Source organism: Melozone crissalis, unplaced genomic scaffold, assembly GCF_028551555.1.
Source record: "Melozone crissalis strain CALT ecotype California unplaced genomic scaffold, PUWL_Pcris_2 ptg000016l_1, whole genome shotgun sequence".
Taxonomy (NCBI): domain Eukaryota; kingdom Metazoa; phylum Chordata; class Aves; order Passeriformes; family Passerellidae; genus Melozone; species Melozone crissalis.
In genome coordinates this window covers 47,669,445-47,732,139 of record NW_026535794.1, presented here as the reverse complement: position 1 = coordinate 47,732,139, position 62,695 = coordinate 47,669,445, and the positions used below count along the sequence as shown (strand labels likewise).

The 62,695-nt window shown below is 40.8% G+C and overlaps 1 protein-coding gene across 4 annotated transcripts; it reads left to right on the top strand.

Moving 5' to 3' along the window:
* Positions 1-9,012: 9,012 nt before the first annotated feature.
* HERPUD2 (HERPUD family member 2) lies at positions 9,013-29,336 on the top strand. 4 transcript variants are annotated; one of them, XM_054273379.1, is made up of 9 exons: positions 9,013-9,471; positions 14,797-14,874; positions 18,178-18,291; positions 20,263-20,420; positions 25,231-25,317; positions 25,964-26,086; positions 26,382-26,705; positions 27,912-27,999; positions 28,327-29,336. In XM_054273379.1, exons 1-9 carry the CDS (start codon positions 9,325-9,327, stop codon positions 28,486-28,488), a joined length of 1,281 nt encoding a protein of 426 aa, XP_054129354.1. In that variant the 5' UTR covers positions 9,013-9,324; the 3' UTR covers positions 28,489-29,336. The 4 variants fall into 4 exon arrangements, with proteins under 4 accessions (XP_054129354.1, XP_054129355.1, XP_054129353.1 ...); XM_054273378.1 differs by having other exon boundaries at positions 9,014-9,471; positions 27,885-27,999; XM_054273380.1 differs by lacking the exon at positions 14,797-14,874 and having other exon boundaries at positions 27,885-27,999.
* Positions 29,337-62,695: the final 33,359 nt, after the last annotated feature.

Sequence of the window (62,695 nt, the reverse complement as noted above, 5' to 3'; positions counted from 1 at the left end):
GCTGATTAACAACTTGCTGAGTCTCCCTATTACTCACCACTTTGACATCTGGTTAGGTACCTGTGTGAATAGGCACTCCTAAGCATGTGCCATTTATTTTCCCAAGCATGAGATGACAACACATCTCGTGGTTGAGAAGCAAGCTTGGTGTTTGCTGATTACTCTGTAAAAGGCAGGAAAACACTCTGGACATCAACACAATGTTATTGGAGCAACCTGGTGAAATAAGGGGATGGAAATCTTTGACATGGGAATCTTTGACTTGGGAATTATTGAGGATCTTTAATTGTGTTTAGGAGCTGTTTGTAGGCAGGTGTGTGAAAATGGAGCCTGACATGCAACACCCTGTGTGCTACGTGACCTGAGGGCTCACATGTCCTAGGACCACGGAGTCTTGCAGGAAATCCATGTCTTGCCAAAGACTCATTAAAGCAAACAAACAAAGAACCTTTCAAGTTCATTCAACTTAAAATGACAGATGTGAAAATGGAGTGAAAGTGCATGAAATACTGATTTTAAAGACCATTTGTGTTTTGGTAACATCTACATCCTGGATAGATATCAAGAAGCTCACTCTTACCAACCTTCTCTTGGTTAATAATCATATGAGGTTCAGCAGGAACAATGTCTGTGCCAGCAAACTGAGAAAATACCTGGCATACTTGCTGTACAAGTAGCTGGCTGAACAGTCCAAAAGGCACTCAGGCAAATGCAGTCAAAGAGCAGACTGGCAGTATAAGAAGTCTGGCATTGTTATGAAATGACTGTAGGGATCAAGACTGGCCAGAGCAACTGACTCTGCCCAAAAACCCTCATGACAGCTTGTAGAACCTGGTCTCCCAAATGGTGTGTGAAGTCCCACGATCCCCCTTGGGTTTAGGAGGAGCCCTGTGACCTGCAGTGCTCCCAAGGAAGCCCTAAGTGCTCTGCTAGGAAGAAGGCTGATTACATACACACATAGGATTCCTTGCTGGAACTGGAGCATCCAGATTTACACGGCTAAGACTTCTCTTTGAAGTGTCACTATGAGGAAATTGTGTCTTTCTTCCTCTTGCAAGCACCTCAGCATGGCTTGAATTAAATTGTAACTAGGTTTAACCCCTGTTGCTTACACAACCTATAGGCTGAATTCACCCTTTGCAATTTTTAGATAAAACAAAAGCCAAAGCATCAATAACTGCAGGCAAAATACCCCCCCATGTTATTTCATTGTATCTTGCTCTTGTAAATGAGATGTGACTGCAGATTCTCAGAACACAGTGTTAGGCTCCACATTTATGAGCAAGGAGCTTTTGAAACTTTCAACTGAGACTCAAGACTCTTCTTATGATATTCAAAAACTTGTAAAATCTTTCTTCAAATAAGTGTGTGATGTTTAGTGGACAGAGATAAATGTTATTATAAAATCTCCTAGCTGCAAGAACAGCATTTCAGACTGAGAAGGTTATATTTTTCAGAGTACAGATGTCAGGATGACCCCTAAAAAGACAAACAAGAATAGAAAAGCATTTGGAAACAAAATATTTGGAAGCAAAATCTAAACCAGCTTGTTTCCACTCAAAAATATATGAGAGTGTCATCACAACAGACATGAGACAATGGCTCAGACATAACAAAATATAAATATACAAAATATATGGATTTCCAGGACAACTGGATCTTGTTTCTGTAAATACCTATGCACTGAAACGGAGGCATGAAGTTTCCTGGGACTGCTCATGAGTAAAGACATTAGTTAGAGTCTGTAAGTCTCCAGTTATGTGCTGTGACATCTGAAAACCTGTAAGACTGGAACTTCAAAAAGAATAAATCATTCTGAAGAACAATGGTTTCTTTTCTGCAGACTGGATAAAACTTAGCAAGCATTTGATAATTTTTGTTAGAAATAATAATAAGGCATATGAAGACAAGAATGAAGAAAGATATTTTATAATCATTAGACTGGCAGTTTTTAAAGGCTTTCCTCTACCCCTTCACAAAGACACATTGTCAGCATTTCACATTCTTCTGCCAATTAATGAATTACTCGTGTGGCTATTTTCACCTGTGTAGCACTGACAGAGTGTATGGGACAGGGGGAGAGAGAAATCCCCAGGGATTGCTGCAAGGGATACTGCCAGGAGGTAATGGCTACACCAGAGTTGCAAGCAGGGAGGAGCTGCCTTGCTAATTCCAAGCATTTTCATCATTGAGCCTGCCACACCTTGTTCTCATCCAGACAATTCTGCCATAACCACACTCCAAATTGTATTCCTCATCCCACAGGTGCCACTGAAAGAAGGTGCTGGGCCATGCCATGCAGGGAGCATGGGGAAGAAGGCTTGGAACTGGCAGTGCTGCACTGCTCTGTCCTTGTAATTCCCTTGTGCCCTGTCCTGGGAGCTGGGGAGGCGCTCAGTGACAAACACCACTGTAGTGGTTAGTGGAGGAGCAATCCCTTCTTTCATCAAAAGCTGGGTATTCACCTACATATCCTAATTCTTTCCATGCATGTCCTTTCTTGCCCTCACCCCCAAAATTTTGTTGACACAGAAAACCAGGAATTTGGTCTTATGTCTGGGATAGCTAGCAACCTGAGTGGACGTGCAGTAGTGCAGACCAAGTGATGTCTGTCCTGATAACTGGCCAGCACACATACAAACATGAACTGTACTTGAAGTGAATAAAAATTCAAGGTATCTGGAGCATGTCACACTTACTGTGCAGGTGCCAGTAAGTGTGACATGCTCCAGATACCTTGGGAAATGCCTGCATCCCTTTTTCTGCCTATGTTGTCCTGAGCTGAAATTAAAGATGCTGACACAAACTTTACCCAAGAAAAGGTTAAAAAATTTAAAAATATCTGACAGAGCCCCTGTAATGTAAATCATAAACCTCTCAGGTTTCAGAGGAACTTCTTTGAGCATAAAAAATTCTGGCTACCATCAAGTCTCTTGGTTTTTTTCCTTATGTTTTTAGCCCTGAACACACTCAAAGAAAAAACTAAGACTATAGGAAGGAGTGATCTTCAGTGACAGTAAATTTTACATTGCTGTTGATTCAGATGAGTCCATTACTGCTTCCTGGAGGTGAAAGGGATGTTACTCTAATTGGCAATGCTTCAACATAGCTTGTATGCTATGGAGAATGAAGCAGGCACCTTTTCAGTCTGCACTTGCTCTGTTCTTAGCTGGGGGACAAGTTACTCCTTTCCTACCATGAACTCTGCCCTTCCCTAATCAAATGCTTCCTGACACTGCCCTCAAAACTGGGGCTTGGGATTATCTGTAGGTAGCACGTTCCACAAACTAATTATACGCTGTTGTAAAAAGAACTATGAAAAAAGGGGTCGCACTTTGTTCCTTCTTATTTTAATTAAGTATCGCTTTGTTCTCAAATTATGAGAGATCCTTTTGGGTTTATTGCTTCTATGGTTATGGACCCATGGCTGCATGGGCTGTGCCATGATGCACAAAGAAGCCCCAGTTCCTGCAGACATTTATGCACCTCCCACATTTCATACATGTCCCTAAAACACAGCCAGCAGCTCATTGCTTGGTCTACAGCCAGGCACTGTGGAGAAGTCTCTGCTCCAAAGGGCTTTAAACCTCAAAAGGAAGTCAAGCAAGTAGCAGAAAACAAGGAAACATTTAGAGTGAGAAACACTTTTTCAGCTCTCAGTGTCATTTTATCATATTCTACCCTATCAGTGTCTTTGTGGGAGCTGACTGCAGTTTCTTTCATGTGGGCAGACTGACAGGTCTCTTAATGTTAATGGGGTGTCACATGAGTAAAGAATGCTACTGATGGGAGCAGAAGCTGGATCACAGCACTCATCTCATCAGTAGCCTCTTGTGGATAGTAAGGTCAGAGGCTTTTTCTAAGTTAAAAATCAATTGTATCAGTAGACTTTCCTGTATTTACTGCTTTGCAAGAGATCATTCTTCGTAGAAATGCTGATTTGTCTCAAATTTTTCTTCATAGTGACTTAGAATTATTTGAAATATAAAAAGACAAGGAATTTGCTAAATGGAAATAGTATTTTTTACAAAAACAAAAAACACCCTTCTAAAAAGTCCCATGATAATAGCCAGTTTTGATAGATTTCCAATGGCCGTTTTAGCAATGTTTTAAATTAAGTACTTGAAATAATTTTTCTTTTTCTTTCAGAAGCCCATTTCCATGTTGCCAAATGTTTGACTGCCACCCCTTGCAGATTTGTAGGGCCTTAAACTGTCTTGTTCTTTACATTATTTGCAAGTGAAAACAAGTATTTCTGTATTTCCTTCTCAGTCTGCTCCATTTGAATTCTCTGGTGGCTAAAAGGAGAGAGATTAGCTTTCTTATCAGTGAATAAGTTTGTAAAGTTTCTCTCTCTCTCTCCTAATAGCCCCATAGTTCTTGCAGCCTTTAAATATCTGACTGCTACCCCTTGTGATGTTTGATGGAAATTGGCCACTGAGTTAAAAGTTTAGTGGAAGGATCAACTGGTACATATAGAAAACATAAGTGCATAAGTCCTGACCAAAAAAAAAAAAACAAACCTGAGAAGCCCATTATTATATTTAAAAACATATGCATTTCAGCTTGCTTGCTTACAGAAATATCAGAAATATTACTGACAAATTGCATAGTTCTTGTCAAAAGACATGCAGTCAAACCTGTTTGTCAGTGCTGTTAATATGGCAACAAAAAGGCTTACACAGACATTCTTCCTGACGGAAATCCATTATGGAAATTCCTATAGTACTGTTGGGAATTGTAATATTTCTAGTACTGAGGAGATGATACACACTTCCAGAGTGAGAAAATCCATGTGAACATGACCTTTCCCTTAGTTTTCTCAAGGAATAAACCACTCTGGCTGCATGTATACAACTGAACAGAGCAAAAACAGCACAAACCCACTCTTTCTTCCCCGTCAATCAAGTTTTCCAAATCATTAACTGAAATGTAAATTCTGTGATTTATAAGAAAAAATCTTGGCAAGAACTGAAATACTGATTTCCTCAAAATCATTTGTTCTGGAGAAGGAATGTGGGAATCCTTGTGATTGTTCCATGGAAAGGCAGAGTTTTGAAAAAGTGTTGGAGAAAACTGATGTGTCTGAGCATAGAGATTCTCAAGTTCTTTCTGGTTGTCATCCCACATACAGGTCAGACATTTCACATGACCCCTACTATTAGTATAAATAACAGAAGAGGCTGAATTTGTTAGTTGCAACTCAGCTTGTAACTCAGCTTGCAACTGCTGTGATGTTATAGCGCCTAGGCTGTGCCCTGCTGGCTTCTGCAGAGGAATGAAAGAAAGAAATGATCCAAGCTTTTAGACTGCATACTACCTTATCAGGAGATAAATAAATTAATAAAAATAATGGAGAAACACAGATGGTATTCTACTGCCAATAACTTGAGATTTTGAGCTATTGCAGCATGATAAAGGGATATCAGCATGAACTAGAATCACAGAATCACAGAATATCCTGAACTGGAAGGGACCCACAAGGATCATCGAGTCCAACTCCTGCCCTGCACAGGACACCCCAAGAGTCACACCATGTGCCTGAGAGCATTGTCCAAACACTTCTTGAACTCTGTCAGGGCGGTGCTCTGACCACTTCCCCTGGGCCTGTTCCAGTGCCCAGCCACCCTCTGGTGGCTGCCCAACCTAAACCTCTCCTGGCACAGCTTCCTGCTGTTCCTTCAGGCCCTACCATTGCTCACCACAGGGAAGAGACCAGTGCCTGCCCCTCTGCTTCCCCTTGTGAGGAAGCTGCTGGCTGCCATCAGGGCTCCCCTTAGTCTCCTCCAGGCTGAACAAGCCAAGTGACCTCAGCCACCCTCTGTATGAATTCCCCCTCTAGACCACCATCTTCATTCCCCCTCGGTCACCATCTTCATGGCCCCTTTTGGATGTTCTCTAATAATTTAGTTATACATGTATCTTCTGTGCCTTAGTTAAGAGCCTGGACATGCAGGATCTCATAGGCTGTGAATTTCCTCATGGGTAGGCTAGTGCTGTATAAGAAAGCCCAACTCTCAAATCAGGTACCTGTTTTAGACATTTCAAGAGTCAGAAGATGATCTCCTCAGTCTTTTATAACATTTTATTGCATGAATTCCTTAACAAAAAAGACTAGTTTTGGCATTCTTTAACATGTGCCAAAATTTTTCCTCTGGACTGCAGAGATGTCACAGACAATAGAAATATGAAATATGCAAATTATTACTGTGGATATGTCAAGGTATGTCAAGCCAGAGAAGTATTAAGAATAATGACACAATTTATTGCATGTTAAAATATCAAATGGACTCTTGGTGAGATATGATACCTCACAATCAGTATTCATGAGACATTTATGCCCCCATGGCAGGGGTTTGGAATGATCCTTAAGGTTCCTTCCAAAACAAATCACTCCATAATTCTATGAGTCTGATTTTCTGGAGCATAAATACATGCTGAGCCATTTTTACAAGGTTTTAAGTTTTAGTCCTAAAATGAGATTGTTGCAAGTGTCATGCTGCCCTCCATGGGCCTGTGCATAGTGCAGGGATCTGCTCACCTAGCTGGCACACCATGCTTCTAAATGCCATCACCAAAGAGATCTTGCTGTTCTCAGGTTCTAACTCAGGAGATTTCTCAGTCATCCCAAGTCTGAAATTTTGTATAGTAGTTAAAATGTGCACTGTAGAAATACTGTGTGCATTTACAGACCATCAAATTGTCAAGCAATAAGATTTCAACCACTCTGAATGAAAAATTCTATGGACTATTTGCCTTGATTTTTGCATATTAATTCTTCCAAGTGCCCATGATCATCTAGCTGATCCATTGCCTTATGTACAAATATCTGCCAGGTGTTTGGAAATTCTAGTTTATTCTTGGAAATTCCCAGGAATTCCAAGTACATACTCTGGTAGTGACAGCATGATCAGAATTTCAAGAGCAAACAATTGCTCTTATAGAACAAGGGAGGGAACTGGGAAGCTGGTATGAGCATGTCAAGTGTTGTCACTGAAGGTGCTGTCAAATACCAGTTGTCCACATTTACAATTTGATAAGCCATCTCAAAGACAAGAGGTGCTGTAGGAACATGCTTGAGGTCTCATGCCCCATCTCAAACATGAGGTTTGCAAAGGCTGGTTGTACAGAAAGGTAATTAAAAGTCAATAAACATAAAAATAAAGGATGTTTCCTCTGCTTTTGCAAATTCTAACATCAGTTGTCTGCATCCTTGTTTTATTTAAACAGGAGAATTAGGTCCTTGGGGCTAATGGTATTCCTTCAGGCTTTTCTTTTTATCTTTTCCTTCAGAAGCTGGAGTTCCTCATGGTCCTCTCTTCATTAGCAAACTTCTTCCTGTCTCTCTCCAGCTTAATTAAAGTTCTGATTCTTTGGCATTAAAGGGACACTATCTACTGGAAAAATCAAACCTTTCTGAAACTCTTGAGACGTCTGTAGCTACATTCAGTATTTGATGACAGAGGGGAATAGAAAGAAACATTGTTTGTTTGTTCAAGAGACAATTTGGATTTTTATAACCTTTTAAAATTTTTTTGTCAAGTTAATGAGGCCAACTTTTACTGTAAAAATTTAGGAGAAGTATAATGAACTGAACTTTTCCCTTATCCATTTTCATTTTATGCATCCACCTTGATGGTTATCCTTTAAAGTATTTTCTTCCCAGCAACTGAAAAACCATTTGATGATTAAAAGTTTGCAGTCCTAACCTGGAAATTCGGAAGCTTCTTTTATGGTCTTAGAATTCTTGAGCAACATAAGGGGTCCATATTGAGACAAGTGTTATTTAATAACTCCACTAATGATAGAAAGAAAGGGACTGAGGGCACTCTCGGCAAATGTGCAGAATACACCAGGCTGAGTGATGCTGCGATGCCATCCAGAGGGAGCTGGACAAGCTCAAGAAGTGGGCCCATGGGCATCCTGTGAGGTTTAACAAGACCAAGTCCAAGGTGCTGCACCTGCGTTAGGGCAACCCCTGGTATGAGAACTGATGGAGAACAGCCCTGGGGAGAAGCACTTGGGGTGCTCATGGATGAGAGGCTGGACACGACCCAGCAATGTGCATCTGCAGCCCAGAGAGCCAAACACGTCCTGGGCTGCATCCAGAGCAGCGTGGCCAGCAGGGCAAGGGAAGGGATTCTGTCCCTCTGCTCTGCTCTGCTGAGACCCCACCTGCAGGGCTGCATCAGCTCTGGGGTCCCAGCATAGGAAGGACATGGACCTGCTGGAGAGAGTCCAGAAGAGGCCACCAAGGCAATTGGAGGGATGGAGCAGCTCTCCTAGAAAAAAATGGCTGATAGTGGGGTTGGTTCAGCATGAAGAAGAGAAAGCTCGATCTAGGGTCACCTAAGTGCAGCCTTCCAGTACCTGAAAGGAACCTGCAAGAAAACTGGAGAGGGACTATTTACAAGGGCATGTAGTGACAGGACAAGCAGGAATGGATTCAAACAAAAAGAGAGAAGGTTTAGATTAAATTCACAAGGAGGAAAATGTTTACTGTGAAGGTGGTGAGGCATTGGCACAGGTTCCCTAGGAAAGCCGTGGATGCCACATCCCGGGTACTGCTCAAGGCCGGGCTGGATGGGGCTCTGAGCAACCTGCTCCTACTGCAAGATGTCCCTGCGCTTGGCAAGGGGCTTGGAACCAGATGATCTTTAAGATCCCTTCCAACCCAAACCATTGTGTGATTTGGTGATTCCTTGAGACCTCCAATCTGGTTATAAAATAGCATTTCCTGACCTCACAAGGCCATTTGGGCTAACTACACTGCGGCATTCCCACGCAACCGTGACACACAAGCAGCAAAGCTTTAATTCCCATGCTGAGAAGCATTTAAGCCTTCCAGTCGCTGAGATCTTGTGAATGAGCCCGGCGGCCCGAGCAGCCGGCGAACGCCCACGCCCCGCACCGCGGCCCACACCCTGAGCCCCCGCCCGCCATTGCGGCCCGCGGGCGCCCCCCGGTGCCGCTGGGCGAGAGTGGCGGGGGGCGGGGGCAGCGGCGCCGCCGCTTCCGGCCTCCATTTTACGCGGCGGCAGCGGCCGGAGGCCGAGGCGGTGCTGCGGGTGGAGGGTTCGGCCTGGACGGGCGCGTTGCGAGTGCCGCGTTGGTTCTTCTTCCTTGGGCGTGGTGGACGAGGTTGTGGTCTCCTGTGGCTGCGCTTCCCGGAGTGCCAGCGCGGGGATGGGCTCCCCCAGGTCCCCCGGGAAGTTCGGCCCCGGCCGCTGAGCCCGCCCGGAGCCCCCCGAAAGGTTCGCGGGTCGTGTCCCCGGGGAGCGGGAGGAGCAGAGCGGGGCAGGGCCGGCCGGCCCCGCGGGCAGCATGGACCAGAGCGTGGTGGAGCACCCGGTGACCCTCATCATCAAGGCCCCCAACCAGAAATACACCGACCAGACCATCAGCTGCTTTCTGGAGTGGACTGTGGGCAAGCTGAAGTCCCACCTCTCCAAGGTGTACCCCAGTAAGCCGGTGAGTTGTTGGCCAGCCCTTTTCCCTCGCCTTGTCGATAAGGCTGGCACTGCGGCGACTTGGGGACAGGCGGTCGAGATTTCCCTTTTAAGCCTTGTTAAATAAACAAACAAGAGCCCTGCTGCCGGAGAGAGACCTGCGGGAAGGCGATGGCCGGCCCTCTGCTTTCAGGGAAGTTGGCAGTGTAACAAATATGAAGCTGCTCTTTTACATCGTGTGACAAGATCGCAGCGTAGCATCCTGAAAGGCGATATCGCTAAAGATGCTTACTAATGCTTCACTTATCTTTTATTTGGGAACTGAGATTTAGGTATCTCAGTTAACTGAATTTGCGACTGATTTTTGTAAATTTAAGAGTACTGGCTAAGAGTTCTGTCTGTTCCAAAGTACAAGTGATAGGGTTAACAGGATCTAGGAAATTCTTTGAAGTGTGGAGCAGATAGATGTTAATTCATAAAATTATTTGAAATTATGTAGCTGAACAACCTCTAAAATTATTTCGTCTTTGAAAAGCCATTTTTCTTGAGATTGTGTGGAAAATTCTGCTGTCAAATGTTATATGAACTTGTATGACAGCTGTGACTGTATTTTGAAACTTAATACCTATAGCTTTTTGCGTTTCTGAGGGCAATACGCTTTATTCCTCCTAAATTCTAAATGTGGCAGTTAGAAGGGGCTATGAAAAAAGCATAGGCAATAGATGATAATATTGTATATGTGTAGAATGGCAGTCGTGGAGAATGGTATATTTAAAAATTTGTTCCAGAGAAGTGTATGAGAACTGCAGCAGCATATGGGGCCTACAACCAGGCTTTAGAAAACACCATAAGAAGGTGCCATTTATATTTTAAATTATTTTTCACCTAGTTCAGTAGAAGAATTACTGTCATTGTTGATTTTTTTGACATGGAAAAGTAAAATGGTTGCTTTGTCTCAAAAAGGGTTTCTGCCTTTAGGAGACAGAAGAAGAAAAGCAGCCAACAACTTGGTCTGTGTCACTGGTACATTGACATCTGTTAAACAGTTGTGAGAGTTTGTGAATATAGTTATTGCTGTGGGTAATTCTCTGCTGAAAGAGCCTATCTGCTGTGGAAAACAAAAATACCACTCAGCTGATTGCTACTTTGTCCTCCTCACTAGAATTTCCTCCAGTGACGTGTTTGTGAAACACTAGTTTTCTTACTCATCCTATGAATGATCCTGCTAAATTCAGCTCCTGAAAGGAAAGAACCATAATGAACAAGAGGTTTGCATGTTGCACTGTAGGGTTTAAACAGCAGTATAGTGTTAAATTTCAGTTTCCTGAAACATCTTTCTCCTGTTGAAAATAGATTCCTCAACATGCCTCTCAGTATTACATGATTAGTTCAGCACACCCAAGTTTGTTCTGGGTTAAAGAATGGGGAGTTTCTTTAATGAGAACTGTCTCAGTAATTCCAATTTAATTTGGATTTACTGCATTTGCAGTTAAACTAATAACTGAACACAGTATTTTTATTTCACAGGACCTTTCAAGTTAAAGTAATAACATAGGAGAGGAGAAAGGTATTTAACAGAATAGCTCCTATGTATAGTAAAATCAAAAAACATTTTTGAGTGCTACTGCTTTTTTCAAATGTAAGTCCTTTTGCTTTTAGGAGCTCCCCTCCACCTCCCCCCCTTTTTTTTTCCCCCTTCCTTTTAAACCAGGTCAGTGTTAAAAGCTTGATTTCTCTGTTCCCTCAATATGATAGGTCCTGGAAATAATTTCTATTACAATGCTGTTTTAAGGTGGTGGGAATGCACCAGAATACAGATACTCTACAGGCATTGAAGTGTTCTTGAAGGGTGTAAAGTAGAAGTCAGTTGCTGTCCCTGCTGTACATAGTATTTCAAGTCTTCTGTGTGAATTGAACCTCATTCTTGTATGTGCATCTGTAAATTATTCAGTAAATTATGATAACTGTAAGTGTCCTAATTAAGTTTACAATTTATTAAGCGTATTTAGAAAGTGAGGTGATTAGAATAGGCAAATGTGGAGTTAGGTCTTGAGGCAGCGTTTTCCAGATTAATTTGTGTAAATTACTTGCCTAAATACATACAAATTTCAAATACAGCAGATTTAGATTGGTTTAGTTGTTATTAAAGTTGATGCACTTTGCAAAGTAAGTGCTTGCATAAGCTAAATAGGTTCAGAAGGGTGTTAAATTATGTTTGTGAACTAAGATTCACGTTTTTCAGTACTTTTGCTCCCTGTCTGCACCAGTTTTCACAGCTAGAGTACTGCAGTTACAGTGTCCCTAAATAAAATACTGATGTAGAATAATGCAAGGCTCTTGTAAAATCAGCCTGGGTGTCTCAGTCTGGCAGATCCTACCTTCTGCATTAACTGCTGCATTGATTACACCCATAAACAGTAATTGAAAACTGCTGTTTCTCATTTCCCACAGTACCTGTCATCTAGCATTTGCCTACAGTTCCAACTAGATGGGGTTGTCTGGATTTTTATTAGCTATGGAAGAATGGGAGAGAGGCTTAGTGAACTAAAATAACACCTGTCTGGTAGCTGCAACTGGATAGCTCAGAGATCACCTGTGTTCCTACAGAGCATTGCTACACTGCCTTAGGTTTGGTGTTTGGTAATGTGCTGGGCATAGCTAGTTTGGACTAAGCATTGCAAAAGAAGTCTTGCATGAAAAATGGAGGAAAAAATTCCAAACCAGTAACTCTGGAGTTGTTAGTTTTGAATATGTACATTTTGGATCTTGTTTTGCAGACTGTCTCCCATCTCACTCTAGGTTCTAGAATAATTTTTTCTGATACCATGTGCTCTCTTCTGGAAATGGGGCTACTCTAATTATGTGGTTTGAGGTGTTTTTCCATCACAGTTCAGTGTTTCAGCTAGCAGTGAGCGTCCTGTTCTTGAAGCAGGAGGTGTGGTAGTGAAATTTCCTCTGGCAGAGGATGAGTTGAATGCCTTTTTCATTTACTTTGGCATATATGTGAACTACTGTGTTTCCACATTTATTACCTCTTCTTCCATCTGTATTAAAAAAAAAAAAGTCAATTTCAGAATTGCAAGCTTTCAACCTGAGAATTGCAGGTGATAATCCTTCAGTTCTCAGGCAGTTGTTTAATTTATGAAGGGAGTTGTTTAATTTATGGAGGGAGGAGCATGGGGTTTAAGGCCTCATCTTCCCCATTAAAGTACTCAACATATGCTTAACCTTTTCTTTTGTGGCTTTACTGTAGGGAGTTAAAATGCATTACTGAAGGCCGTGTAGTCAGCTTTTAGGGGGTGTTTTAATCTTGCCAGTTTCACCTCTGTATAATACTCATATTTAAAAGTGACTTATATCTTGTTTGAGAAGATGCTTTAATGAGAGGGGGTGGAAGAGGGGCTGGTTCATGAGGTGCTGAAGAGAACAATTGAAAGGGACCATGTAGAAAGCCCCATTAGAGTGAGACAGGCAAAACAACACTCTAGTGCTATGCTGGATGATGATTTCAAGATTTGGAGTTTGAAGGGTTTTTGGTGTTGGGCTTTCCTTGTTTTAAATGCTTATCTGTTTTTACTAATCTCCAGATAATCTGTCTCAGGACCCAGAAACAAGGATTCTTAAAATTTTTCTTCTGATTGCAGTGATCAGTCTGAAGCAACAAGTCTCCAATTTACAGGAAATTAAAGTTTTCTTTAATCTTGATGCTTAAATTCTGAGTTTTCAGTCCTTTCCCAAACACAGAATGCAAGCTTGCATTCTGCTGGTAGCCTGTTCATGCTTGAAGGGAGCAACAAAATGGTATACCTCAAAAGAAGTTACTGACATGAGACAGGCATTGTTTGTTGTTTTAAGTGTAAATAGAAATAGTACAGCGTTGTTGTTGAATGTATTGCAGTATTTTATCAATTTGAGCTGCAAATAATTAATTCCCCATGCTGCGAGACATAGAAATACTGTCCAAGGCCACTAATTAAAAATACAGAAAAGTGCAGAACAGTAGAGAAAATGACTCTTAAATAGAAGTGATAAACAGTTCTGCACAGAATGTGGCAGGTTATTTTTTTTAAAAAAAACTTGTATTCAATCATGAATGGCTAGTATGGCTTTGGGGAAAAAGTTAAAGCTTCAGATTTACTGAGTACTTATCAGCATTATTTGCTTTGAATCTCTGTTTTGTTCTGATGATATGACCATATTTTTTTCCAGGTAAAAAACCCCAAACAGTTTTGTAACATTTCCGTATTCTGCTAAATTATTTGGGATCTATAGAAGGCTATTGCAAGAAAAAAAAGTCAAAACTTCTGTGAAAGTTTTTCCTAATCACGGAGATCTGGGGCTCAGCTATTTGTCTTAGTATTAGCATGAACAAGCCAGCAGAGTGAGCAGCAGAGGGCTGGGATAGGCAGAGGAGAGGTGTAAGGCTTGGTGTTAGCATGATGGGGAAATTCTTCAAATAGTTCATGCTGATAATGCATGTTTGTTCCACTGCTGTTAGGCCAGATTTCTTTGTTTAGCATTTGTTTTTCTTTATTTTGTTTGACTGAGTATGCTCATTGTTTTAGCATACTGGACATCTTAATGTAGATAAGGACCTAAAATAATTTCCTTTAAAATAATTTTGTTATTTCTGTTGTGTGGAATAGTCCAAAGTTATTAAAATATGAACAGTATATAATTTGTTTAAAAAAAGAAATACAATCTTTGTTTACAATACTAGATTGTTTTAAACTGTGAAACTGTAAAAATAGGCAAAAAAGCTTACTCAGGTTGGAAGGCTGCCTTACAAAAAACCTTTTGCTGATTCTTGCTTTTTAATGCTTTCCTTCTTGTTTTTTGTAGTGATGTTGGTTTGTGGTTTTTTGTGGTTTTTTTTGTCTGCAGGGGGTTTGAGGGTGGGGGCAAGGACTAGTAACGAAAGTCCTTGTTGAAAAAGACTGAAATTTGTGCTCTTCTGTGTATTTTAATTGGCATTCCATTGTTCTGCTCACATTTTTTGCCCCAGCCACTTCTCTATCTATATTTTCAGAAGCTGACTGGGACCAGGAGCAGGGTAAAGAACCAATCACTAAAAGACAGGAATTTTTGAATGTACTTGAAAGTTTTCTTGACAAGCATTTATCCTTAAGTGTTAATTGTTATGACACTCTTGCTGAGTGCTTAATAGCATAATTCTTTTTCAGGAGTAATTTGTGAATTGGACTTCTGAAGCCTCTGAAATGTTTTTAAGTCTCTCTGTTGGTGATTGGACTTAACATTTGTAGATGAGAAAATTCCTTTTATCTCCAGCTATCTACCTGTGCAGCAGGAAAACAGCTAAATTGCTTTCTTTGTCCCCATCTCCTAGTCTACAAAGGATCAGAGACTGGTGTATTCTGGCAGACTGCTTCCTGATCATCTGCAGCTGAAAGATGTTCTCAGAAAAGTAAGCTTTATATCAACACCATACAATATTTGATCAAACCCTGGTTTTAGGAAATAGGAATTTAGATTTGTGTTATCTAACTTAAAATTTTCATTGTTGTATTGACAGATGTAACCATATAATGTTGCTATGTCCTGGAAAATGTATTTTCAAGTATGCCTTGTGTGTAGGATTGTCATCATTGTGGATAGAGGAGGTGTTTGCAATTGGTGGGAGAGCAAGTAGGCTATGCTAAGTCCCCAGCAAGTGATATGTTGTATCATAAAATCTTGGAATGATTTGTGTTGGAAAGGACCTTTTAGATCTTCTAGTTACAAACCTCCTGCTTTGGGCAGGGGCACCTTCCACTAGACCACGTTGCTTAGAGCTCCAACCTGGCCTTGACTTCTTTGGACAATCACCACTGTCAATAAATGGAGTTATACAGCATATTTGTGTTGATTTGGGACATCATTTAAATTCTCAGAGAGCTGTAAATCCCGAACTTATGTCAAAAATGTCACTTGTATAAGCAGATAAAGAGTAATATGTTAATTATGGAGAACCAAGAATTCTCAATTCCTGAATAATTTTCTGGGAAGGCTATTTGTTTTCTTGGTCTTGATTTGGCAGCTGTTAACCATTCCTGATGATGTTTGAAACTTTGTTGGTTCTTGCTCTTTTCATTTCATACTTTAAAAAAAATTCTGTTGGTTCCTATTGGAACAAATAATTCTATTAGTCTAATTTTGGATTCTTCAGTCAACATTTAGATCCCAGGTCTGAATATGTGTGACATCTCATGCACACATGCACTTAGTTTTCAAACTGGCTCAAATAGCTTGGATTGATGATACCAAGTAATAAGGACTTCATTAAGTTAGGAAAGTTCTTAAAAATGCATAGAGCAAGATATTTAGGGTAGATTATAAACAACTTTTCTTTCAATTTTGATGGTGACAGGAAACATGATGCATTATCTTGAGTTGTCTAAATTATTTGTAAACAGCTCAGGATGAATCAATTGCTATTCAATTGGGGAAATGCCTTAGGTTCTTGCACAGTTTTTAATCCTGTGAAATATATGAACTCCATAATATAGTACCTGGCTGTGGGTAAGGATAGTTTTCTCTAGTGTACTGAGGTAAAAATTATTCTACAGGCTGCAAGAGTGTGTGGGTCACGTTTTAAAACTTCCTGTGGAGCAAAGTCTCCAAACGTGGGTGGTCCTTTAGTGGGCACCTGAACTTCAGTATTAAGATGGAGAAACAGATGCAGAGGAGTCTTGAGTATTGCTTCAGCAGACTAACACTTATAATCTTTATTCTGAAAGAGATTTTATTAAATGGGATTAAGCTTCTTACCAAAGAAGGTGTTTGCAGTTTACTATGTATAGGTTTACTAGAAAACTGAAGCTGGACTATTCCAAACCAGTGTATGCCCTGTGCCACTTAAATGTTCAAGGAAATGGTTACAAAACTTATCTCAAAGCTTAGTTTTGCTTGCTAAGTACAAAATGAAATCCAAATTCCTTAAATTCACTTGGCCTGCTTGCTGTGCACTCGCTTTAGAAAGCAATATTTCAAACTTTGTGTATGTGCTAGAGGAGAAACTTTGTAACCAATGTCTTCCTTCACCATACAGGGGCTGTGCTTGACTTCAGAGCATTGGCATAATGCTTTAATGTCATAATGGCACTTACAGGCCTTGGGTGTGGTTAAAGAAATTCAGTGGATTTGAAAGCACACTAGTCTTAAGCACAAAGTTAGAACTTTGTGTTGGAAGAAGAGGAGTTTTTGTGCTTTTGAGAGCTTTTGGAAAAACATGATTAAACTTAAATTCAGTCTCATTCTCTGCCAAAATCTTCCTACTGGATTATCTATAAATGCCTAATATTATCTGAGGACTTACTAAATTGCTGAGTCTAGCTTTGTGATACTTGCTCCTTGGTACTAACCAGTCATTTATTTCAAGGACACAAAATGCCTCAAGGCTGGAAGTTGTGACACTCTTCTGGCACAGTGGTGTCCAATACATTACAAATGAATAGAAGTATGTTACAATAAACTGCTGCATTTAATAAAGCTGTATGCTGCAGGCTAACCAGTGGTATGTCTTGCTTTCCTTGCCTTTCCCAGGGGCATAAATTCTTATCTAGGAAGAAGGTGATTAGTTAGGTTCAAGGCTTTTGACAAGGCCAAAGTGCTGATCACCTGTGTTCAGTGCTTTCTGATCCTTGCTTGGGGTTAGAGGCCCGTTCATGGGAAGGAGTTTAAAAGACTGAATGTGCATTGGCTATGCTAGCAGTCATGCACAGTGGTGTGTAAAAGCATTTATCTAGTTTTCTGTATTCCTGAAGATCAAAACCATAAAAATGGGTAGATGGCTGTTATAACACATTTATATGTAGTTTAAAAAAACCCCTCCAAATGCAGATTTTCTGAATGTCATCTCATTAAAAATGGCAGCTTGCCTACACCATGCTGATTTCAGAAGAGGATAGAGGGATGTTTTTGTTGCTCCTCTTGCTAAAAATTTAGTTACCGAGGAAGCTTCAATGTGCAATTTAAATATGGAGCCATAGCTGTTGTGTTGCTATGGCCATGTAAGGGAGTGTTTTAATTTGGTACAGTGAAATAGCTTCAGATTGAAGTTATGGCCTTCAGATTTGGGGTGAGCAAGTTCTGGCAGAATTGGCATGACCTTGCTATATGGCTTCAAGTTATGGCATGCATTTGCTTCCTCATGTTCAAATATTTGGGAATACTCAAGCCCCACCTAGCACTTTGAATAACATTCCCTGAGCATGGAATATCTGCAGGGGCCCTTCAGTTGCATGTCAGGCTTGAGCCAAGCTAGGGTCAAGCCTAACATGCAATGACAATTGTTCCTGTCTTGGTCTGCTTGTGGAATTCCAGTGCCTACATTTTTCATGTACCCTAATGTCTCTATTCAATAATGCTCTTCATAGACTTCAGTGCAAATGTAAGCATTCCTAATTTTAGGTAAACTTAGCCCTGTAAAAGGTATGAGATTTTTCCAAAAGTTTGTGATACACTTCCTCATGCTTTTCCTGGAGTTCTTCCATTGGTTCTGCTATACTACAGTTTTAGGGAAAACTTTGATAAAGTCAATGTTCCATATGTTATTGTGGACAGCTTCTAAGAAGGCATTTGTTCTGAAACAGTAGAATTCTCTTGGGCTGGACTCAAGTGTTGTTCTGTGGTCTCTTTTGTATAATATTTCTTTAATGCTTACAACTTTGAATTTTTGAAGACTTTTTTTTACTTGTTGCTTTAGCTCTTTGATTTCTTTAATTTTTAGCAAGATGAATATCATATGGTTCACCTGGTATGTACATCTCGGACACCCCCAAGTTCTCCAAAACCCAGCACCAGTAGAGAAGGTCATGGAGCATCAACTTCCAGCAGTAGCTCAGTGAGTTTTTTCATACACAGGACATTAATTCCTTCTACACTAAGGAAATTTGCCATTAATTTCTCTTTAACTTTTGTGTGTAAAATGGTGTGTTGAAAGTAGAGCATGCTATATGAATTTGTACAATTAGACTTGATTATTTAAGGATGTAATTGTATTTAAGCAAAGATGACCTTTTTTCAAATTGTAATAGTTATGTTTATTAGATGATAAAGCACTACTTTTTCTAAGCTACTCTTTTTAACACTGTATTGCAAAGTACACTTCCCTGTCTCTCCATATCTCTGTATCTTTGGCAGAAATTGCAGAGTGTATTCAGAATTTTAGAAAAACTAAGTTGGGATTTGTTTTGTGAAAATGTAAGAGAGACCAATCAAAATCTTGCTGTTGTTGTGAGATGCAGGTGGAACTTGGCCAGGTTTTTTTGTTTGACAGGAATTGGCCAGTATTTATGTATGAACTTGGAGCTAGTCATAGCATCTGTAAGGCAGTCAGAAGTAGGAAGTGTTCTTAACACTTTTATTAGTTAAATTGTTAACAGAACATGCTTTTTTATGGTGTTTTGAGCCTTCCCCTCCTCCTCCTCACACCCTCCGAAAATGATGGTGGTCTTTGGTTATATTGTGTTTTAAAAGCAGATATGATTTCTGTTGAGAACTTGCTAGTTCTTCTTTTTCCAGAATTGGCGGTATCACTAAGCAACCCTTGAAGGGTAGCCAGAAAGGGATATATAAAATACCAATGTAGGTGCATTTCATCTGAGCTGTGTGGATTGTCACCATATGGGAAATGCCCTTTGAAGCTGTCTGCCTTCATTCTGCTGTTGACAGGGCCTGTGTCAGGCTGCTGTGTGACAGTCAGAAACACAAGCAGTTTAAGCAATAGTAGAGAGGGGACTGTGGCTACAACATCTTTTCAAAGGCTTTATTTATATTTTTTACTGACAGGACTCAGGCGGCCTGCTTGGCAAGTATTTATTGCTGTATACATCAGTTGTCAGTGTTGTATTTGAATGACTGTATTAATGACTGCTTAAAGCAGGCAGTTTGCAAAGTGCTAAGTTCATAACACTTTGGAGGAAGCAGCCTAAACCCAAAGCCTGAATGGCCTTTGTCCTTCTATTTGTTTTTTATTTTTATTCCTCCCCACCCCCACTGGTCTAGCGGTAAATTCTTCTTGTGTTTTTTGTGGTATTGATGTCTTAAGTAATTGCACCTCCTCACTTCCTGAGTTGTCAAAGTTAAAGAGGATTTTTGACTAAGTAAATACTACAGTAATTCTTAGCAACAGGATTTGGGGATTTATTACAACTGAAATAATGCATCTCAATGGCCCCATTGTAATCTTGTTATGGTGACAGTTTAGAAGCTGGGTACCAGAGGTCTGACACTGGTTTAGGTGTGTTCCTTGGAGCCTGAGTAGTTCCTAGCTGTTTCCCTATTCTCATTGATAGCTCCCTTCCAGTGATGAGTGCAGCAATTTGGATTGGGCAGCTGGCACAGTGAAGAGGGTGAAGAGTAGAAGGGGTAACTAAAGATAAGGATAGGGGAATGGTGTTTTAAGTCACTGTCTCTGAAGACAGTCATATCCTGAAGTTGCAGTTACTTCTGTTAACAATAGTCACTAGACTTTCTGTTCCTGCTAAATATTCTTTCAATTAAGTTTTAGTTTGCTTCAGCTTTTTGAAACTATGATTTCCAGTGACTTGTGGTTTTCTCTGGAAGCTATCAAGTGTTGAGCCTTTCTGAAAAATTCTTTTATTATTTTCCCCTCTTGCACCTGAGTGCAATTTTGAATTTCTGTTTTTACTAAGGCTTGCCAGACCCAATAAAACCACAGAAGACTTACCCAGTGTTTACACTCTTATTAAAATGTGTGACAAAACATTAAAGCAAGTAGTTTTTTAAGACACCGTGGTAAATCTTATAATGGTGCCAAAGATCCACAACCTTGATTTTATTTATTTTTAAGAATTTAGACCGTTCTGGATCAACTGCTGCCTCACCCACAAACCAAGAAGCTGCTTCTACATCTTTGAACACTAGTGCAGATGGAGTGAGGCATCGTAATCTTCCACAAGCACACAGCAATCCCATGCCAAGCCACCAGTTCCCTTATTTAATGCAAGGGTAAGTGAGACTGAAGCAATCCTCACTCTTTGATACTCTTTACAATGCTTTAAATGTTCAGTTGCAATTAAATTTTTTTCACAGTCTGGAAAACCATTTGGCTAGTTCGCCTTGAAGCACAAGTCAATTTAGAAAAGTTTTGATGTGAAAATTAGTGGTTTTAGCCAGGAGTCAGTCAAAGAGGAAGTGCTCTTGGTGCTCCCCTTCAGGCTGATTTTGTTATTTTTCTTTATGCTTCCTGCCCTCAATTTTCTTGGAGAAGTGCAGCTTTAATATGTCTTGTGGATGTAGTTAGTAATGTAACTGATAGAATTATTACTTCTGGTTGTCTTTTCTGTCCCGTATTTTAGCAATCAGCACTAAATTCTTAGCAGAATGTGGTGGTTTCTAGCTTTTTACACATAAAAGATGTAATTTGTCATTTCTCCATATTTGATTCAACTGTAGAAATGATATGCAGGTGTTTTGAGTACATGTAGTGCTTGTGTATCTACAACAGAATTCTTAAGGATTTTCATACATGCCAGAGAAAGGTAACCAAGTCTAGATCAGGTCTGTTACTGCATAACTATTCAAATTTTGTTCTTTTTCTTTTGTGCTTAAAAAGCAGCTTTAGGAATTTTAAGCCACGTGACCTTAGCAGCTGCTTAAACATGTTTTTGTTGTTAGTAGCAGTAGTAGTAGCTTCTTTCAAGGGGAAAACAGGAGGATGGTATGTTCTGAGATGATAGCTGTCATTTCTTCAGGGAGCCACTTTCAAGCTTCCTTTCTGACAAGGTGTTCTTCCAGCACTGTATAGATTCTAGAAACCTGCTTTGGGGAATGTTGAAACAAAAACCCCTAAAATATGAATGTGCTAACACTAACATTGCTTCTGTTGCTGGAAAGGAAACAGATGCCAGGAGCTGTTAAAACTTATTAACAAGAGTTTCAGTTTAATTTACATGCTCTCATTACAGTTAACTTAGACTTTACACTTCTTGCTAGTTTTCATCTTGAATTTGTTATTTTTTTAATTATTATCTGAATTGTACTATCTGCTGGCAAGAGTGGGTGGAGACTTAGGTTATTCTGATGAAATGCATCTTCACAGACTGCCCTTCTGACAAAGCTAAGCAACACCTACCTGCCTAGATTGACTGCCAGAACTGCTGTTGGTGTAATGTAAATTAATTCCAGAAGCAATTTATTACGTGTTGTGTGAATGGCTAATCTGTGAGAACTTTTAACATTTTTCTAATTAGCTTTTCACACAGATGTATTCTGAGTGAGTTTTTGTCAAGTGTGGTGAACTGAATAGGCTGTGGACTCCAAAAGGCAGCAGAACCATTATTTAGTCTTTGGGCTGAATTAATTTGTGTCAGTTTGGGAGACATTGCTGTCTTGGAAAGAAGGAATAACTTACATTACAAATACTAAGTCTGTGACTTGCTATGTCTAGCATGTAATGTGGATTAAGAGGAGTGGATTTGTGGACTGAAAGAAGTGCAGAGAACCTGACATGACTACATATTTCAGGGGTTTCAGTCCTACTTGGACTATTTCTAGCTTGGTTACCTGGAATAGGGTCCTGCTTGTTTTTGTGGTGCATTGGCAGTGCACCCAAATCACGTATTTCAATTTTGTGTAATCCAGAAGGAATCCAGATGGTGTTCCAAGAGCATTCTGTGGTGCAAACAGAACTGTAGTAAGAGCAAGTGACTGGAGGTTTCCAGGAGTGCATTCCTAATCTGAACAGAAATGCCAAAATAAACAAACTCTAAATAATCCTAGGCTTTTGTGTTTTTTGAAAGTATTTTAATGGAATGCTGTCAGAACTTGAACTAGATCTTTGTGGACTGTTGGGTATTGGCTCTGCTCAACTTGAAATAATCTGTGCCCAGTGCCTGCTGGAGTCTGCTTGCTTCTTTAAGAACCCTTTTTAATGCTTCAGTAGTCTTTTCAGATGCATCTGCTTTTGCTTTTAGGCACTGCTGCTTGTATTCCAGCAGAAAGAAATACCCTCTCTTCTTTTAGCTGTCACTTAAACATCATTTGGGGCAGTGGGATCTAGCTTTAATGTAATTTATGTGCAGATCAAGACTTGCTAGGAAAATGAAGATTCATAGCTGAAACTGGTGTTACTTTGTTGATTTTTCTTTTATTTTCATGACCAAAAAATTTTTATTCTCGCTTTTCTTGCATGATGAAATATAGGCACTACTGATAGGGAAAGATCACCAGGTGTTTGAAAATTTATGTAAGAGTCACTTTCCTTGGGTGTTTTGCAATACTCGATTGACTTGTACAAATAAGTAATGTGAATGTTAGATGATTAAATTACGGTTTTGATGTTTTTTCAGCTCCTGGCTTAAAGCTGCAGTGTGAGATTGAACATACTTTGGGAAAATAGCATTTAGTTCAGATTGTTGAAGTATTACAGGGAAAAAAATTAAAACCTTCTGTTGCTTTTAAGCTTTTGCAAATGCTGTTTTTAAGAACTCCACACTTGAGGTGGGACTGGGGAAGTAGTTTGTGTATGTACCAAGTGATTCTTTAGCTGGGGGGAGCCAGCACAGCGTTGTCTGCTCCTGTGGACTTTGTTGGGGATCAGGGTCTGTGCTCCAGAGGCACAAAGAGAACACACGGGCTCAGCCCTGGCAGGGCTCACATTTCAGGCTGGAGAGCGCTTGGAAGCAGTAAACAGACAAGAGGCATCAAGGCAGTGAAATCATTTGTCCAGTGTGGGTGCCCCATCTAGTGAAATGCTTTTGTATTGTGCACACAGTAATGTTTGAAAGCAAACAACAAAATGACATACTGGCAGCATGCAGTATATCCCAGCACATAAATATATTGCTGCATCAGTCACCTTTGCTCTGTATTTTCTTCTAAGTAGCAGGTATCATAGCAGAGGATACTGAAATGCTGCCTGAAGTTGGTATTCCAGGCTTTTAAGTCTGAATAAAAATTCTTGTTTTTTCACTTGTGGTGAGCAGTATCTTTGTGACAACCTTACCTTCAAATTCAGGGCTGGTTAGTTTATTTGGGTGTCTTCCATAGACCAAAAGAAGTAGTTTTGTGCTTTTGAGCCATCCTGAGGAGCACTATGTCTCTTTTCAGAATATTCTGAAGCTACCTCTACCATTTGAACTGTTTTCTGGCTTATCCAACTGTTCTTCTGTTGTCTGCTCTGCTTTGTTCTCCAGTCTTGGAATGCCTATACAGATCCTATTTGCTTCTTTGTTCTTACACTGTTGCTGCCATTCTTTTGATACACTCTGCTTCCTACCTCTTTCTCCTCCTTTTGGAAAAAGATGAGGAGAAGGTATTGTGCTACTTTACTTTTTCCTTGAACAGCAAGCTGCCTTGCTTTGCTGAGAAGATCCTCTTCTTTGTGGAGGTTCTTCTCATTGAAATACATTGTTACAGTGTAAAGAGTTGTTTCTGAATTTCATAAGCTGACTTAATATCGTGGCAGCTGTAATGGCTGTATAATTGACAACATCTGCCTCCATTTGATTTTTGATGAGCAAAGAAAATACTGCTGTACTAGCTAGCATTCTAAGCCAGAAGCCAGTTGTAAGCCAGTCTACTTTTGCTCAATTAATGGAGCCAAGTCTTGAAAAATTAAATCTTTCTTCTCAAAAAGTCACGTCTTCTAGAAAAGCTATTGGGGAAAATAGAATTAGAAACCACCACAATATTTGAATGGGAAAGAAATCATGTGAAAGAAAAGAGCATGACAACTGAACTTCTGTGGTTTGTCTTGTTTGACTGGCTACTTAATCTACCATTAAGCTTTAAGACATCAAGAAAGCAGCTTTCAAAAGAGTTTGAAAGAAAGGTGAGGCTCAAATCCAGTGATATTTCTAAAAGATGTATCTGTGAGAGCAAGCTTAGCCTAAGCCCTCTCAACTTTTTTTGAGGTCAATATAGCAGTTACAAGGAAGAACCCTAAAATCTGTATGTGAGAAAAGGAAATGGCAAATTCCTTCAGAACTCACCCAGGCAAGTTGAGTAGTACTGATTTTTGCTGACTGAGGTGGAAGTGAGTGATCCTGCCTGTTCAAAACCCCATCTGATACTCCACCTGCTTGAAACTGAGACACTGCTCAGTGATTTGTCTCAGCACAGTACTTAATGACACTCATGTAGAATATTTAAATCATCTTTACATTTTGAGGTCAAATGTTTTGTGAATTTTGGAGGAGTCTTATCTCTCTAAGTGTATGCCAGTTCCAGGGAGAGAAAAAACACATTCTTACAGCTTGCAATTGTAAATCATGATTTATGTTTTTCAACAGTAGCTCCATGGCATTGCTGTTTCAACACATTAATTATGCATAAATAAACAGCATCAGCAGGGCTCCTAGTTAACCATTTCAATATTTGAAATAAACCTTGAATAATGCCTCTGACTGTTTCAGTTTGTGTTTGGTATCAGGACAGTACTTTTGGTGGTTTTTTGGGCTTGTTTTCCTCTAAACTGTTGTCAAAACAGGTTATAGCTAAATGCAAACACAACAGTTTTAGCAGAGGTCATGGTGTTGCATGGCAGGTTCTTGTCCAGAATTACAATGCAATACTTATTCATGTGTAACATGGAAAAAACATTTTAATGTCTTCCTCCCATCTTTCTTTCTGGGCATGTCGTGTATATCTGAGTGCCTGGTAGACTAATGAAATCTCTTGGTGATATCTTTGCAGGGAGTGCCTTACTTAGGGAACAGGTGTAGTCTGCAGTACAATTACAGCAGTCTCAGCTTTTGCTACCTACAGTCTGAATAAACTTTTCTTCATGCTTTATACTCTCATGCTGTCCTGAAAGATGTCCTGGTTTACTACAGTTCACTACATCAAAATCTTTTGGGAAAGAGTTGGAAATCTTGCCAAAACATGCTATATGCTCTAGGAGGTAAGAGAGGATAAGAAGTCTTATAGCAGACAAAACCAGCCAAAACTTATGTACAGGAGTTTTATCTCTCTTGCATGTGAATCAGAATCACATATACTCAAAATATTGAAGGGGGGGGAAGTAAATCCTTTACAGTGTTCTTAGTTGCAATCTTCAGAAGCTGTATCTGAAAGATTAGTTTGTTGTCTTTGCTTATGTTATTTCTTCAGGTCTCTGATCACGGTGATATTTCAGATATTGCTTCTAAAAGAAAACTGTAGAAGATAGTGAATTTTCCCTTTAGACCTCTTGTAGACCTTTAAGGATGACCTCTGAATTAGAAAGGAATTGTATGAAAGATTTCTGCAGTTAGCACAGTCTTGAAAAATTTCCAGCATTGTTTTGTCCCAGAGACGCAGCTAGTGCACATACTAAATGAAAACCAAAATTTTCTTTCTATGGAAATAACTTTGCTTATTCATTTCTTTTATGAAAATGTAGTGCTTTTTTGAAATGGGTTAGATGATCTTACTATGTGTTATTTCAGCATGTTATTTTAGGGGAACAAATGAGAGGAGAAATGCTACTTTAATTGTTCTTTAATACTAGCACGCTTTTTAAATGTCACAATTCAGAGCTGAATGTTTTTCCTTAAATCGTTTTCTAGCAACATAGGCAACCAGTTTCCAGGCCAAGGTGCTCCTGCTGGGTTTTCTATGTATCCTGCATTCAGTCCCTTACAGATGATATGGTGGCAACAGATGTATGTACGTCAGTACTACATGCAATAGTAAGTCTGCATTATCTTAGTACTGAGCTACACTAGTGAAAAGAATATATTAAATGTTTTTTTCAGGATGAAAATGGCAGTGTTTATTTTGTCTAGCTCTGTTTTATACTCTGTTTTCTCTAGCAAATTATGAAATCTAGTCGTGAATTAGAATTAATGTCTTAGTAAATAAAACTCTAAGGGAGAATGCAGTTTGTTTTGACATGTATTACACCTGAAACTGTAGCAAAGAAGACAGGCTTAGTAATTATGGTGCATGTTTTTTGACAAACCAGGTTTATGTTTAAATTTTTAGCCAAGCTGCTGTTTCAGCCCAAGTGACTTCCAGCACTGAGCCAGCGAGATCTGCAGTTGCCCAGGGTGTGAATTCAGAACACGCTCCTGCAAATGAGCCTGCAGCAGTGCCAAATGTAGCTGTCCAGGACAACAGGCCTGTAAACCAAAATGTTCAGATGAATGCACAGGGTGGCCCAGTAGTGAATGAAGAGGACTTCAACCGGGACTGGCTGGACTGGATGTACACGTTCTCTAGAGCAGCAATTCTTCTGAGCATTGTATACTTCTATTCTTCTTTCAGTCGGTTTGTCATGGTAATGGGAGCCATGCTGCTGGTTTATTTGTGAGTACAACAGTTGAGTATAGCTGCAGGTGTGAGATGTGGAGTATGGTGCTGATGTTTATTCCATTTAAAAGAAAAAATCATCCACGTGTGAAAATTTACACACTGCTCCTTTACAATAGGATGTGTCTGTTAAAAAAACAAATTTAAACAAGTAGAGAAACTGATGTGAAGAAAAGTAATTCTCAAAATGTTTTTACACCGAGCTGGATACCTCTTATACCTGAAACACAATGTTCTTACATATTGGTGATATTAGTTGATCAGTATTGTTGAAATGTAGCATTTTGGAATGAAAATTTGGAAAGCAGGTGTGTGAGGGGAAGGAAGCTCATATAGGTCAAGCATATACTTGCATAAACTTAAGTTTACTGCTTGGGTATGAAATTGCAGAGCAAAGCTCAAATATCTTTCCAAAATAATGTGTAGGGGTGTGTGCAGTAAGTTTTCTTAGGTAATGGTACTGTAATAGTGGGGTACTAGATCTGGTAGAATACAGAGATGTAAAATTTTTTTAACTATATGTCATAAAGACCTAAGCACATTCTGTGCTTAGTTGAGAAATACCAGTACTGTTGTCATCACTTCCTTTTGCATATGAAGATACCTTAATGATGTAAATAGAAGTGGAAAGCATAAGTAATGCTTGGTATTTTGGACTGATGTCATTCACTGAGAGTTTCCTTACACTGTAGTCTCAGTCCTAACTAGGACTGTTCTTTCATACAGGTAAGGTAATTGAAATCAGAATATAGATGCTTGGAAATGTAGGATAGGCTTATTTTATTTACAGTGGTGATGTGGTTCAAGCATTAGATCAAATTTAAATTGCTTTTTTCCACAGCAAATTAAAATAAACTAAGAAAATTAAGACTGGCTTTGAAAACTTACTTAACTTCAGTGCTTAAAAATGGGGAAGAGACCCATATTCTACATAGTTAATCACCTAATTGTGGTACATTATTTGTCTTCTGGAACTGAGGGCTGTAAACAGCAAGACCTTAATGCAAACATTGAAGAATAGCCATTCAGTTTAGTAGTGTGAATCACAGAAAAATAGATGTAACCTTATTCATTTGAAAATACTTGCAGAATTTGCTGCAGTAGTGAGCTGTAGAAGAAAAATTTTTTTGTTCCTTTCAAAAGAGAGGTTTTCAACTGTTCCGCTTTCTTACATAGACACCAAGCTGGATGGTTTCCCTTTAGGCAAGAGGGAGGCCAACAACAGGCAGCCAATAATGCAGAAGTGAACCGTGATGGGCAGCATGCAAATAATCCTGATCTTGAGGAGATGGTGAGTAAGGGCAGATATGTCTTTTGAGACTCCTGTGTATTATACTGTATGTTGTAGTGCCTGGACAGAAAGCCAGCTTTTGTGGAATGGAGTTGGTTTAACCAGAAGGCTTTCAGCATTGTCCTCAGGTTGTGCCTGCTGCTTAAATTCTGTATTTCTCCAGTCTGACAATTACTGTCTCTACTTGAATCACAGACTTTCTTCATGCTAGTTACTTCAGGAGGTTGTTCTGAGAGAAGTCACTTAATGTAGGAAGATACTGCTGGTTACCTTATGTCAGAATTCTGAAAAGAAGCAGTTGAATTGCTTCAATTTCTGTTTTTAAAGGAGCGACTTATGGATGATGGGATTGATGAAGACAACGGAGAAGATGCAGGTGAAGATGGCAATACAGAGCAGCAGCCTGGATTCATGGCTTCTGCTTGGTCCTTTATCACAACCTTCTTCACATCACTGATCCCTGAAGGGCCTCCACAGGTTGGCAATTAAAGTGAAAAAGAACTGTGTCAGGCAGCCTCAGTAGCCATATGTAGAAGTGGAGCAGATTCTAGAGAGTGTTCTAAATACAGTGCAATTTCTGAAAATTTATAATGTTATCTTTTTGATCATGGTGTACAAAAATGTGTATTTTTTTTTCTTTTGGCTTTCTCATGCATTGACTATTTTAAGCACAAGTGGACTACTAAATGCTTTCTTTAAGATTCTTCTTTTTCTGAAGAATAAAATGTAAAGATATTGGTCTTCCATGTTTTGTTTTATTTTCAAATGTGTGTTACTCTGATGCAAAGAGCTTGTATGTAATCTGCACCATTACCTCTTTAAAGAGCTGTTAAAAGTATGAACGTTGACAGACCTTTCCAAATGCTCTCTATTTACCTGAATAACTAATCTTGTGTTTGTTGCAGGGTATGAATTCTCATGTGGGATTTGGAACTTACATAATTCCTGAGAGAATGCACTTAACACAAGGGTTACTTGTTAATGGCATGTTGTCTTCATGTCAGAACGTAGCAAGCTTCTTCGTTTAAAAAGCTGAGAGCTTTTTCTTGAGGCTGTACTGACATTCATTAAAGTTGGAGGTATTTGACAGCTCTTCAAAGACAATTGGCAGTGATGGGATAAACCTTAAATGTTTGATACATACAGTACTTTTTAAGGAGAATATAGCTGTGCTGGGGCAAAACATGTACATTAGGTTTTTTAATAAAGACTGTTATGGTAACTCTTTTGGATGTTTATATGCATATTTGAATGCAAATGGCTAAATTGTGCCTCCTTAAGGATGAGGATATGATTAATTTGCGAGTGTAATAAAGTTATCATGGTGGCATTACTGACATTGACCAAAGTGATGTGTTTGTAGCAGCGTCTGTACAATGCTCTCAACACCAGACTATCCGTATTCTTTAACGTCATTAACCTAATTAAAACTGAGAAAGAAAATGGTACATGAGAGAGTAGCAGAGTGCTATGTCAGATTTTTGGTTGCTTTCCTTAATCATAATCAAGAAGGTACATTTGGTTTTGTTCTTAATCCTGAAGTTATGGTGTGCTCTCTAACTTAAAATTGTCTGCAAAGATTCTGTTACACTACCACCAAAGTAAAGCCTGTTTGACCTCAAGTAGAGGACAAAGCTCCTGAATACTCTGAGTGAGTGATAAATAGGGATTTATTTTTCGCTTGATTTTGTTAAACTGCTATGCAGCGAAGTTTTAAACTAAAAGAAAACCTTTTAAGTTTCACAAATTTGTCAGAGGAGAAATAGAAACGTAAGTCTTAAAAGCATCAGTTATGTTATTTGCTGTAGAGCAATGATGAATAAGTCATTTTTATTATGAAGTTTTCTTCCTATTTTTACTACAGAAAGCTGCTCTAAGTTTAGGTTCTTTACTAGGTAAACATAAATGGGTTGACCTTGTCTATGAAAAGTTACCTTTTTTAGTTTGGCAGATGGATCTAACTTGACTAATAATTTAAGACATGGTACAAAAACTTAGGTTTTTAAAGGAGTGCCACAAGTGTCTTGTATGTAATAGGCCTTACTTCTGGAATATATTGAAGAAATTTCATCTGTTTGACAGATGAACACATCATTTCATGTGTGTTCTCCCTCTCGCTTTTACCAAGTTTTTCTTTTACTGTTTTTCTTTTTGTCCTTGTGTTAGTATACCTGTAAGATGTGCAGTTATGACCTGACAGTATCCAGCTTTCAGCAGCAATTTGTTGCTTACCAAACCTTAATGTTATTAAGGTTGGTTTGTCTTCCATGCTGTAGGAAGCAGTTGGTGGCAGCTCTCTGCTGTTATAGCAGATTTAAAAAGCTGCTCATATGCTGTTACCCGTGGTTTGGTTAAAAGGTCTAGAATTGTCACTGCTGATTTGTATTTAGGCAAGGATAAATTTGACAGGTTTCACAAGGTTGGAATAGTGAAATGAGAGATTCTGGTAGTTGGTTGGATGTTGAGGGAGATGTTCTGCAAGCTTTAACCAGCAACGCAGAGCTGAAGTGATTCATCACAGAGGCCACACTTCCATGCGATCATTAGATCTCCCAACTTCCACAACGTACCAAGATAAAAGCAAGGAAAAGCAAAAATATGGTTACTGAGGAAAGTGAGTGAGAAATAACAATGAGATAGGGAGCATTACTGAAGAGCTGGAGGCAGAGGAAAGCTACTGGCAGAAGCAAAAATAAGATAAGGTTGTGATCATGAGTAAATAAAGCAAGCATTGAAAATCAGATTGAAGTAAGAAAGGTACAGTTTTTAGAAAAGGAAAGAATGTGGTGAAAATTAGTCAGACAAGATTCTTGCATGTTCTGAGCAATTTGCATATAGAATTGAAGAGCATATGAAGTATAACAGTTGATGATGGGAGAGAAATTAGAACCCTAGGAAAATTGTTGCTTTTTTCTTTGTATATCCTTGTAGAAACTGTTCAATAGCATAAACCAAAACAAAACACAGTTATGTAGTACATGGTTCTAGGCAGAGCTAGATGCAGAACTGTATTAAATCTGTGGCACGAAATGTATCAGAAGGTGTGACGACTAAAGCACCATAGGATGTGCCCCAGTTGATCTGATACTTTTTACAACTTTGCATATAGAAAAAGTGATTAAAAACAAATCTGTGGCATTATGTGCAATACCTTCATGGTGTATTAATGTAAGAGACTCCTATCAGACACAGACACAAGTGAAGCACATTTCCTCTATAACACTTCTGCTGTGAAGACACGGATCAGATCAGCAGTGCTGATGGAGCAACACACAACTACTCCTTAGCATGGTTTCTTAATACTGTACTTTGAAAAATACTTGGCAACACCTGTGTATCCATACATACAGGTGCATTGACTTCTAAAGCCCAGCTTACATTGAGTTTAGCAGTGCCACTGTTGGCTTAACAAGTTGTCATAGTTTAACCCAGTGGGCAACTGTGCTGTGCAGCTGCTTGTTTCCTTTCCCCTTTCTTCCCTTCATGGAATGGAGAGGAAAATCAGGAAAAAAAGTAAAACTCGTGGGGTGAGATAAGAGCAGTCTAATAATTGAGATAAATTGAAATACAATGCTAATACTAATAATTGTAGTAAAAAGGGTACAGAGAAAACCCAAGAAAAATGAGGCACAGTAGGCACAATACAGTTGCTCACCACCTGGTGATGAATGCCTAGCCTCTCCCTGAACTCCACATGGCACCATTTAGGATGGCTTCCCCCAGTTTATATCCTGGGCATGATGTTCTATGCTTGAAATATTCATTTGACCAGTTCAGGTCAGCTGTCTTGGCCATGTTTTCTTACAGCCTCTTCTGTGTCTGCTCCTGGCATGTCATGGGAAACTGAGGAGACCTTGATTTAGAGTAAACACTGCTTGGCAACAAGAGAAAAATCAGCATGTTATCAGCATTGTTCTCACAATCCAAAACACAGCACTTCTTAGTACTGGCTACTAAAAAGGAAATGGATTCTATCCCAGCTGAAACCGGGACACAAGTGTAACATAAAGTCAAACTGGAGAATTCTTGGGTGCAAAATAATGGACAAAGGGATCTTTTTTTCTTCTGTTGTGAGCCTGCCAGCTCTTGCTACTGCTTGGTTCAGAGACCTTGAGAGGCAGAATTGGCTCTCCAGTTGTTCCCTGTTGCCCTTAAATTGAGGTCACTCATAGAGAAGTCACCACCTGATATTTCAGGAAAAGTTTGTTTCAGTCTAAGACACAACCTTCTTACTATTGCTGCAGCAAAAAAAGAAGCAAAGGAGGGAAAAAAACCCCAAACCATTGTTGGTGATGTTTGTAATCTTAATAGCTGATGCAAAATGAAGCTGACACTTCCATCAGATGGTATGATTAGTCATGTTTCTGCTGCTTCTTTCCTGTACATACTGAACATTTTTTAGAGCAATTTCTATTTAGCAGCCTTTGCTGTTGACAGGAAGCAGTTCAGAATTTATCCCAGTGAATGTGAACTCTGACCTATTTTTGGTTATATTTGGGTGGGCGGTTGTGGACCCAACTGCAGCCCAGCTGGGTGCACCCTTGTTAGTAAGGTTGGGGGCCTGCCTTTACTCTGATGCCAGGCAGCTGCCAAAGCCTCCAGGGTGCCAAGGGAAAGCTTTGATGATGCTGGCATTCAAGTTAAGGGGGTTAATGCCAGCGTGGCTGTTCCTGTGGGCGAGGTACTCTACTTTCAGATTCTAGTGTTAGTATAGGTGGGATGATGCAAACTGGGAATGAGTTACTTCATTACTCGCAGCCTTCATTTATTTTACGTTTGCTGTTTGTCCAACTAATAAGGTAATACAAGGTTTCATCGTAATTCCCACCCTCCAAAAAAAAAAATATTTGGCCATTCTGCATGATGATGGCTCTGCAAGAATGCTGGATCTGGAGTTTCTGTTCAGCTGCAGCTTCTTGGCTGGATTTATTCACTTGCAGCTGTCTATGCAAGCTCTTGCTTTAGAAGGAAGGTGGGTGACTAATGTGAATGCTTGTCAGTTTAGACTTATTTAAATGACAATCAACCCAGTAGCTCTGATTGGAGAGGAGGGAAGCACATGCTGGACCTGAAGGAACTGTCCCTAAAGAGGCTAGGGCTGCCTAACTTCTTTTGCATTTGCAAAGGCAAGCACAGTGTCTAGTGGGAGAACTCCCATGGAGCAGCATTTCCGCTTCTTTACCAAGACAGTTTTTCTCCTCTTTATCAGGATTAGTTTGTGCTTCTTTTGACTTGGTTTAAACAACATGAGGAAATGTTGCTATATAACAATAAATATTTTTTTCCCTTTAATGAGTGTCAGTGATATTGGTGGATGATTCTTGCAGTTTTTAGCTGTCCTAGGAATAAACTGCAAAATTACTGATAAATTTTGGAGTAGGGAGCTTATACCATGGCAGCTGCAACTGGAGTTTGCCCACACAGTAGTGAGTGTGTTTAAAGCAGGGGAAAACTTAGAGAAAGACTGTTGACATTTTTTTTTCCTAGCTTTGCAGAAATCTAGAGGGAGAAGGTCAGTGTGAGGTGCTCATGAGACAAATGTAAATTGGGTTGTGGAAACATTTAGTTTTAAAAGATGAGGGGCTTTTTTGTGCATGTGCAGACGTATTTTCTTTATGGCTTTAGGAAGTCTGCTGACCTTTGCTGCTTGGAAAGGAAAGCCAAAACCTAGTCTTTGTGTCAAAGTTAACATATTTGGGTGGCTTTCTTGGACTGTTTTGTTTAGTAACTTGGTGCAAGGTCAAACCGTAGCCATGAAATAACCGCAGCAATGTGAAAATACGCTGCTGTAAAAATAAATGAGCCGCTTGTCTAGCCGGTGAGCCACTTGACGCTCTAATTTGTCAGGCAGAGATAATTAAGGAAATGAGTAATCGACAAAACAAGAGCACGTCATTGGTGACGGGGTAACCGGGGCTGCTGAGGGCAGGGCCGGGCCGCGCAGAGCGGCAGCGGCGCTGCTCCAACGAGCCGCTAGATGGCGCCGCCGCCCGGCCTGAGGGGGCTCGGGGGCAGCGGGGCCCGGGCTGCGCGGCTGGGCTATCGCGGCTGGGCTACTGCGGCTCGGGCTATCGCGGCTGGGCTACCGGGGCTGGCCTGCGGGCCAGCCCTTCGCTGCGCCGCTGCAGACGGAGGCACGGGGCTGCAAGTGCCGCCTGGGCCGCGGACGGCGCTCCTGGATTCGCTTCGCGTGTGGGGAAAGCCCCTTGTGTGGCTGGCCCCGCGGCAGCCGGTCACTGTGGTTAGTGAACGAGGTTCTGTGTTTATAAAGGTGTTTCTTCTCACTGTTACCAAGGCTCCTTGCTAGCAGGAGTGTGGCATTCACCTTCAGGAGATAGCTGATGCTACCAGGGAAAGCTCGGTGGCTTTCCCTTCAAAAAATGTGCATCCCCAGGCGCAAACCCTCCTGCGGGGCCCTCAGCAGAGGTGAGTTCCTGCAGCTGCCATGAGGGCTCGCTCACTCCAGGAGTCCTGCTAGAGATAAGTGGATGAAATATTGCGAGGGAGCTGCCAAATTGCTCCCATTGTTGTAGCTTTTCTCTGGCTCGAGGGCTTCGTATTCCAAACATGCCTCCAAACAGCCGTGTCTGTAGCTTGCCTGTTCCCGAGCCACCAGATTCTCCCATTCGGGTGCTTGTGGTAATGCTGCTGCGTGGTGAAGCAGTGCTGTAACACTAGGCACCCCGCTGTCTTCATCTGGTTGAAAATACCCAGCCTCCAGATTATGTGACACAGAATAGGCTCTGGGAAATGTGGAATCATCAGTTTATTGAGTTGTAGGCTAGTTTTCCAATGCTGTTGATTTAAAAGAATTTTTTTGCCCTGTGGCCAGAAGGATGCAGTGCAATACATAAGTTACAGCATGAATACTGTTAATTGAAGTGATTATACATGACTTGGCTTTGATATGTCTTAAATTATTTTCCCTACCAGTTAGATGTAATGCAAAAGACATTGTGGGTCTTCCTAGCAAATAAGCTATGATGTATGGATCCATTTCCACTTCAGAACAAGTATTTTCTTTTAATTGCTCAAACAAACATTTGTCTTAACTCATCTGAATCATTCCCAGACGCTGCTGTGGAGGACAACTGATACCTTCCTACTGCTGCTTTGCCAATTGCATTTCTCTAGTGAGGGCTGGAATTTCTGTGGCCTCGGCCCAAGGGCTTTTGAGGCCCTTTACTAAGCCAGATGACAGGATCTGCAGAGATCCAGTGCTGTAAAACCAGTGACATTACCCAGTGTCACAGCACAGCACTAGGCAGGGGCTGAAGCTTTGTAGAGGTAGTCAGCCCATAAGGGGATTCAGAGTCTGGATCAGCTCTCTGGTCTCATTCCCAACATGGACACTTGAGAAGCTCAGCTGGTGCAATGGAGGGGGCAGCATGATGTGTCATGGGAACACCAGCAGCAATATCTTAAGGGGATGTTGCTGTCAAAGATCCTGTCTCCTGGGACTACAGTTAGTGTTCCACAGTCCTGTTCAGGAACTGGGAATGCACAGTTTTAACACACTTAACTGGCCTGGACAGCATGTTGGGTTCAAATTTCTAGGGAAACATGTAAGAGTAAAATGTAAGCAGAACCCTAAAACAGTTGTCCCTCTTCTTCACCTGGTGTTTGCACAGCATATGAAGCCAGTTAATAAACTGGGTAGATTTGGACCTGTTTGCACTGTACAAACATCTGGCCCTAAAGTTATCTGAGCTATTACAGACAGCCATAACTTTACTTGTATATGAAATATATCGCATCATATATCCTTCAGTTTCTCTCTTCCTTGGCTTATTTGTGTGTATACAGTGATCCCAATTTTCTTTCATTTTTCTCTGTACTGACTTCATTCCCCTTTTTGTGACAGCACTTAAGGAACATCCATGTGTAAAATGTGAGGCATAGATTAATGTGATAATCATACAGTTAAAGTTTGCTTTTCTTGTTTTGGCATTTCATTGCTTCTGGGAAAGTGGTGTAGCATGAAGATGGGCAGTGGCAAAAAACAGATGGTGAAGCTCAGGGAATACATTGTGAGGAAAAACTGTTTGGAAGGTCTCGTCTTTTCTGTGTGTTTGTAAACATTCTGAAATGCCTTATGTTTGTTAAAGAAGGAGGTAGAATTTTAATATTTATTGAAGAGAAAAAATATCTTTTTTTGCTAGCCAAGCTAAGTTTCACTTCAAGCGGTATAATTGTCCATCACTGAGGGTCTGCAGTGTTCCAACAGTACAAACAATAGTAAGGTCACAAAGACAAGTGAGTTTTCAGATCAGATGCTTGGGAGCACAATTAGCATCACTGAAACATGTTTCAGAGAGCTTTGTTGATGCCATGAGATTTTACTTTGTCCTTAAGCTGAGAGAGAGCCTGTTGCCTTGGTATCCTCAATGCAGATGATACTTCATATTCTCTAGCCCTTGTGATGCTGGAAGATAAAGAAATTAGGTCAAAGAACATCAAGGGTGAGTTATCCTGATTTTAAGTTTTCTATAGAGTTTATTGCACTGCTCTTCTGCTTGTATAGAATTTTCTATATTTAAGACGAAAAATTGGAATTGCCTACATGGATAATGGTCATCTCAAAAATCAATCTGATTTTGATTTTAATGGCTACACTAATGTTTTTGCCCATTGTAATTTAATAGCCATAGTCATCTTCCTTGTAGGGATAACAGACTGACTCACTATGTATATTCACATATACATGCAAGCACTCAGCTTCACTCACATGTATAACCAAGGAGCTGCTGCTCAGTTTGTACAGCCTCTTCACATACAGAATCTGCTACAAGATGGTTTTTGTGTAGAAGAGAAATTATGGTCCTAGACTGTCAGATTTTCCACCAGGGCATATGTATATGCAGTATAATGTAGAAATATGCAAACATTTCAGTGTTTTTAAGAAGACAGTTGTCATGTTAAGGACAGCAGGGTATTAACACAAATGTGTAATTAACACAATAAAGTCATGTGAACTACTGGTGAAGGACCTCAGTGGGATTGCAAGGAAGCCAGGTTGACACTTTGGGAACAGAGATCATGAAAGAAAACCGGGTGTTCAAAGAGGTACACTATTCAGGACAGATTAATAAAGCTAAAGGTGATCATAATTCTCTTTTCCCAGTATGACAAAGAAGGAAAAGGGCTTAACACTAGTTAAATGAACACACTTTGGATTAAAAATTTATGGGAAGAATGGTGAAAGAAAAAATCTGCTGGTATAATGCTTTGAGTCCTGCTTGCAGATACTCAGCCTTAGATTTACAAATGGGTGGGTTTTTATAATTAAATTTCATCTGTAGAATCGAGGTGGGAAAACAGTACCTAGGACTGGTAGGATCCAGATAGTCTTGTGCCCAGAAATTTGCATATTTCTTCACTAGTCATAATGGGAGTCTGATATCAGTGCTACAGACTCCAGCAGCAAAGAAGTGATTGTCAGAATCAAACCAAACTGCTTGGACTGACTGGATGCCCATGGAGTTGTTTTAAATCAAAAGGTTGATAAATAACACTAAGGTGCTTTGTCCAGTAGAGCAAACTTTGTGAGTAGGAATGAACGGATCAAAGGGAACTAATGAGCTCAAGGATTTGTTGTTAGAGGTGTCTCAGAGCTGCTGACATCAGAAGTACAGAACTTGCCTTGACTTTGAATAGACAAAATCTTTGTAAGGAGAGACAGTTGGAACATGAAATGTTGTGTCTGGCAGACCAGATTTTACGGTCCTTTGAGACAATTTATTAGTTTAGATGGTTAAGATAGGGACGAACACAAAAGCTAGATAAAGAAAAGATAATGGGAAGCTTTGCTGACAGGGGGATTACAGGGCTGGAGACATGTTTTAAACATAGCCCTGAGGAGAAGAATTCATACTGAATAGTTCAGTTAATGATCTTGCATAAAAACTAGCAGTGTTTCTAAGGGCAGATGAGATGGTAATTGGGTAGCATCCCTTCCCTGTGGGCTTTTCCAGTGGTAGGTTATGTGTCCTGGTCACAGTCCTCCTAGCCAGGGCACGTCTGTGGTGTATGACCAGGCTCTGGAGTGCCAGTGAAACTTGGTACTGACATGAAGTTATGAGGCACCAGCAGTATGAAGAGGATGGTGATAACAAGAATTACTCTTACAAACCAAAAGCATAGCGCTTGGAAATGGCAAAGGAAGAGTATGCAGGACGTGGTGCATGATCAGATGTTTACAGGGAGTTATAGATACAAAGTAACCAGGAAAAAAAAAATCTACAATCCTGATGTCTTAGGGTACCTCAAATGAGGAATTGGCAGAAGGGTAGGAATTACTAACTCCACTGTTCAAGAGGTTAATGTACACTGCTGTGTGTAGCTCCACTCTCTCATTTTCACCACAGATAATCTCCACAGTGGAGTGGTGTGCAGGAAAGAGACACCAGGATGACCAGGAGAATTTAAATCATCTAAGAAGGTGAAAACTGATGAATGATGAATGATGAATGTTGCCTATGAACACGCCAAGGAGATAAATTCTGTCAGGAAGAGCAGCTCTTTGGCGTGAAGGACAAAACTGGCCTAAAGAGAAATGGTTGTAATTTCCAAGAGTAAATTTGGGCCAGGATAAAATTACTAACCATGGAAGTGGTATCTTCCCAAGAAGAGTGATGGGGGCAAAGACCACAGGTAGGTGTAAGGTGGTGCTCAAGGAATCCTGTTACAGGGGAGTTCCCTTTCAGTTTTCTGATCCAACACCCTGTTATCAGCATGTTCTTTCAGGTTTTGCATTTTGTGAGGAAGCATCCAAATTAGTGGGACAATAATGTATTGATGCAGCAGTGCCATACCAGCAGGTCCAGAGATGTGGTACTTCTTCTCTACTCTGCTCTTGTGAGAGCCCACCTGGAGTACAGAATCTGGCTCTGGGGTCCTCAGCACAGGAATGTCATGGATCTTTTGGAACAGGTGCAGAGGAGGGCTACAGAGATGATTGGAGGACTGGAGCACCTCTCCTATGATGACAGGCACAGAGAGCTGTGGTTGCTCAGCCTGGAGAAGAGAAGGCTTTGGGGAGCCTTGGAGCAGCTTTCCAGTACCTTAAAGGGGCCAACAAGAGAGCTGGAGAGGGACTTTTTACAGGGACATGCAGCAATGGGACAAGGGGGAATGGCTTTAATCTGAGAATAGTTTTGCTTAGATATGAAAAGGAAATGCTGTGTCTGGAGAAGTGGTAGATGGATGCCCCATCCCTGGCTGTGTTCAAAGTCAGGTTGCATGGGGCTTTGAGCAACATGGTCTAGTGGAAGGTGTCCCTGCCCATGGCAGGGGGCTGGAACTAGGTCACCTTTGAGGTTTCTTCAAACCCAAACCATTTTATGATTCCAAATCCCACTGAGCTCTCAGGGCACATATAAGAGATGAAGTGTAGTTATCAGACTTGGAATCTGTCCTCAGCATTGAAAGTAATGCTTGCCTCTGTGAAAAATAAAATCAGATTCCTGAAGACTCTTAGTGAGCTGGACTTTATTTTTATGCCTCTTCCAAAAGATTAATAATAGCTGCTTTGAAGACTTCAGGGAGCTCTCATTCGTTATACTATTGTCACTTTCAGAAGAAAAGAATTCCACTGGACTTTCAGAGGCTTAAGAAAAAAATATATTGGATGCCAGCAGTTTAAATTGGGTCATGTCTGATCAGAAGATTTATTCCTTGTGGCAAAGGCTATTACTAAGGATACTGTGAATGACTCCTATTATACTTTAAAATAGTTTCCTTGGTCTTTGAATAAATGCAGCTCTCAGTGTCTTGGAAGTTTTTGCCTACCAAAATGTTCATAGACAAATCATTTCTTATGTGCAGTGCTTGTGATCCTCTATCCTTAATTCACCCATTAGCCTTAGCTGGGTAGAAAAAGGTGGATGACTGGTTATTAATATCAGAATCATAATGCTCTTTAATGTCCTCTATCTTAAAAACACTGATAATAGCTTTGACAAAGATTTAGCACTAAACTTGAACCATACTGCTTAAAATGTTCACAGTTTAGAGCTTTTAGCAGAGAGGGGTAAACCTTTCCAATAGTCTTTGGATTCTGGAAACAGGAGTGTCCCCACCCCACTGGGCTGCACATGAATTGCAGACAGGGCTCTCAAACTCCTGCCACCATGTGCCTGGTTGTATAGAGCTCTCTTCCCTGGGTATTGAAATGTTGCTTTGGAGGCTCCCGAGGTGATGGAGTCCTGTGTCTCAGACACAAATAAGAAAAGACACAGATAAGGAAAGCCAAAGAAACGTAAGAGACAAGAAGGATGTAAAAATGCCATAATGAACTCGTGTGTCTTGAGAAAACCTCTAATCTAATGAGAATGGATTTTGTTTGAGAGATTGTACTGGTACAATTAATTATTCATGGCAGCAACATCGTTAGGATTTCATTTTATTTAAAGGCCTTTAAGTGACTTGGAAAATTGGGTTAAGCTGAAAAGGAGTTTGAGGAGAGAGACAGGGGAAAGCTTTTCCTTTTATTGTCTTTGTCTAATATTTTTTACATAGCTATTAGAAGTACAAACACAAATTACACTCAATCTCTAACATTCCTGCATTAAACGTGGGTATAAATTTGAACCACATAAATACAATATCTGGGCCAAATGGGAACCTAGATGGCTTTTTGTGGGACAAGTTAGATACCATTCAGGTGACCTACTGTCACTTGTTGGCGACTTGCTATGTTTCAGCACTGTACATTAACACCAGCCTGTGATTGGTGGCTGCAGACTTGGGCTCCTGGTGGAGAGAGGGTCTACATGGACTTTCTGTTTGTCCTGCAGCAGCATAAGTGTGGACACAAACAGAGGTTCATGGGGCCATTGTCCTAAAACTGGAATGGCTTTAACTGAGGTACATACATCCAAAAGACACAAGTTTTTGGCTGCAGCAGAAAACAGAGGCAGAAATGGTCCTAAAAACCAGTAACAGCCAGACCTCTCCTTCATGTACAGTATCTAAAGCTCTTCACACTTGACCACACCACCAGGTGTATTGCCCCTGCTGACAAACAAAACCCCTTTGCAGGGTGATTTCTCACCTTTCTGGAGAGGACAACGTGTAGGCCAGCCCACATGTGGTGGGTGGTGTGCCTACAACAGCCCTGTTTTATGGCCTGAGACCACGTGCCCGGCAAGGCACAGGTCACAGGAACAAGTCAGGGTTCTCCTCTCTCCCTCCCCTCACCCCTGTAAATCCATACCTGATTCCCAGATAGGTTACACAGTCTCAAAGCTGCTAGATCTTGTGCACTGTTGAGAAGATTGGGGTTTTTTCTTAACACATGAATTACACACATTCCCTGCTTAGCCTGGGAACTATGCAGGCATCTGAGTGTTTAAAAAGTCTGGTTTTCTTTTTCTTTTAGTAATGTTTATTTGTTCCTTCCGTTGTAATTCTCCCTGTTAACTCATGGACATCATTCAGGGACAGATTTAAATCGAAGCAGACAGACTCCAGTTCTGCTCTGTCCCTGAAACAGTGGAGATTTGTTTAAAAGTGCTATCAGGAGCACACTTGGTATGACTGGAATGCTCAGGGCTTTATTTTTCATTTCACATCATGTGCAAAGTAATACAGCTATAGCTTGAGAGGTTCATGTGGCCCTAGTGGTACCATCTCAGCCTTGGTTTGCTGAGGGTTGTGTAAATTATTTACAGCAGCTTTACTGAGGATGCTCAGAAACAATGGACTGGCCACTGGGAGGAATGTGAGAGCCATTGGGCAATCAGTCTTAAAAATGAAAAATTATGTCTGCAAGTACTGGTCTGGATCCAGTTTCAGGCTTGCTCTGAAGCCCAGAAGCAATCACTCTTGCTTAGAGGTCTGGAAGGGTTTGTTTCACAACATTTATATCTAGGGGACACTAGAAGGGAAAACTTCTTTTGAAATTTTTTAATTAAGAAGGAATTTCAATAAGAAAAATGCCATTTTTTCTACAGTCCCCCAGTGCCATCTTACACAAAAATCCACAACAGCTCTAAGCACCCAAGCTCTCATTCACCTGAAACCTAAGCGAGGTCGCAGCAAGGTTTTGGCTGGCATGAGTGGTACCAGCTGGGTCAGTCTTGAATCACAAGAAAATGTGGCAGTTGTGGTGTTTTGCCAAAGTTGTGGCTTGCCAGCAGCATCTCCCAGGTGATGTCCTGGGCACCTTGGAGCTGCAGCCCAGCCAGGCTGGGAAGTCACGGTCCTGCAGTCCTCCCTGTTCTCCTGTACTTCTCTGTTGGTGCTCGCTGCTCCTCTGAAGGTGGGTGTGCAAACACTTCCCAGAAGGGCTAGAGGCCAATCCTTCTTTAATTTTGGAGTGCCTCTAATTGTTGCTGCAATGAAAAGAGACAGAGAGTGAAAAGAGACAGACAGATCTACATCTCACAGATGGAGACTTTGCAGAACCAAGTGGTTGCCTTAAGCATATGTAGCAAACATTTTGTACTGGTGGTTAATTTGATTTCCAGCGAAGAGCTGGAGATGCCTCAGCTAAAGGAATTTCAGGTGGTGTTCCCTTGGACAGTGTTATCTGGAGTTCTGTGGTGTATATCATGCAAGGGTGGAGGTTTCTGCTCCTTTGGGCAGTGTACTTACCACAACTTGCCAACTTGCTTTGCTATTCCTCTGGCTGCATCTGGAGAGCATTGGAAAGAGCTTTCCCACAGTGTCTCATCTTAATCAGTCTGAATGGGTGATTATGTTGGGCTGTGAAGCCTCTCCCTCAATTCCTCAGGGCCCTACTCTTGCTGCTTACCAAGAGAAAAACTTAGTTTCTCTTTTAACACAGGAGCCTGCCACCTCCCCAAACTTCCAACAGATGAAATATGGCTGCAGCCCTAGTGTTTATTTAGACTGAAAGAAGAAAGAACCACAGAAGGAAAAAAATCTATTCAAATAATAAGACCTTTTCTCCTGATGGCTTTTTGATGACATTATTTTGGTGGCTAGACACTTGACTTTACAGTATATAAATATTCATTTGCCTTCCCATATGAGATGAATATTCAAGTCAAATAAATGCAAGTCAATTTGGTACTCTCATTTCTCTCCTTTTAAAAAGTTCTTTATTATTTTTGCAACTAAGTAATATGTATTTGACTAACCATTAATTTTTCCCACAAGTAATCTTGGATAAATAAAATAGTTGTTAAAACAGAAGTGAAAAGTAACTTCTCAGTACTCAGAGAATTTCTTCTCTCAATCATTATCCACCATGGCAAATGTAAATCTTCATACTGTGCATGAAAGCTGACTGGTCAATCCTCAGCTCATGAAAATAGTTTTCCTTTGGTGCTGGTTCACACAAACTTGAATTGCTCTCCCTGGGACTTTAGTGGCACTATTCAAACTGTTGAAATGCAGCAATGCTTTTCTAATCATCCATTATTAAATGCCAGTCAGCCAGATTCTTGCTAAGCAAAACTTCTGATGATGTCCTTTAGCTGTGGCCCAAATTTTATCTAAGCAAATTTCAAAACTCCTCTTCAGTTTACTAGAGCACTGTGCTGGCAGCTCCATAACACCTTTGTGGCTGGGCAGTGCTCAGGGCAGTGCAAGTATGTGCTGCTTTACAAACACAGATCCAAACTCTACCACAAGGCTTTCAAAGATTTGTGTTTCTGGGCTCAGTTGTCCTGTTAGTCAACTTCAGAGAAACTTGCAGGAACTGGTGCTTGCTTTGATTCCCTTCAAGGGTCTCCATACTGCAGGATTTTTAGTCTTTTTTTTCCTAGCAAATCATGGAAAAGCCCTTTTAAGGTTGACTCCATGTGTTTTTCCTCAGAAGAAGGAACATACTCATCAGAAAAACTAATGCCATCTCCTAAGTCCTGTTGTCTCAGTACGATCTGACTTGAAGCAGGATCAGCTGGGAGAGAGGTGGTTCCAAGCTGCAGCTGCTGTGAATTAGCACAGGCCCAGCAGGTGCCCAGGGAAGGGCTGTGAGCCTTGGGGGGCTGGTGGGAGAAGGTTTAGTGTTCTTCAGTTTGCAGCAGTGTGCTGTTGGGTCAGTTTGGTCTGAGTTAGTGTAAGTCTGAACAGTGAGTAGCTAGGAAGATCCTTGTCCTTAAGGACTGTGTTGGTAAATACAAATTTTGAGCTCCCTGAACCAGCAGTAAAATACAGGAGTGCTGTGTAAGAAAGGATAGGTGGAAATAGCTAGATGCATCTTGTAATGGATGCTGTTCCTGTGTTTTGGGTGGACTGGTATGACTACAAGGCAAGCAATCTGTGGCTGAAAGGTAAGTGAAAAACTGATTTGCCTTCATGGATGCTGATGGGAGAAAAGGAAGTGAAAGTTTCAGTGAAGAAAAAGAGGGAAATATTGTGTGCAGCAAAACACCTTTGAAGCTGAGAAAGGAGAAAAGAGATGCCAGCATCTCTAAGCCAGAATCACTTGCTGAGACCTCTTGAAGGCATCTGGATATCTACCTCTCATCCCATCTTGATGCCTTGAGTAGCTAGTGAAGACTTCATACTTGGGAAAGAAAAGCTTACAAAGCTGTGCTGGGGGCCATTCACTTTGGTTCAGTAGTGCTAGGTGCTAAAATATGTCTTTAGTGAGCTCTCTTTGGGCTGCCTCCTCTCCTGGGAGTTGTGTTGCCTGTGCTGCACTGGTTGAGTGGTTTCCTCCTTCCTTTCCATTGACTTTTGCAGGCTGGAACAATCTCACAGAGCTGGCTGGTGTTTGTTTGACATCACACCCCTGCCAGTGATAAGCATGTATCTGGTTATTTTGTTTTGTTTTGTTTTTTAATTGGAGGTTGTTTAAATACATCAGCGAAACACTCTGTACTGTGGAACAGGAATAATAAACTTCTGAAAGCTCCAGGCTCCTGCCTGGTGCCAGGAGAATGAGCGATGAAGATTTCTGCCTGCAAATCCCAGCACTAACAGGGCCCCTTGATTTGGTCCAGTGAGTTTCTGTATGTGGGTGTTGGGTACAGTAGCATAATTTTAGAGGTGTGAATTGATTTGTCCCATTTTTCCCACCACATGTCCCAGGACACTGGGAGAGGAACTCTTAGCTATTTGAAGGAGAGTGGAAAGAAAAAATTAAGTGCCTAGATTTAATGAAAGCACAAGGCCCATTACTTTTTCTCCATTCTTAATTATTTTTCCTGCTTCTTTGACTCAATTAACACATAGGAAGAGCTATGCAATTTGGTGCCTGACCCTCAAAAAGTTTGAATGTAGGCTTGCTCAGTAGATGTTCTAAAGCTTTACTGTACAGATGGGTAGCCTATGTTGCTTCCTGATGTTGGATGTTATTCTCCTAGTTCAGCACATAGATCTGTGTAGATTGCTGTACATTTTGTACTAATTTTGTACCAGCTGAAAGTTCTGTACTCAGAAATAATCCTTCTTCTCAGAGCCAATTCTTTTCCCAGTTGGATCTCAAAGCTGGACTTCAAAGCTTCATAGAAATTGAAGACCCATCTATGTTATTCTTAGATTGTAACAGCTGCTGTGTTTGAAGTAGATGGCAGCTGTTCTTGAACTGTAAGCTGCCTATCCAGGAACCAGCAGAGTTTAGGTCAGAGCTCAGCAAAGTCCAAATGCTGAAATTCTGTAACTCAGCTGAATTTTGTGTTGAAGTACCCCTGCACCAATCTGTGGTTACAGTGGCAACTGTAGTGTAGGAGTAATACAGTCAGACATTCCTGAGTATCCTATTAGGCATTTAATATCACCCAAATTTTGGGTTTATATCATCTGAGCACTTTTTGTGTCAGAACCATGGTGCTTTGAAGTTCCCAGAAAGCCTCACAAGGTTAATGTAAATGTTCAAACTATTGTATTTTTTGCTTCTAAAAGTGAAAAGGCTGGGGAAAGGGGAGTTGGATGTTTTGGCATGGGTTTTCTTTGTTGGTTTTTTTTCTCCCCAGTAACAGGGTCATATGCAAGAATTGATGCTCTAGCTTTGTGTGAGGGAGAGGATCTGGCTGTCCATAGCTGTGGACAGCTGATCCCTAAGGATCAGTGTCCCTTTGCATAGCAATGCTGTGGAAGTACCACATGTTCTTTTTAGGCGATCTTATCTGGACACTGAAGAATGGGGTCCTAGCTTTGGTTTTGAAGCAATAGCATTAAATTGGATCTCTCTGAATATACTCATATCTGGCCAAAATTTTGTGACTGTTTCATAAAATCAGTGTGAATCTGTGTGTATGTGCACCACAGTTTGTTGTTCCAGAGCAGAACCGCTGCCCAGATGGATTTGAGCTATGTACCAAGACAAAGGTAAATAAATGCATATACACTTCATCAGATATGAATTACTCTTAAAATATGAGCTGCCTCTTTTTAGAATACCACCAAATTGTTTCTCCTTTTCTAACTTACTTAGGAAAACCATTATATTATACAGAGAGAAATTGTGTATTATTCCCCTAGTTGACTTCTGGCTAAACTCCTTGGCTTGGTTTGTACCCTAAGCAGCTAAATGCTTAGTCCTTAAAAATAATCCTCCCTCTTGGAGGCAAATGCTTTCCTTTCAACACTGTTTCCTTCATAGCAGGGCAAGGGTGGGATTCTCAGCCTCAGGCTGATCTGTAGCTCTAAACTGAAACTAAATACAATGCCCTGGGACCAAGTCCCATCATCTGCAGAAGCTGGGCAAGAGGAAATGTTTCTTATGTTAGCTCAGCTTGTGGCCACACTGGGAGAATTTGTTTTCACACCAAACAGTTGGCTGACTTTTCTGTTGGGGGGAAAGGAGAATCAAGGACTGATCTCTGAGAGAAAAGGTTTTGCCTTAGCACGAGTCCTTTCCAGAGATATGCTGTTATTTTTCAGTTGGTGTGTGTATACAGGACTTGCCTCCCTGAAACACAAGCGTAAATGTTTTGCTGCTGCTGTACTTCTGTGTGCAACATCAGGGTTCAGGAGAGCTGCTTGAATGTGCTGCTTGTTGTCTTTAAATCATTGCACAAGTAGAGCGGTGCTTGCCTAGCTCTTATTCCCAGAACATCAAATTTGATGGCCCTGGTGACAGGGTTTGGGTAACTTATGAATCCCAGCTTGTTTGCAGAGCGTTGCTCAGCATGCACTTTTGTTTCAGGTTGACTTCCAGGTTCAAAGAACAACATTTAAAATACTGGTTTGAAAACACCGTGCACCCACTTGATGATTATTCTTTATAACCTATTTCCCCTGTGTAGTTCAGGGCTTTCTTGCCAGGAACAGCCACTATTTGGTTCAGGTTTCGACCTCCCATTGTGTAGGGAGCTGAAAGTCCCCTCTTGGAGTCTTGGAGCTCAGCCTGGTACACGCCTAAACACAGAGCCTGTCTCTACATGGGGTAATGAGACTGTCACTCTGGGCTTGTAAATCACCACCCATCAGGAGTAGAAGGTGAATGCTCTTCTTGTTGTTGAAGCAAATATTTTGAGTGAAGTTTTCACACATCGCTCTTGAGTGATGAGAGAGAGCATTAGAGATGCTTTGTTAAATTTTGTGAGTATGGGAATTTTGGATGCCTGCTGGCTTGCTAAGCATGTTCTTTAGCCTTTATTTTTTAAATGATGTTGCATCTATGCCAGATACAAAGTACTAATTTGTACATCATCATTTGGAGTACCAACTATTTCTGGTTATTTACAGACAAAGCCTTTGGGGACAGAAAAGTATCTTCTTCAGATGAACAAGATGCTTTGTAATAACTGGCTCCCTATGAAAAAAAGCAATAGGATGACTGAAAATTTTGACAAAATATTTTCATTACAATGCGTAATGCCTTCATGAAACTCCAGCACTGGTTTTCAGTGGTTTTGTTAAAAACATTGCTGTTACATCTTATCTATTGGGTTAGAAAACAAAACACTGTAGTCCATAGAGATTTCTAATTTTTCAGACTATATCAGAATTATTGCTGTCTTGTTAGAATGTAGATCACTGAGGATTTGCTGGGTCTAATAATGGCAAATAATTTCCAGTAGCTACTTTCTACTTTTTGATAACAATTTTAGACTATCTCATGTACCAACCAACAGCATAGCCATTTCCTAACTCTAGATGGTACCCTTAAGGAAGAAAATAATCTTGCACAGCCTTGTAAAAGTGACTCTTTCTTGGACGTGGTTCTTGAGGTCTGGAATACTGAGCCACAGTTCAATGTCAAAGTCCTGGCATTTGACATGATGGCTTACAAGAAAAAGGTACTAAGTTAAGAGTAAACAGGAGACACATGTGGAAGCTGGCAAATGTCTACTGCCATTCTACTCCTTGCTGGCAGTGAGTGAAAGTGCCTGTGAATGGTAAAACATTGAATACATGTTGAGTATAGGTTCTGCAGTCACAGCCAGTTTCTGTTTTTTTACGCTTTTAGGGGTGTATTATTTTTTGCTAGTTGGTATGTATTCAATTTCTTCTATTTCTCTTCTAAAGTCTGCTCAATAAGACCACAAACTACTGCTGAAAGAAAAGGAAGACTGAGTCAGTTGTTAACATTAATTGCCTGTTGTTTGATATCCCTAAGCTTATTGCCTAATGGCATGTATGTGGGTTTTAGAGGACAAGAGGGATTGTGAGGGGAATAAAATGGAAACTCTCCATGGAAATAAGATTTAGCTTTAGCATTCTGGCTGAGGAGAGAAGTGATCATATTAAAACTTTTGCTCTTTAATCTCTGTCTTGATCTATCATATCCACCACTTTGTTTCTTTGCAATGATACCACATGAAACAAGTATTTTCTGAGTAAATCCATGTAATGTCGATGGTAGGATAGAGCAGAGCCCAGTGTGATGCTGGTTCTTTGGCCACACCACCTGTCAGTTGTCTGTGCTTCACTGAGTTCAGTGGTCAGGACTGTGAGGTGTTCCCCATCAGCACCTGCAGGTTTGGTCTCATTAGGGCTTCTAGAAAGTTTGTCAGTCTAACCATATAGCTTGTTTGGGATTTTGGAGAATTGACCCTCCTTGAGGCCAAATCCTTCGGGGGTGACAGGATACACAAGCACAGCTACAATCAGGACATCTGTAACAGAAATAACACTCCCTTGCAAATTATCTGGGAAAGGCACTGAAGCAAAAAGCAAAGTATCACTCTAGTAAATCTCTGCCAGGTGATTTCACTAGGCTTTTACCAACAGTGGATTTTGTTAGGGCTTTGCCATAGCCAGTAATAGTGCTCTCAGACAGCACAACAACTTGGGTAACCATTGCAAGTATGCAGGTGTGTTTGCTGCCTCCTCTGGGGAGTAACTTCTGATTGTCTTGGGGCAGGTAAATGTGTTGATTGCCCCAGGCAGTGAGTATTTGCAGAGCAGTTATCAGCCCCCTGCAGTTAAAGCAGAACAGGTTGCTAAGATGCTTGGGTATTGTCACATGATCTGTACCACCTACACCTGGTGCTTTGAGATGGGAAGTGTGGTGCTTCAGAACAGCATAAGAATAGTCTAATTCTGGCATGAACTCTGTCCTTCACCTTCTGTATAAGAGGAAGTGAGATTTGGAAGAATTAGAGCAGAATCTTCCTCCCCAGTACATTCTGCTAGGCTCATGCAGGCAGGATAACTTGTGGTTTGGCTTTCCTGGGGGCTGGGCTGAAGGCAGGTACCATGGTAGACCATAAGTTGTCTTAGGCAGTGGCTGGCTGATGCCCTTTCTCACAATTTGGGCACAGACTTGCCCAACCTGCCACATGCAGAAGTAGCTGTCTATTTATTCTGTGGGGAAATAGGTTGTTAGCTCCTCTTTTACTTTGAGGTTCAAGCCATAACCAATCCATAAAGTCAAGGAATGGATTAGCTTTGAAGAACTTCTAGTGAATGCAATGCTCCAAAGCACATATAGTTGAAGAAACTCACACTTTATCCAAGCCTTCCTTCTGAATACAAGAATTTAGGAGGTGCAGATGGTTCTGATATGCAATTATAAATGAATAGGTGGACACATGTTTGAAAATGAAGTTTGGATTAATCTGGAGTTAAGCTTTTATGGGGATATGGAGTCACATTTTACATCTTGCTTTGGTTTCTACAAATATGTTGATTATTTAGTGTAGCCAAGCAGCAGAAGCACCAGCCATTAAATATAACCCCGTCTAACTTGTAGTTAATTTAGTTAAGCACAATTCTTCCCATCACTTTCCTTTTTGTTTTGCTTCAGGGAGAGCCTGTACTAGTAGTTAGTAGTGAAATGGGTCACATGTGCTGGCCATTAAATAGTTCAGTGTCAGGGATCAGAAGTATTAGAAACCTAGACTTGAGCTGTCTGATGAATTTTGTGAAGCTCTTCTACAGGAGTTAGTGCACTCTCCTGCCAAGTGTAGTGTGGGCATGTTTTAGGCTTGAAGCTTGCAGGAGCACACCCCAGCAGTTCTCTGAGAGCTCCTGCTTTTGTGAAAACACAGCAATCTTTCAGGGATGCAGGAAGAGTCTATGTTTAAGCTAGCACGTAACACTGGAGTAGCCCTGCTTTGGGTTTTCAGTGTGCTTAGGGATCTACTGTTCCTGAAGGCTCAATAGCTTTGAAACCTAGTCTAGAGTGTCTTGAACTCTGCCCTAGGTAGGAAAGCCAAAGGTGGCAGTGAAATGTTCATTTTCTGTATATTTCTAAACTTAACAAAATAAGCTTCAACCTAGATAGATCGTTGGTTCTGTGGCTTGCAGCAAAATGTAATAAAATGAATAACCATAGGCTTTAATATCATCTCACACAATTGTATTACTGCCCAATTACTTTTTTGACCTCTTTGGAAACATCTTCTTAAAACAGCTTCTCTTAAAACACACTTAGTCTGCAGTTCTCACTGTCCTCTCTGTGTCTTTTGTGTCAAGCAAATTGATAACTCAGTATTACATCATGCCCTGGCTCCAGTTTGTAGGAGCACAGCAAATTGAAAGGTGTTGTGTGTCTTGAACAGAGAGTTTGTCTGCTCAGTGGCTGCTTGCTCAGTTTCTCAGACCTGAGAGAGCTCAAGACAGCTATTTATTTTTTCTGAAATTATTAAGCAAATATGACAATTCTTTTCTGTCAGTGGCTGAGTTTTTGAAGTCAACAGGTTGTTCTTGTGATAAATTAAGCCTTCTGAGCTAATTCTGCCACCTCCTTCATTAAGTAGCCCATCCAGTCAATGGTGCTAACAGGTACCCTTCACTGACTTTAAACAAGTATGATGAGATACTCCAGGGCTCTGATTTAGGAAGTAATTCCATCATCTTCCTGGTTGTTTTCAGTCATGAAAATATTTTGCATAAACTGATACTTGGCAAAGAAAGATGTTGACACAGCAACTGCTTCTGGATAGTCTAGGAAGGGCACCAGAGAGGGTAGGCTTTTTCCTACTGTTGTTTTGAAATGTGTTGTAGGATTTTTGTTAGTCCACAGTGGGTGCAGGACTGTTAATCTTGTCCTTGTGTGATACTGGACAAAATATAGACCCATATTTTGTTTGGCTGCACAAGAGCCCATAAAGAAGAATTGCAGGTTATTTATATGGACTAAATAATCCTGGACATCTTCTTTTATCATCCCAGGGTTAAAGGCTCAAACAAGATCTTAAAGGTCTACAGGATCAGATTTAAGTGCTGAACAACCAGAAATCATGCTAGGTTTATTATACCATGGAAGCAGAAGGGAAAAGTACAGCTTGGCACTCACTTGATCAGACCTGGAAAAACCCAACCCATAACTGTATGAAGGAGTAGAAGCTACATACTGAAGTCTTGAAAAGGGAGATTTGCATTCAGTCTGAGAGCAGCTGTATCTCACAGGTGGTGTTTTAAATGAAAATTCCTTTCCAAATGCCAAGTCCCATAACATTCTAGGTGTTTCTAAAAATAATGAAGGGAAAAAGAAGTATTTATTTTGTGCAGGACATTGATGGAATATATAATGCATTTTATGGTATGTGTAATATTCCTTTTCAACTTTTAGTAGAGAGCTTGAGTGCTATGACACCCTTCATTCAGTCTCATTACTGTCTCTGAGGCTGTCCAGCTAAGAGCCAATGACCATAACCAGATAGTCTTTTCCCTGTTGATAGGCAGAGATGCCCGTGCTGATACAAAATGTGCTACTGGACATCTAAACTCTCTGGAGATTTCAGATTCACAGTTTTATGCATGTCTCAATCCAGTCCAGTCTTCTGTGTTATTTCAAAATACGTTCCTGTCAGATACCTCCCTATGGAAAGAGCCCAGCCTGGAGGTGGTAAGACCACTGGTAATGAATGTCTGCCTCTGCTCAGTACAGGCAAAGAATGTAGGCTTAACAGTGAGCACTGGTGTCTTACTGGACGAGTACTTTCTGGTATTCTAGCTCATTTAACTGCTTAAATAAAAGGTTTCAGGGCCCTCTAGTTAGTAGAGATGTTATTACCTTTGCAGTTAGTCTTCTTTTTTTATAAATAATCTTTCATTTACAGATAGAAGGGGCAAATTGGAATGCCAGCATTTGGTGGGTTTTTTCCTCTAGATATGAAAGGAGAGGCTAGACAGGGTAAAGTAGTGATGGACATGGACTTCTAGATTAATGTTGTTGGTAACTGAGATTTTGAGGGTAGCTGTAAGGCATTGAGGACTGGGAATATCTCTTCCAGCTTTATCTCTTTTGCCTCAATGAATAATAGAAAGGGCAAGATTTGGTGTGTAGGTCTCTTAAGACAGCATGTCTCAAAACTTGCTCGCTCTTTCCCAGCTGTGAGAGTTGATCTCTTGCATTACAGCGAGGAAAGAAAAAAAAAAAAGATTTAAAAAGAAAGCAGCAGGGATGATTGCAGTAAAAAAAAATATATTAAATGTAGTTTAGAGCTGGGGGCAACCTTTGTTTTGCAGATTATTTTCTGGCTTTCAGCCTGATCCAGGAAACCACTTCTATGAAGAGAATGAAAGATTAAAGTCTGAAATTTAATTGCTGAAGAAAAAAGATTTACTACCCATGAGGTTCATTGACATCCAAAATAAGGCCTGTTCTGTAGTGTACACTACATCTCAACCACACAGAAAGCTATCAGAGAAATAGAAATCCTTGCAGCTCCAAGAACAGGCTTCTAGTTCCACCACAAGAAAGTGATTTCTCAATACCACTGGAATGTGGTTTGTAGTACAGAATTTCTGCTTACAATATTCTTCTGTCATCTGGTGAATTTAAAGAATGAAATTATAAAGGAGGAAATATTTTGTTTTTATAGATCAAATAAATTAAGGCCCCGTTAGATGAATAGCTTGTTGAGTTATCCATAAGACACTTTATTTTTCTTCATGTCTCATTCATATAAAGTAATATAAATGTTGCTCTTCTGGCTATTAGCTTGTGATGCAACACATAGTATGTCTTTGTGCTGTCTAGGCCAATGCCAAGAAGATAGCTCTTCTAGTGCAAAATGGAGCAGCCAAGAGGCTTTAGAAATGCCAATTCAGTATTTTCTGAGCTGTGCTCTTATTACAGTGATTATTATGGGAAAGAAAAATAACAGTATGGTTTTAGCCTTTCCAATAAAAAAACCCCCCAAAAATCCAGCAAAATATCCCCACCACCCAAAATCCCCAAACTCATGCTAACTACACGTGTTGTTAGCACTTTGTATTCTCAGTTACCTTGCTGTGGATTACCTGCCTAGTGGGAAAAGGGCTTTCCTTCCTCAAAGGACAGTAGGGGAGGTAATAGAAAAAAAATCTTGAAACTTTTTTGTGTTTTATTCTTTCTTATTGTTGTAGTTGGTGTTTGGTTTGATCTTTTTTTTAAAATTTTTTCATGCTTTTTTTTCTTCTTCTTTGTTTTTTGTTTTTGCATTACCAGAGCACATAGAGCCTCTAGCAGGAACTGTGATCCCTCAATGAGTAGAGGGCTCAGATAAAAGGAGGGAAGGAAAATGGATAGAGCAGTTATTTGAGTATCTTGGGCGTTCAGTGGCTAGAAGATCAATGTAACACTGAAAAGGGAGGTCCTGGACTCCCAGTCTGAAAGCATACACGCTCAGCCATGCAGTGTCTGTCTGTCTCCCTCCATGCACTGGGAGGGAAGGCAGGGCCTGGACTCTGGAGGAGAGCTGCCTCCAGCATGCTTCCATCAGGAAGGATTGTGCTGGAGTGGAGCCTCTTGAAAGACAAAAGAAAAGGGGGAGACACTGTGCTCAGCTTCTGTACCCATGGTGCAATCGTGACAGAAATGGATCCAAAGCAGCACTGAGGTGAACCTACAGCTTCAGTCCGTGGAGAACGTTGTCCTAAGGAGGTTTCTGTATTTTGGAGTGTAGTCCACTTCCGTTGTGCTTGTCACAGTAAGATCACCAACACCCTTTTGCTAACAACTTTTACTAGAAATGGGCAACTTGGGGAAAAACCTGAACCCGGGGCCAAGCCAAAGTATCTGGTTTACTTCCACGTGTCCAAACATCAGTAATACATCTAAAACTATCTGCAGGCGTGTACCATACAAAAATGTGCCAAATTGTATACATTGGGAAGTGGTTGCCAAGAAATAATGACAGTAATTATTTTCACTGGCTCTTTATTTTTTTTGGCTTGTCCACATCTGTGAGCTCTGAAATAAGTCAAACCCGGGCAAAGTGTTGGAATATGAATTTCAGATTAACCACCTTCTCAGCATCCCTCTGGAAACACATTTGCCTCAATGGCTGATAGACACTGTGGTTCCTCTGTGGACCACACCAGCTGGGAACTACAGCAGAACTTAACTTACCAGAATTAACTTGGGAGCAGGATCTTCCCTGGATGGGAAGATGGAGGACTGCCATCCAATTTAGAAGTCAAGCACAGAAGGAAAAATATTGTCAAGTGCTTCTACCTTCTGAATTTTCTATGTCAGTATTCTTTAGCATGAGTGGCTGCTCCCCACTTTTCCCAGCACAGCCAGACAAGCCTATCTGCTTTGTAATTAACAGGCTGGTGTCTAGTGTCTGAAAAACTCTACCCATCTCACTGGCTTAATGTTTCAGAAAGGCTTAACTTTGAAAAAAGCATAAACATCTGGCTTGCATTCCTTAAGTATCCTTGCATATCCTGGGTTGAGAAGAGCAGAATGGTATGTTGGATAAGCTGGCGTCTGAAGGTTTAAAGACTTCTGGTTAGTGCTTTGTAAGATATAACTTGGCATTTTGTGGTACTTCTCACTTCTGGACTGTATTTTCCTTACTCCCTTTGAAGCTTGTTTTCAGGTTTTTTCAGGTTTTTGGTGTTACTGTGATATAACTAGAAAACTGGTCTTCTTTTTGAATGTACTAACTTCTTTGGTTTTATGCCTACAAGTAGGTACCAGGCATATAAGTTAAAGGATCAGGAATTACTGAGGAGATGTTTTCCTGCAGCCTGTTAGCTCATTCATCAAGAATTCAGTGGTATCTGAAGCAACTTTTTTCTTTCTAAAGCTGGAATAAAGACCAGTACGTTTGCAAGGCTTTATCCCCTGTGCCTTGTAACTAGCTTTGCTTTTTACTTGGCAGAGTTGTAGCAGGAGTCACTTGCTCTGTATGGCACATGTGTGAAGATGCTGATTCCAACAGGAATCACAGTAAAATGTCAAGAGCTTGTGAGGCTCATGTGATACTGTAAACAACAGAAAGGAGTCTGTTAAAATGCCTCTACATTCAAGGCACATACAAAACTCTCTGGAATATGAAAAAGGTGATTTTAGCATAGTGCAGGAGTCAGAGTCTGGTGTCCTAGTTGGACCACATCAATACTTGCTGCTTTGCAGCCTGCCTGTACTGGGACACATGACTTGGTGGCATGTGCAAGAATAGTGTTGTCCCAATCCCTCCTCCTTGTCCCAAACCATTTGTTCCCCACCACTTAGGTAAGCATGACCTTGTTCCCTGTTGTTTGAAGCAGAATTTTTCCTGTGTGAGCTCTTGGCTCTTGAAAGCAGCTGGTGTCCTCCAGCAACGCCCCACTGCATTTGTAGACACTGTGAAGTTAGTACTCTGAGCATGGAATAATGGACCTGTCCTGGCACAGAGAATGAGATAATTGAATTAGCAGGAGGAAAACATTAGCATAGAGCGGGTTGAGGGGCAGGAAGAAGGTTGAGTCAAGTCTGTGGGTGTTTACTCCTGTAGTGTGAACGCTGTGACTGATGACAGAGGTGCAAGGATAGACAGCTGAGATCAATGACAGATGAAGCTCCTCTCTTGTATGCTGCACTGCCATAGGGTTCTTTTAAATTGCCTATCTCTGTCAAACAAAAGATGAAATATACATGTAGAGCTTGCTCTGGAAAGACTTCCTCTATGTTTCCAGTACTTGCTCAACATATTTTTATTGCAATGAAAAAATACTTTCGAGTTAGTCAGCTAAAAGATCCTTATTTGTTTATTCTATTTAACTGAACCATGGAGGTCTAGGGGGAAAGTTCAGTGCTATGTTTAGGAGACAGCATGTATGGTCCTTGATTCTGCTAACAGGAGACTGGTACTTGATCTATCTGCCCTGCCACTAGTGTCAAAAATAAGATTTGAATTGACTCCAAAATGTATGAAGTGGCCTGCTGAAAAAAAAAAAAAAATCTCAATTAGAATAGTATGTGACTGATAGCTTCAATTTCACCCTCATGCACTGAGCCAGTTTGACATTGGCAAAATTCCCCCTGCCTCAACATATTTTTAACAGTCATCATCCAATCTGCTACCGAAAAGAAGGTTACTATCTTCTTGTTAGCACCAGTAGGATGCAAAGCCTGACAAAAAATCCCCCTGAGAGGTGGTAGCCTTGCTGCAGGTACAGCCCCTGGAACAAATTCTAGTTGCTGTTCAGGCACAAGGGGAGGAATACAGAGACACCTTTTGAGTCCTTTCATACATCCATGTGGACCAGCAATGCAGCCTGTGTCTCCCAAAGAAGAAAGTTTGTTCTCCCGGACAAGCAGTTTGGAAATCCTATTTTCTATTACTATAGGAAGTTATGAGTCCTTGGGTATCGTTTCTGTGTGGGGTGAAGCAGAGATAACCCATGGCAGCCCTTGCCTTCTGTGGCCCTGAATCAGCAGGATATGAGCACCTCTCTACTGTGCTCTTGAAACCTCTCTGGAATGTCATAAAGCCACAGGACTCTGTCCTTTGGGCTGGACTATTTGCTGTGTGGAAACGTCTATGGATTCTTTAGACTGGAAAAACTGCTCAAGGCCTCTATTCACAGTAGGGATGGGGTGGCATGCTTGTGGTGTGCCTGCTCTGGGGCAGGAACTGCTGTGAATCCCTTCTGACTTGGAGGGGTTGCATGGGAGCAGCTGGGGTATTGCAGGATTTCCTGAGGTGTTTGGGAACTCCAGAAGTCATGGTAGAACTCTGCATTATGGGGAAATAAAATTAAAATGTTTCTCACATGAAAAACAAGCAGTGTCTTCCTTTGGCATAGTATATCAAAGTCGTTAGTTTTCACCCCAGAGGAAGAAACCACCCTCAGAATGTCAGTGTTTGCAGGGAACAGAAATGTTGAGTGATCTGTGGTGTCTCTCTTTTTAGGGCAGTGATGCCACAAAGGCATCAGCCAGCTATGTGCTTGCACTTTCCTTTGGAAACAATATTGCTTTCTTAAGCTTTCTCAGACCAAAGCTTTCAAGGCTTTCTCAGGGACTGCAGACCTCCCTGTAGCTGGGCTCTTACCAAAGAGGTTCCTTGAGGCTGAAGGATACAAAGAGGCCCATAATATTTCTTGGTCATCTTGAAAAGGACTTGCAGCCTCATCAACAATCCCCTCTGAAAAAGTTTGGAGCAGTGATGACAGATGTTGTGAAATATGCCTGTGGTGGCTGTCCAGCTGTTGTTAGCACCTGCAAAGTTCATGGATAGGAGATACTAGGGGAAGGGTATGAAGAATTTGAGGCATGAAGAAAAGATATCCTAAGAGCAGATAGAATAGAGGGGTTTGGCTTCAGAGACCCCTATGTTTTCATTTATACCTATGTGCTGTGCCTGTGTATAATGTGTAAAAATTTCTTTGTAGAGATTGAAATGATTAAACAATGGTCAAGTCAAGAAGGAAACAGGCTTGGTACACGAACTAGAGCAATGCAAAGGAAACTGAGTTTAGGTCCATTATTTATGATATCTAGCCACAGCATCATGAGGTTCAATATAATGGATACCTTATTCACAAGCAGTGTTTATCTGGTACCTGTGATGCTGCTTCTGGCTTGAATGTAACCCATTGGGTGCATTTATTTCCCACTTTTGGCTCTTTTAGTGAGGGTCAAGGGTCAGATGATAGAAAAAACAAGTATTCTTCCCACTCTTTATGTGTTACCTGGTGTTCAATGACAACCCCAAAATGGATGTCGCTTCCAGCACTGGTGATGGGCAGCAGAGAAGTTCTCACAAATCTGAATGCAACAGTGGAAACTGGAGCAGCCTCTGCTATGCAGAGAAGCATTTTTTGTTCACAAAAACCACTGCTGGCTCAGAGTGAACTAGAAAAAGCTGTCCTCTGGACTGTGATGTGCTAAACACTTGCAGTCCAAGGCTCTCTGGTATTCTCCAGCTGATGTTACCCACAAAGGCCCCATTGAGCTGCAGGACAGCACCCAAGAGACAGATGGATCATGAGGGGTCTTTCCTGTGCAAAGCTCTGAATGTCAATGCCTTGCAGATGCTATGTAAGAACAAAGCATGGGGCCGTAAATGGAAAAGCAAGAAGATCATGATGTAAATATTGCTGAAGTGGAAAGCCTTATCTATAAAGAAATAAAAAATGTTCAGTCAGCTTTGCACTAGACAGCTCTTGCAGCACAGGAGAGCTGTGAAAGGAACACCTGGCTGGAAGCAAACTTCTTGGATATGATGGCCATTGGCCAAGCTCCAAGGTTGGAATGAAGACTGTAAATCAGAAAACTTTCTCACTGGTGTTGGTGGCTGTGCAGGGTCTCAGAAGCTGCATCACCCTGTTTGTGCAGGCATTGCTGATTGCAGTGTAGGTGGTCTGAGGCCCTCAGTATTCCTCTAATTTCAGTTGCCTTCCTCCTGACAAGCAAGTTAGGGATTTATGTTGGGTGAACAGTTCAAGAAATGCTGCTAAACCAGCATAGGAAGCTTTTTTCAAGGCAAGATCTTCAGAGCAGCACAACAGAGACTGGATGGTGAGAAGACCTGGCTGCAGCTTAGCAAGCAGATGTCCCCTTTTCTCAGCACATGTTGGGTCCCTGCTTATCCTGTCTCATCTCTGTGGCAATGTGTTACAGACCTGATCCCTTATGGAATAGCATTTAAAAAGAAATATTTTTACCTATGCTGATTGCAGAATAGGTTTGCACCAGGTTGACAATGTTGGACATTTTGGACAATCAGTGTGGGTTTTTCCTTATAAATAATTGCCAACTCCCATACAGCAGCAGTGTTTTATGCTTCAGAGATGGAACCTGAAATAAAGGAGAAACAAAGTGCAAACCATCAGCTCTAATCCACTGAACAAAGACAATCAAATTTATAGAGGGGAAGAGGTAAGAGAATTCTTCCATTCCTCCTGAACCTTATGGAAATTTTACTGGATTCAGTAAGACCAGGTCAAATTTTTTTTATAGTGAACATTTCTACCTGTAGTGCGTAATTTGAACTTTGTCAAAAAGGCCAGTACACCACTTTCACTTCTTGTTTTCAAAGAACTATTTTGAAAACTAGAAATAGCCTTTCTGTGACTTACTGTCTGTCTATAAGTTATGTTGAGCAATTGATAACTTCATTTTTCATTGTCACCTTGACTACTAAAATGTACTTGAAGTGGTGGCCTTGAAATACTAACTTTTGAAGTATGCCAAAGGCCAGGTCAGGATTTGTTCTTCTTTGTGCCAAAGGTTGAGTATAAATGTTACATAGGTAACTTCAGTTCTGGGAAAATTATTGGCATAATTTTCTTTACCAGCAGAGTTCCCAACCATTTCATAGGGAAATAAAAAAAAGAAAAAAGAAACCTTGCTGATTAATTCACAAACAGGATAAGAGCAATCTGCATTGTTTCCATGCATTAGTCAGCTAGAATACTCCTGGCAAATCCTATCGCTTTATCACCCTAATCCTCCAAGTCTGGAAGGAAAATTCAAAAGCATGTTTCAAAAGGGAAAGCACCCTCAGCCCCTCTCCCTGTTAACAACTTGCTTTTCAACCTCACCATCTTGGGGCATTATTGGACTTAACACTGAGTTCCCATTAGTATATGCAGAACAGAAAATTCAATTTACCATCCCTAGGGTCTCTGCTGACAAGTATTCCCCTGACACAAAACAAATGCTTTGGCTTTGTGTATGTGAGCAAGATGCTTCCTACCACTGCACTTTCTCTCAGAGAATTGCTCCCTTGATCTTTGTTTTGGAAATACAGACTTTTAAATGTGGGAAATCAAACCACCAAGGCAATGCATTGTCTCAGAGAAATCATGGGCTGCACATCTGAAACACAGTGCTTTTCTGCTGGAGATGCTGGCAGTGTAAACTGTATTATTGATTGCTTTATTAGTTGTGTGTAGTCACTGTTCTTGCTAAAAGACAAGGCACAAGATTCAAAATCATGGATATTTTTTGCCAGCAAAAAACATTTTGATGGTTTTGCCTTAGGACACAAAACTCTTCCATGTCTTCACCTGGCAAAATCCAGCACTCCAGCCCAGTGCTTTGTGCACCATTGAGCCCTGTCTCTGTTGTACAGGAGTGGGGAAGCAGCTGAGAGGAGCAAGTGCCAGGGTAGAGGTTCCTTCAAGCAAAACTTGAGCCTGGGATCTCTGAGGAGCATAAGCAAAGAGAAGCAAGATGTGGTGCACTGGAGAGGGGCTTGCAGAGAGTTATCAGTCAACAGCTGTAAGCCCAGACTCCTTGCAGCTGATAACAGATCTGCTCATTCAGCCCGGCCACTCATGCATGGAAAATCAAAGAAGACTGAAATCTGTTCAGGCAGCGGGAGGGGAATCACCCAGCCTTCAGTAAATGCCAGACTACCACAAAACTGTTGTCGAGACACCATGTGCAGTAGGGAAAGATTCACTTGGCACTACTGCTTTTAAAGATGCCTGTGCTGGTTATTGATCTGTGACATAGGCAGTCCACTCACCTCTTGTAGCAGGAAATTAGGAATATCTGTATTTGGGGTTTGTGGTTTGAATTCTTGGTCAGAAGCAGTTGATTGAAATATTGATGTTTCTCAAACTATAGTTATTTACAAGCCCATGTTGCCCTCAAGAAAACTAGGGATGAATGAAATACCAACCTACTATTAACTGGCTGACAACACTTCCAGTTTCTTACTCTGTCAGAAACTAAGGGGCTCCCCTGTCTATAAGGCTGCATGTAGCAATACAACTGAACACAGAATAGTGCTTATAGTATTTTTTAAAAACCAAAATTTCTATAATTTTTATAATGTATTTTAAATTTATTAAAATTGTTAAAAACATGTGCTGCTCTCTTGCAGCCTTTAGGCTAGATGCTTCCATGCTTGGAGGTACATAGGGCTGCAACCACGTGTGTAGAGCAAGGATCCCCTCTCCTCCCTGTTTTTTTGATAGGAAGGAAACCTAAGCACATCCCAGAAGCCAGAGCTGCAGAGAAAAATATTGTGTAGAATTTTTCTGAAAAATTCTTGCTCTTGAATGATGGAGGGGACCAGGAGCCTGAAGAAATAGTGGCACATTCCAGTGAGAGTGCCACTGGCATGTGCCACTATGATTGTGACCCTATGAGAGTGACCCATTGAGCCCTGGAGCAAGGGCACAGTGGAGAGATCTCTGTGGTACCTCCTGTGAATGTGTAGGTGGGAACAAGGTGCAAGAACCAGCCCCTGAGTGAAAAATACCTCTTTTCACCCAGGATGGGCCAGCGTCAAAGAGGCAGTAACAAAACTGAACATCCAGGACACCGACTAGAACCTGGAAAATGGGCCTGTTTATGATGAGGGTGCTTCACAGGAGTCCAAAGGAATTGGGCTTTTGGGAGGAAGATTTGCTGCAATGTCTGAAAGGCAAATCTTACCCAATTAACTCAGCAGAGAGGTCTCAAAATCTGCTGGTGCTCATCATCCTTCTGCAACAGCTTGGTTGGCACCTGCAGGGTTTGCAGTTTATAAAGTCCAGAGAGCACTGTCTGGCTGAAAGGCACTAACTATGCAAATGCAATGGGAGTTATTATCATTATGGGGCTTTCATGTTCTTACTCAAATCACTGATGCACCTTCTGTGTCCAGCTGACCAAGCAGTATTTCTTGCATTATAGGATTCTGATTCCACTTCCATTGTTAATGTTCATTACTTTCTTAGAGAGCTACAATTTCATTATTAATACATCAGTGTAACAGAGCACAGATTACATAAATGCATTTCTGAGCATTAGCTAAATATTAGTTTTAAGGACAAAATACGCTTCCTATGCCAACAATATGTTCTGTCTTATACAAATACTTTATGGCTACAATTGCAAAAGTACTTGGAAAAAGCTTTTATTGTCTTAAAAGGATATATATATATATATATATATATATATATATATATATATATATATATAGTAAAATAAGCCTTTGCTTATCCTCTTCTTCCAAGGAAAAATCAAGATTTTGAGTTTGAAAGGTGGTTACCATGAATGTTTGAATCTGTTCAATAATAGTATCAGTAAATTTTAAACCTCTTTTCTCTAGGAGAATCAGAGGGTGAGTTGCTCATGTCAGATGTGTTTCAGTGGTACAAATGTCAGCTGTGGTGTGGTTGTCTCTAACTTTGGTAGTCACCCTAGCCCTGGCTAGAGAGCTGATGTTGTTTGAGCGGA

Bases quoted from the DNA above. Each gene is read 5' to 3' on its own strand.
- HERPUD2 (XM_054273378.1), top strand. From the start codon at position 9,325: ATGGACCAGAGCGTGGTGGAGCACCCGGTGACCCTCATCATCAAGGCC. The intron at 26,087-26,381 runs GTAAGTCTGCAT...TTAAATTTTTAG, and splicing joins CGTCAGTACTACATGCAATA to CCAAGCTGCTGTTTCAGCCC. The intron at 28,000-28,326 runs GTGAGTAAGGGC...CTGTTTTTAAAG, and splicing joins ATCCTGATCTTGAGGAGATG to GAGCGACTTATGGATGATGG.